Source organism: Nelumbo nucifera, chromosome 5 (assembly GCF_055504915.1).
Source record: "Nelumbo nucifera cultivar China Antique chromosome 5, China Antique-T2T, whole genome shotgun sequence".
In the NCBI taxonomy this organism is placed as follows: Eukaryota; Viridiplantae; Streptophyta; class Magnoliopsida; order Proteales; family Nelumbonaceae; genus Nelumbo; species Nelumbo nucifera.
Window position 1 is genome coordinate 44,308,821 of NC_142653.1, and position 63,549 is coordinate 44,372,369.

Consider the following 63,549-nt stretch of genomic DNA (forward strand, 5'->3'; position numbering starts at 1 on the left):
AATCTCAAGTTAAATGGTTTCCAAATTTGGTTTCCTTCTTGTTCTCCGTTCTCTGGTCAGTAAACTGATATGAAAAGGGTACAAGTCTTGGTTTATTCAACCGTCCAGTATCGGTTCAGGTTTTCAAAAGATGACATGTTTAGATCATAATCTAATTAATTTTCTTAAATGAGGACAGTTCAATTAACAAATTCAAGAAATTTATTACTTTTCAGTGAAGCCTTAGCTTTTTTTGGAAAACTTCTGTTTTGTCTCTTTTCTTGGTATTTCTTGTGCTGTAATTGGAGGTGATGCACAACTTTTGATTAATCTCTTGTTGGAGGGTACCCTTAAACATCCATGTAATATCTACACTCTTCTTATGGATTGCAAGAGATTCTTATCTCACCTTTAAGACTATTCAATTACTTTTGCTCCCCGGATTTGTAATCGGGTTGCCCATAGACTTGTTAAGCATGCTTTGTCTTGTAATTTAGCGCACTCTTGGTCTGTGGCACCTACTTTCTTGATTCCTTCTTTAGAATCTGATGTAACTGAGTAATTGTTGGATAGATCAGCCTTGGGCATTTTCATAAAAAAAAAAATCATCCTCAACCAAATTCACTCCAATCAAATAACTGCTCTCAGCAGTTATACGTCTGCTGTCTGCTGAGTGCTGAGAATTAAAGCAAACCATTAAAAGAATAATTAATAATGTGTACCCATGTTTCATTAAGAAAACAAAACTGTTATCAGAGGAATCAACAATTGTTCACTACATCAACACCATTCACCAACATTAAACTCTAAGATTTTATGGTACAACCAATTTGACAGAGTAGCCAAATTTGGCCATCTCTCCCTAGTTAACCACAAAGAACCAAGCAAACAACGTACTGTTCAAAATAAGAACATTGTGAATCAAATAATTACGTTTTACGATCCTAAGAGAATAGCTTCAGCCAAACAATAAGAATAACCATTAACCAAAGCGTCAAATTCTGGCCAACTAATAGCAAGGTGTCTGTTCTCTTTGATTAACGGTATAAACATGGAAAAGGTAAGAAGAACAAGAACGAACACATGAATGATCATTCCCATTTATTATGGTTGATGGATAAACTTTTAGGAAAAATTAAAATGAAAACTAAAAGAAAAGAATGCCCTGTTCAGAAGAAATAATTAAAACAAACAACCAGTCACTTGACCAAACTAATTGCAAATCTAGTAATATTGATGGTACATGCCTTGATTTTGCATAGAATCAACTATTAACTTTTCTGTAGAAACTTGTAACAGAAAGAAAAAGAAAGAGTTTATAGAGCTTCATCAGTCCTGTTAGATTGGTTTTCATTCTCTTCATTCTCCTTAGACATCTCCTCCAACGATTTCCCCTTGGGTAACCCGCATCAGTCTTCGACTTGTCTTGGCTCTGCACTGCATACAAGAATCCAAACGCCCCACAATTGCACCAGCCTTCCCACATGCTGCCGAGATACCATGGAACGTCGCCCGTAGCCTCGCTGGGAATATTTCCGCAGGCACAATGAAGGTGGTGCTGTTCGGCCCAAAATTTGTAAAGAAGGTCAGTCCATACATCACAACAAACCCAATATGGTTCTGGGTCAAGTGGTGGTATAAGGAATTGCAAGAGCAAACATGAATACTGTCATGAAGAAGAATCCTAGTATCCTGAATTGAAAACCTTCCAATGCATGAGTATCGGCTTGAAACAAATGACCACACCGCACTTAACAATTTTGATTAAATATCTAAGTACTACTATAGATTATACCACAAATTAAATATAAATACCATATCATCAATGAATAATATATATTCATGGTTTTGTTGTGAGGTTTTGAAATCCCACCATTTGAGATGCCAAATAAAAGAATTCCTTGATTTGAAAATCATCCCAAAATAAGCCTATTTCAAAACAAAAGTAGGGCTGTCAATGAGTTGGGTCTGACCCAAACCGATTGGGCCAGTTCTGGTTCTGGGAACCAGAACCAATGGGTCGGTTCCGGGTCCTAACTAGGTGGAACCGGTTCCACCTAGTCCCGAACTGATTTAGACTCAACCCGATATATTATATACTATATTATATATATATAATATATTATGTATAGTATATTAAATAAATAATATATATACTATACATATAATATATAATATATAGAATATTTAATATATATTAAATATAAATGTTTATTTTTTATTTCTTATAATTGGGTCTGTCGGGTCAGACTCGATTGTCCCAAGAACCAATCGGTTCAGTTCCGGGTTCAAAAATTACAGACTCTATCGGGTCCAGTTCCAGGTTTGAGTCCTCGACATTTTATATTGGGTCAATTCCGGTTCCAGCTGGTTCCAACTCAGACCCAACCCGTTGACAGCCCTAAAAAGAAGCATTCTCTTTGTAAGCCACCAAATTTTCTACCCACAAGATGACTCTTGCAATCATGCTAACGTAATGTGTGGGGCCCATGTGAGAAAACAAAAAATTCACAATAGCCAAGCATATCATGTTAACTTTCCTTAAAGAAAAAAAATTATATATAGCTTATCCAAGTAACTGCATTTACCCATGTCTTTTTCTTTTCAAGTAAGTTTTTTGTGTTATTATTTTTACCTTTATATTTTTCACATCCCCCCAAAAGGTGGAAAAGTTATATATCCACCTACAAGATAGGTATTACTTAGGGCGTGTTCATTTTTCGATAACTCATTTATCTGTATTCTTTTTATCATAAATTTTACATAGATAAGTTAAGCAATTGACCATTTTACCCATAAATTTAATTTTATCCAAAAAATTGACAATTTTCTCCCAAGTGGGAAAGTTGTTTATCCACTTGAGAAATAGTTATACTCATAAGAAAATCAAATATGCCCTTAAATTTTTTTACCATGGGATCCACCTTTACCAAAATACAACCCCCCCCCCCTCCCCCCGAAAAATGAATGTCCTTTAATGGAACCTAAATTCCTCAAAAAACATCATGAAGGGACACTAATTGGCGTAAGAACTAAGGACCCAAGATTTTTTGAAGTTCTAAAGGCAGATTATTTATCCAAGGACATGTACAAATAAAAAGAATGGTAGAACCTAATACAAGTTCTTGGATAGAACAAAAAGCACACTGGTGGAGAATAGAATACTATACTTTTTTCAAGTAACATACATGAGGAATGCCAATGGTACATAAACCCCCAACAAAATATTCATAAATCAGCACCGCTCCATAAGGATCAACGTTCAGTTTATTGACTTAAAACTAAAGTGAATAAATCAAAATTTTAAAAGCTGAACCAAAACCAAACTATAGGAAAACTGAAATAACTAAAACTGAGATTTTCAGTTCAGTTTTTCAATTAATATCCAATTTTATTAATATATATATATATAATATTTTATATATAAATATATTATATTATATATGTTATATGTTATATATTTTATATTATATATTATATAATGAGACTCAATTAATTTGTTTTTTTTTATTAATTGAATTTCTAATTCTGAAAACTAAAATTGAAATTGATTTTTTAAACCAAATTAACCAAAAATCAAAAAATCAAAATCAAAATTTTTAGTTCAATTTATTCAGTTTTAATGGAATAATGCTCATCCCTACCAATCCAACCATAAGCATGTAGAAACCCAAAGAATCACAAAAGAGTAGAACATCAACCAAACAAACTAATTGCACGACCTGAAGGAAATCACAAGCAACACCAACAAATAGAACACACCATTCACCCAAAATAGCACCAAATAGTGAAATATATTGGACAATGCAACTTCAAAATAACCACATGCATTTGACACCAAAAAGAAACAAATGGAAAATGGAAAAGAAAGATGGAAGAGGAGAAAAGTAAGAAGGAGAGATACAAATATGTTTTTGCACTGTACATATTTGTATTTATACTCGTTCCAAACTGAGCCTTAGGGATTCACGTAGTCCTTATATTTTTGTATTAATCGTGAATGAACTAGTAGGCATTTAAATGATGAGGTCTCTTAATGTATATCTATACACTATTCATGGATGATATAGTATTGATTAATAAGTTAATAATTAGACAAAAAAATGGGCTAAATATGAAGTTAGAATAATGTCAAAACACTTTGGAATAATATGTTAAGATAAACCAAACTGAGATTGCAATTTTAGTAAAAGTAGTACAAACAATCGAGGCGTAATTAAAATTGATAGTCTAAATCACAAAGTAGAAACTTACGACAATTGGGTACAATCCATAGAATTAGAGCAAGATGGCTGAACTAGAGTTCATTTGTTACATATATTATTCATATATCGTTGACATTAAGAGAAAAAAAAAAACTCTATAAAATAATTATAAGATGAACAATGTTTTATGGAATAGAATGCTAAGCAATTAAGGCTGTGTTTGGAAACAATGTAAATGGAGTGTAAATCTCGGTTCAGGATAAATTTACACCCCTGGTTTAGTTTTGCCTATGACAATAATGCATTTATGCATTGACAAATGACAGAAAATACATTTTTCAATTCATGTTTACATCAATAATGAGATATAAAAGTACATCAATAAAAAAGAAGTAAATTTGCATTCAAGTGGACTTTTAATAAATAAAAAAAAGACATATACTTTATTGGAATTCATGTTTGCATCTATTGCAGTCAAAAGTATGTTTAGTAGGAAGGTAAATTTGTCAATGCAAAACTAACCCAATTTTATATTTGCATGAACCATTTTACACTCTGCATATTTACATTCACACTCTATTTACATCATTTCCAAACACAACCAAACAATATATTTGGAATATATCCAAGATGAGAATGTTGATATAAATGAGTGGTGAGACTATAAAGCATGGAATTAAAAACAACTTCAATAGTAAGGACTGAATAGACCCAATTGATGACCATATAAACAAAAGTCAATTAATTTAGTCATGTGAAAAGACAACCAATGCTTGTGGTACAAAAAGATAGTAATTATTGCAAATTTAAGGCTTTTAAAAATAAGAAAAAAAAACAAGCAAAGGTATGAGTCTTGGATTAAGTTTCTATTGAATTGGTTATACCTTAAAACTAGTTTTGATCTGCTACACTATAGGTGTGCATCGGGAATATCTCTTGTACTTGCATTGTCATTCATGGGGATGTTCTTAAATGTGTAGTTGTAACACTACAGTTAGATTTCAGGAACATCTGTTATATATGTATGTTTTCATTCATGGAGATGTTCCCCATTTGCAGTTCTAGCATCTTGTGGGTAGTAGATGCGAACTCCACAAAAACTGTCCATGAAAATTGACCATGTTAAATAATGTGAAACCTAAGTTACATCATTTAACAACAAGTAAATATCCCACCTTATCAAGTATTATTAACAAAGTAACAAGCAAGGGGTGCTTGTGCTAAGCACGGACATGTAAACAAAAAAAAGTACTATAAAAAATTAGAAAAGAAAAAAAATCCATAAAATGTTCTAATAGATAAAATAGAAAACATGATTGTTGCATAATAATAATTAATAATTTTAGATTAACATTAATAAATTTGACTTAACTATAGAATCTCATAACTTATGAAAATTGGACACAAGTACATATATCCCACCAACCAACCCCCAAGACCTAGTTTTGCCCATCAAAACCAATAAACAGTGACAATAGCCCAAAAGCCCACTATAATCCCTTGCATGACCCGCTTGTTCAGATATGATCAAGAATAAAAACCAAAATAATTATTTTTATTTAATAATTAATTAAGAAAAATATTAAATATAGGTGGATCTCACTTGTTCACAGGTGGGTTCTACTTGTTAATGTCTTCTTCTCTCATTATCATCATCATCTTCTTCTTCCCTTACTCTTTCCTCTGCCTAACCTCCAACCGAATTAGCAAGTATTTTTAGAAGCCATTTGTTTTCTCTTGTTATCTGTGTTTTGTTTGAAAACCCTACCACAAAGGATCTCAAAAAAAAAAAAAAAAAACATTATGGGCTTTTGTAATCCATCTTCTCTGTTGTAATTGTTTTGTTACTCAGATCTACCAGCTTTCTTTCTCTTCCCGTTGTCTAGAATTCTCTGGTTATTCTTCGTGAATGGAAGGGATGAGTGAAAAAGAGTTTTTGAAGAACCAGGTATGCTATTTTCTTTTTCTTTTTTCTGCATGGCTTGCTCTATATTCAAGATCTTGGTGTTCTTTCTATTGCTTTATCTCTTTGCATAATCTTCTTCTATTTGCAAGTGAAAATTAAAACTGGTCCCTGATTACCAGCTTTATTTCCACTGATTTTCTTTCTGTTCACTGCATTCTTCTTTACTCTGTCACTTGTCCTTGCAGACTTGTGTTCTCAACGTAAACATTCACTGTGATGTATGTAAGCGGAAGGTGAAGAAACTAATGCAGAAATTTGATGGTATATTTTCCTTTCAAGAACTTCTCTTTAGCTAAAAATTTAACATGTAATGCTTATAGGTTGAAGTATACAAAGGAAAAAAAATGTTTTTGTTTACCCGATGATTTCTCAAGTGTTGTTTGGTATATTGAAAGTAATTTTTGTTGATCTTTTCTAATCGTCTTCCGTCTTCATCTTCAGGGATGTACCCACAACAGATGTAGAACAGGGGGAAGGTAACGGTCTCAGGAAATGTCGACCTAGCAACACTCATAAAAAAGCTTGCAAAATCAGGGAAACATGCAGAGTTCTAGGGTGCACCAAAGGCTTGAAATAATAACCAAAACCAGCTCAACAATCAGTTCAAGAACATACAATCAAAAGGATGGAAAGGACCAACAAAAGAGTGGTCAGCAATCGCAACAATAGCTTTTACAACAACTACAACAGATGAAAGGACTGAACGATATGAAGCTTCCCCAACACCAACAATTTAAAGACCTAAGGTAGTGTTTGGATGCAATGCAATTTGCATTGATGCAAAACTATGACAGTGCAAATGATTCGAGTGAAAATTATGACCTATTTTTGTTTCAAATTTTAGCTTATTTTGTTTGATTGCAGTTTTAACGAAGTAAATTAAGACATGAATCAGAATAAAATAAAATCCAAAACAAAATTAAATGAGAATTTGCATTTTTTTTCATTTGTACTATAGTGCAAATAAAATTGCACTGCAACCAAATACACCCTAAAGATTCCTTTCAAGGACCACAAATCTGTAAAGTTTGATCTATCCGATGATGATGATTTCAGTGACGAAGATGATTTTGATGATCCAAATATTCCTTTGACCAAGATGAAACCCATCTAATAGATGTTGCTAATTAGGTAGAGGAGAGAGTAAGGAAAGAAGAAGAAGAAGATGATGATGAAGTCCACATCAGCACCCTACAATACATCTCAACCATGTATTGGGAACATCTCCCGATGACAATTATAGGAGATGTTCTCAATGCACGCTGATATGTGCATGTGGGGTGCCTATGGGGTTCCCCGATGGGGTGTTGATGTGACCTCAATGATGATGATGAGGGAGAGAAATGAAGAAGTGGAACCCACCTATAATTAGTATTTTTGTTAATTAATTACTAAATAAAAATCCATTTTTATTTTTAGGGATAAGTGGATTGCAACCCACCTCAGAAATCTGAAATTGCAGCCCCCTCCTAGTCTACTAGTAGCCCCCCTATAAATTGCATCCTGTGATTTTGGCATCAATCCACGGGCATGATTCCGTCCACCCCTAGAAATCTTAGCTCCACCCTAGGGGTGGACTGAACTATAAAAACCCCTTATTTTTATTCTTGGTCACATATGAATGCACTAGAAATTCCAAATGGGACTATTTAATTATATTTTCTTTTCTACATTTATTAATTTATACATTAAATAGTTTTTATTTTATTCTTGGTAATGTGTGAGATTAAACATGTTAGAGTTTTTAGCCTGAGTTCTAAAATGGTCCTTTTAATTCTTTAGGGTCAAAAGTGGTTTTTTTGTAAAGTTCGAGGGTTGTTAGAGCCAAAAATCCTTTTCTTAAATGTCACAAGTTGATTTGTTTGGACTGTACAGTCAAGCCGCTAACCCAAAAACCAATGGCCTTACTTAAGCCAACTATGTAAATTAAGCAATTGAATAAGAAAATTAAATTAATTAAGGAAACAAAGTTAATTAAGTAAATTAGATAAACTAAGCTAATCAATCTCAATAAGTAAATTAAGCCAATTAAGCAAGGTTTTAAAAAACGATCAAAACATGGAACCAATTTGACCACAGATTTTTATGTTAGCAATTTGATTGTCCAGTCCAAATGGATCAACTCGTAACTTTTTGAAAATAAAAAAATATAAGGGTAAATTGTTGAAACCTCCCCCTAAGGTTCCTGGTTGTTGCTATAACCTCCCGGTCCTTCCCTAAAGTTTGGTAATTGAAATCACCTTGCCTGAACTTTCTAACATAGTTGCAAGTAGACCCCCTTTGTTAGAATCTTATAAAAAGAGGCATAAAATATCTAAAATATCCATGCATATACTTTTAACCAAAATGTTTATTTTCCAAATTTTCTCTTCATGTGAATCACTAGCCCAAGACTTTCAATCTCTTTTTTGAAATTGATTTATTTTCCAAATTTGCCCTTTATATCAATCGCTTAAAAGTAAAGCTGCAACTTCAAATTCTTTATTTTTTTTTTTGTTTTTTTAAGTAGTTTGTATTTTGTCTATAAAAACCAACCTCTATGGTAATTGCATGGGTATTTTGGACATTTTTTGTGTCTCTGGTTAGAAGGTTTTAATAAAGGGGGTCTACTTGCAACTGTTTCAAAAGTTTAAAGGAGTTACTTGCAATTATCAAACTTTAGGGGAGGTTTTAGCAATGATCAGAAATATTAGGGGGTGTATTAATAATTTACCCAAATATAAAAAATAATTAAAAAAACTTAAAAATCATTCATCAGGAGTTTTAGTGGTTCAACCATCCAAGTCAATAGTTTGCTAACCAAGTCATCGTTTTTTTTTTGGAAAATTCCAAGACAAGTTAAAATGGAATTAAACAATTGACTAGTTCATGTGGGTTGAATAGTTTGATTGCCCTGATCAATAATGATTTCAAAACCATGTAATTAAATGAATGAATTAATTAAGTAAATTAATGTAATTAATTGAGTTACTAAGTTAACTAAGTTAATTAAATAAATTAAGTGATTGTTAGTTTACTATTGGATTTTTGCTCTAACGATCCTTGGACTTTGAAAAAAAGGCCACTTTTGACCCTAAAGTTTTTAAAAGGTCATTTTTAAGGCAAAAACAAACGACATTAGAAACATCATTGACAATTCCATAAGACAAATAATAAAATAATAACGCCCGTTGCTATGACACTATTTAGGTCAAAAAACTATTTGAAAAATTACACATGGGTCCCACATAAAATTCTTGATGAGGGGTTATTTAGCCCGACCTAGTAAACAACGGACACATGGACACAACTTGGTGACCAGACACATGGTTTGGCATCCTTAGCCACCTCAGCATAACGGGCCACCTCGGGTATCTCGATCACCTCGGATAGCGCCAAAGCCCAGGTATTTCGGGATGACCCAGCCTGTCGAAGTGACATGAAGCAAATTCTAGAAGCTTGCCAACTGTCTCCGAGTCTTCCGAGATCACACCACACCGTTTGTAGGCCTTATCCTCATCCTACTGGAATCGGATGGACACGATAAGCCTTACCAGCAAACACATTATCCACCTTCCGGAGCGGAACAAACTCCAATGGTTCGGGTCGAAGATCTCAGAATGTTTCGTGAGACCCACGGTAGCCCATCTATATAAGGGCATCAGCCTCTGAGTCCCAAGTATGTGCGATAAAGTGCATTCTAGCTCTCAAGTTTACTGATTTCTAACTCGCAATTCACTACTAAGTATTGACTTAAGCATCGAAGCAACCTCGCCGAGTTAGCCACCCTAGGTTCTCTGATCTATCTCTCTTGTAGTTTAATCGATCCACTTGACAACCGATGTCCGAGCTGCCTTCTAGCTAGGAGCATTCAGATCACGCACCATCAATTGGCACCACTTGTGGGAAATGAAAGAAAAGCTAAGTTCCTACCTTACTTCCTTTTTCACTCAATGGCTTCCTCAAGCAACACCAGAAAGAACGTCGATATGACCGTCTTAGGGGGCAGACCTCGACCAACCAGGAGTTCCCCATGGTCTGTATCAGCCAGTTTACCATCCCTCTTACTGTCTCAGGGATTCCAACTGTACAGACTCAACAGTCACAATTCCACACCCAGCCGTTGAACGTTCCGCTCCCCCATGTGAGTACCACCTTTTCAATCCCTGAACCCTCTGTGGTTCCTCTAGGGGTTAGAACTCAACAGTTCAACGAGCTAGTGCAAAGCGTTAGGATGATGCAATTACAGATGTAGTAGATTCATCAATTCCAATAATACCAACAGTATTATTTCTACCAATAGTATCAACAATAGTTTCCGCCACTACGGCTGAGCCAGAACCAGAACTCTCAGCAAAACAGAACTCGGAATCAACCTCAGCAAAATGTGCACCGATCTCCACCCCGAGGTGCGAAGAACACCCAGATCCCAACTCCTCCCCGAGACCAAATGGACCGAACCCCACCTCGAGACAGAGTCGAAGGTCAGCGTACACCCCCACCTTCTCAAGGGGGGGGAACCAGAAAGATCGTTCTGAGAACAGTCACCGCAACAGGACCGACCAACAATAACACTCGCGACATGAGAACCACAACCCTTAGGTCAGTGATCGCCAGCTCGGGGGAAGAGGAGCGGGCACCCGACGAGACCCCTCTGTCCTTCACAGCAGTCAGCGTCAAGTTCACGACCATGAAGACGCCGGAGACAGGGACCCCCTCCCACCTTGTTACAGCATTCAGGAATGCGAATGAACTAGAATTGAAGTGCAGGACAGCACCAAGGTGAACAACACTAATGTAGAAGCAGCGAAGAAATGATGTCGTCACAAGACATGCCAGTCATCTGCCAGGAACAATCCACCGAAGAGCAACCAGCCACTAGTACCAAGTAGGGTGAGGGAGGAAGTGAGCTCGGTAGCTGCACAGCCAACTCCTATATTGTTGAATCGGCCCTCCCCCTGGCATCAGAGATTCTTATGTCCCCGAGGCCAAAAGATTTTAAGACACCCACACTGGAGACCTATGACGGAAAGTTTGATCCCAATGACCACATTGATGTTTTTCAGTCTCAAATGCTCCTTGTCGGAGCAGACGAGGCGAGTATGTGTGTGGCCTTTTCCATTACCTTCAGAGGGTTAGCCAGACAGTGGTATAGGAGTATAGAATCGGGCTCAACCAGGAGTTGGGCATAATTCGCCGACATGTTTACTACCCACTTCGTCACTAGTAAGAAGTGCCCAAAATCTGTAGTGGGTCTTCTTAACATGGTCTAGAGAGGAAACAAGAAAATTAGAAGCTACATCAAGTGCTTCAACTAGGAGTGTTTGCAGATACCCGGCCTCAATTCGGCTGTGCACCTCACCGCGGCACAGAAAGGATTCAAACACACTGAGTTCGCATAGAACCTTGGGGTGAATCCACCGAAGACAATCGACAAGTTCCTCAACGATGTCGAAAGATTCATGAGGATGGAAGAGGCTCTCGGGTCTAAAGCAAAAATCCAGCAAGGAGAGAAAAGGAAGAGAGAGGACAAAGGAGCCAGTAGCAGCAAGCATCGACGGAGGAAGAGCAAGTCACCCAGAAGAAGTAAGTCCCCGCACAAAAGAAGCAAATTACCACCTCAGGGTTCAAGCTCGGGTCGGCGATCTAGGACCCCTCCAATTGAAAGGACGACCTACACTCCCCTCAATGCAAAACAAGGCGAGATCTTGATGGCAATCAAAGATTCTTGTTACGTCAAGTGGCCGCCCAGGCTGCAAGGAGACCAAACAACCAGAAACCTAGATGTTTATTGCCACTTTCATTGTGCATTAGGCACAATATAGAGAACTGTCAGAACCTCCGCGATGAAATCGAAGAGTTGATTTGCCACGAGTATCTGAAGAAATTCATCCAACATGAGAGCAGGGAGATGGTGGACCGGTAGGCCGATCAGAGAAGGGAAGCTCCAGAGTCGAGCAGAAGGAGCGACCAGCCACCTCGGCAATAACCACCACCAGAAGACAGGCCGATCTGTGGGGTGATCAACATGATCACCGGTGGGTCCATCATTGCAGGGTGTACTACAACAGCAGGGAAGACCTTGGTTTAGGAGTTAAAACATGAAGCAGAGAACCTACTGAATCGACCTCGGATAGAAGAGCTCATTTACTTTACCAAGGACAATGCACATGGGATCTAGTATCCGCATAATGATGCTCTCATCGTCAAACTTGTGATCAACGACTTCGAGGTAAAGCGGGTACTGGTAGATTCTGGGAGTTCGGCAGACATCCTATTCTTAGAAGCATTCTCCCCTAGTGGGATTCAACGGCGAGGTGGTCAGGCCCCTCGACCAAGTTACAGTGTTAGTTGCAGCAAGAACATGGCCCAATTCAGCACGCTTTGAGCACATGTTCTTGGTGGTCATGACTTCGTCCCCTATAACGCAATTTTAGGTTGGTCCATCCTACATGCCTTACGTGCAGTAGTGTCCACCTACTATTTGTTGATGAAGTTTCCAATGAGCTACAAAGTAGGGGTAGTACGAGGCGATCAACTTGAATCATGTAAGTGCTACGTGGTCGTACTAAAGGGCAAGGCAAAGTTAGCGGAAGATGTCGAACTAGAGCCACCACCCGAGCACATAGAGGAGTGAGATGCCCCGATGGAGGAAATAATCTAGGTATCGGTCTCTGAAGTCAAGCTGATGAAGACCCTCCAGATCGGCGCTCTGCTAAGCGAACCTCTTTGGTCGCAACTGGTAAGTTTCCTACTTAATAATTTAGATGTTTTTGCTTGGTCTGCAGCAGAAATGCTCGACATTGACCCTAGTATAATTACTCACAAACTTAATGTGGACCCCTCAGTCAAACCAGTTAAACAAAGAAAATGAAACCTCGCCCCAAAGCAGTGGAGGGTAGTTAATGAGGAGGTTGGGAAGCTCCTTGCAGCATACTTCGTTAAGGAGGTCCAATACCTGAGTTGGATGGCCAACCCTGTGCTAGTGAAGAAGGCCAACAAAAAGTGGCGCATGTTCATCGACTACACTGACCTCAATAGAGCTTACCCGAAGGACTACTTCCCCCTTCCTACAATATACTGCCGGGTAGATGTGACCTCGGGGCACAAGTTGCTGAGCTTCATGGACGCCTACTCCGGCTACAACCAAATTAGGATGGACGTAGCCGACCAGGAAAAAACTTTTTTTGTAACTGAACTAGGGTCATATTGCTATAAAGTACTGCCCTTCGGACTATAAAATGCTGGAGCAACTTTCTAGCGACTTGTAAATAAGGTTTTTGAACCTTTGATTGGAAATAAAGTGTTATATTGATGACATGGTCGTGAACACCCAGCTTTCAAATTCTTTAATCGATTTTGAATTGTGTTTTTCAAATTTTAATAAAATTTAACATGAAGCTCAACCCATACAAATGTGTCTTCAATGTCACGTCAGGCAAATTCCTTGGCTATATAGTGAACCGATGTGGCATCGAAGCCAACTCGGATAAGATAAAGGTCATACTAGATATGAGAGTGCCCCAAAAGATAAATGAAGTTCAAAGGCTAACTGGCCAGGTAGCTACCCCAAACCGGTTTATGTCTATATCGGCGGGTCGGTGCCTAACCTTTTTCAAGGCGATTATAAAGAATGAAGACTTCAATTGAATTGAAGAGTGCTAGCTCGCGTTTGATGAGCTGGAAAATACCTAAGTACACCACCGGTTTTAACCCGACCTGAGGAAGGAGACAACCTGTCTACTATGTAAGCAAGGTTTTGTAGGCAGTAGAGACCAGATACCCCAACATCGGGAAGCTGGCCTATGTGCTAGTGATAGCAGCTCAAAAATTGTGCTCATATTTCCAAGCCCACATGATCATCATCCTCACCAACAAACCTTTGAGGCACGTCCTACTGAAGCTTGAGGTGTTGGGTCAACTAACGAAATGGGCCATTGAGTTGAGTGAGTACGACATTTGGTTCGAGCCACGCCCAACGATCAAAGTTCAGGTCTTGGTAGACTTCGTCGCTGAATGTACGTTCAGCACGCCGGTCCCTAAAGTGATTGAGCGAGTTAACATGTCGAAGGTATTAACCAATGCGGCACCGGTCCCGGTTAGAGAAGGCCCAAACTGGGACGAGGAGCCCTGGGTCCTCCTTGTAGATGGCTCATCTAATCAGCGAGGAAGTGGTGCTAGACTCATATTGTACGGGCCACGCGGGGTGAAGCTGGAGTATGCTCTCTGGTTCAGATTCGAGACATCGAACAACGAGGTAGAATATGAGGCACTGATAGCTGGGCTGAGCTTAGCAAAAGAGATTGGCGCGAAGCACATCATAATATGTAGTGACTCCCACTTGGTCGTGAACCAGGTGAATGGTGAGTGCGAGGATCAAGACCTCACCATGGTAGCCTACCTAGATAAAGTAAGGGAACTCCTGCCGATCTTCCTCTCCTGGTTTATCCAACAGATACTAAGGTTTGAGAACGATGAGGTCGATGCCTTATCACAGTTGGCGAGCATTAGTGACAACACTATGAGAACAGTGTACATAGAAGACCCGCCTCGACCCAGCATTCTCAGGGGGTAGAAGAGGTCGCTCCCGTGTTGCAACCAGAACCGAGCTGGATCAACCCGCTCGTCGATTATCTGCTTCACGGGACCGTACCAGCAGACTGTAGTGCAGCTCGAAGGGTAGAGCATCAGTCAGCTCGGTACGTTATTATCGACGGGCGACTGTACAGTAAATCCTTTACGCTTCCCTACCTACATTGCTTGCGACCCTCGGAAGTAGATCGGATACTTCACGACATCCATGAAGGCCTTTATGGAGGACACTTGGGGGGCAAGGTGCTCACCCAAAAGTCACTAAGGAAAGGATATTATTGGTCCACTATGAAAGAGGATGCACTCGAGCTCGTCAAAAAATGTGATAACTGCTAGAAGCACGCCAACATCCTCTATCAACCTACAATTGACCTGAAGTACCTACCTAGCCCGTGGCCTTTCACACAATGGGGATAGACATTTTCGGCCCATTCCTGCCGGCAATCGGACAGAGGAGACTCTTAGTCGTGGTAGTTGGATACTTCACGAAGTGAGTGGAGGCCGAGCCATTGGTAACAATCACAGCCTGGAATGTGCAGAACTTCTTCTAAAAGAACATAGTCTGTCGTTACGGACTACCTAAGGTACTAATATCGAATAACGGGAAGCAGTTTGAAGATATCAAGTTCCAGAACTGGTGTGCCGAGATGGGAATCCAGCAGAATTTCACTTCGGTGGCACACCCGCAGGTGAACGGACAAGCCGAAGTGACAAACAGGGCCATCCTCCACGAACTGAAAGCTCGCTTGGCGCGAGCTAAGGGATTGTGGGTGGAAGAGCTATTCAATGTCCTTTGGGCCTATAGAACGACTATCAAGACTGCAACAAGAGAAACACCTTGTAACCTAACGTATGGAGTAGAGGCCATAATCCCTGTCGAGATGGAAGTACCGACCCTGCGGCTCGATGCATACGACGAGGAAGCAAATGACGATGAACTCCAAACTAACCTGGACCTGATCGAAGAAGTACGCGACCTAGCCTACATCCGGACTACGGCCTACCAACAACAGGTAGCTCGGTACTACAATGTTTGGGTCAAGAGACACCAATTCCGAGTTGGCGACCTGGTACTCCGGAAAGTGATGGTACCAGAGCCTGGCGTAGGTAAGCTTGAACCGAATTGGGAGGGTCCATACAAGGTGAGACGAGTGTTCAGAGAAGGCACACATGAGCTTGAGACAATGGAAGGGAAGCAGGTACCCCGAGCCTGGAATGTTGACAACTTGAAGAGGTACTACTTATGAACTCGTGAGTTAGACATCCGCTAAAATTTATTAAGTCCAGAAGACCACCAAGCTGGTTAAGTCACGAATTGGAGAGTAAACTATGAGTCGTTCCCAGAGCCTAAGGGCTAAGGTGTCAAGCTGATAAAAGACCTCGACGCTACATAAGACCTAGTCGTTTCTTCATCATGGACAATATAAGACCTAGTCGCCTCTTCGGCATGGGCAACATAAGACCTAGTCGCCTCTTTGGCATAGGCAACACAAGACCCAGTCGCCTCTTCGGCATGGGCAAACTAAAAAGCTGCTCGTTTTCAGCCTCATCAGTGTGCAGCAGGTTTGGCACATACCCTATAGTGTCGGCACACCTCGGCTTACATTGACTTCGGGTTATTCCTATCTATGCCTAGCTCACCAGCTCGGCACCTCGGGAGTAATCTACACTTAGAAAAATTCCTGCACGATTGAACACAAGATGGAAAACAAAATATGTTTCATTACTTCATTACAAAAAGAAGGATTGGTACATTCAAAAAATAAAGAAGAGAAGAAAAGAGCTACTAACGAGCTCGGAGGCTTGGTATACACTATATTAATAGGGAGGTCCAAGAAAAGAGGCAAATGTCAATCTTGATGGGGCTCCTCGCCCCCTCCTTCGACATGCTCAGGATCTCTTGTTGGGTTCACTTCCATAAATGTGTTCATAGGAACAACCTCATCGATCTCCATGACCTCGTCGACTGCCACGTCAGAGTTCCCCAACTTCTCTCCAGCCTCCTCACCGACATTGTAGTCACCATCCTCCTCGGAGTCTGGGTCTTCCTCCTCTGCCTGGATCACCGTCTCTATAGAAACCCCGATGGTGGTGAGAGGTTTGAGGTCAAGCTGAGGGAATGCACGCCTAGCCAACCAACGACAAACTTTGAAGTCCTCGCTGATTGCCGAGGTAGCCCGAATAGCAAGAGCGTTGGCCTCCTTTATCTCTTGAGAAAAGATGGCCTCACAATCAACGAGGAGAGCCATGTGTTCTTCGACCTCCTTTACTAGCTCATGGATACGCTCATCTCTTCACTTCGCCTTGGCCTCCCACTTCCTCACCAAATCCACGACCTTCAGCATCTTGGCCTGGCATTCCGTCACCTTAGACTCGGTGGACTGCACTTTAGCCTCAACAATTAGTACCTTGGCTTCCAAACTCTTCGCCTTTGATTCAAAGACTTGCAACAACGCCATCTGATGATTAGACTGCTCCACCAGCAAATGAATCATTGAGTTTGTCTGCAAGAAAATCACATCGATTAGTAAGGTAGAAAACACAAAAGGCAGAGGAGTGAGTTCGGAAACATACCACCGCCAAATGACCCCAAGCTGTGGCAACGAGCTTACAGTGCGGCATCCTGGAATATTTGGAGAATTTGGCGGGGAAGACAGCCTCCTTGCTCTTGAGAGTGGCGACTCAAGCATCGAAGATGCTCTGGCCCTCCTCGAGGATTGCACCAGAAGCAGCAACCTCGGGTTGGACGGGTCGGGGCTCGGGCTCGCGAACTGGCGATTTGGTTCCTTTGTCATCTTTAACCATGTTGATCACTAGGGCATCTTTCCTCCTTCTCGGAGCAGCATGAACAGTGGAAGCGGCAACAAGTTCGACGACTGAGGGATCGACACAAGATACCTTCCTCTTCTTCATGTCGGAAAAAAGCTTGGAGATTGGGATATCCGCTATGACACCTGCAAAGAAGACAAATCCCAATTTAGCAGAAAATATGGAAGGAAAAAAGCTAATGCATGGAACCAAAGTGGAGACCTACTCGAACTCAGCCCCGCATTTACCAATTTCTCCTAGGCCAAGAAATGTTTCAGTTTCAACTTGAGGTTTGCCCAAGAACGGATTTCCCTCCTTGTATCCTTATCCTGCCTAACGTCGGGGTCACTGATGGTCGTTCTGCAATGCGTTGAGAACGGCCACCCCCCAACCACAGTAACAATGAAGTAACGTCTCTTCCAGGCCGGGACCTTGTTGGGATATTCATACAGGATCTTGTACCCAGGTCGAGGGGTAAGGTAGTAGCTATGTTTTTTAGACAAGGTGAGGCTAGCAGGTTTTTCTTAATAGAACCAATCGAGCTGAAGATGTCCAAGGTTAGAGGTTTGTCATAGTCGTGGAATAAGGAAATGACACCTACTATGATGTGAACTGAGTTCGGGTGGAGCTGGTCGATGGTGATGTTGAAAAAATTAAGAATTTCTATGATGAAAGGATGGAATGGAAAGCGCAGCCCGACAGATAACTGCTCTTTGAAAACCACAATCTCGTCGTGGTCGTGGTTCCAGGGGCACCCTTCCAGGGGAATACTCCAATCGTGATCCTCAGGGAACTTGGAGCCTCTCCATAGTCATGACAGAAGGACCGAAGCAATCTGGCCATGGCTTCCGAGACTAGCGAGAGGTCGAGGCCTCCTACCCAGAAGCCCAACGCTCCTATGTCGAAGTGTCCTCCTCGGATGGGTTAGACCCCGAACTATGTGCCGAGGTATCCACTTCGGCAAGACTGGACTCAACAACTTGAGCCGAGGAGCCCACCTTGGCCTCAGTTGACTCACTACTGGCATCTAACAAACTATCGATGCTGATACTAGACATCGCTACTGAACGAAAATAGACAAGGAACGAAGGAGGCGATCTTGAGGACAAGGACAGGTAACACCGACCTGGAAGTAGACACGCGAGGTCAAACCACGAATGTGCAATATACGGCAAGGAGAAAGGGACCCTAAGGCCCCTATTTATAGTGGCTGTAGCTGATCATGAACGGTTTAGATCAATGCAATCTAACGACTCTCGTGAAAACCGGTCGCATGCCTCCTGAGGCCAAAATCGGTTAACCGTGCATTTTGACATTCACGGAGTTAAATAACCTATGCGACACCCACACATCCCCGACACGCGATCTGGTCTACCGATCGAGCCAAGTGGGTTGCCATGGTCGAACTGCCAGTTCAGACAATCAACCCAGAGAAGGAACCAGGCCAAATCCACCTGAGCTCGTCTTGAACTCCCCGCACCAGATCGGGACCCCCGACACGAGGAGTGGGGGGGGAATTGATGAGGGGTGATTTGGCCCGACCTAGTAAATAGTGGACACGTGGACAAAGCCTGGTGACCAGACACGTGATTCGGCATCCTCAGCCACCTGAGCATAACGGGCCACGTCGAGTACCTCAGTCACTCAGATAGCGTTGAAGCCCGGGTATTTCGGGATGACCCAGCCTACCGAAGTGACACGTAGAAGATTCTAGAAGCTTGCTAGTTGTCTCTGAGCCTTCCGAGATCACACCATACCGTTTGTAGGCCTTATCCTCATCCCACCCGAATCGGATGGACACGATAAGCCTTACCAGCTAGCACGTTATCCACCTTCCGAAGTAGAACGGACTCCTACGGCTCGGGCCAAAGATCTTGGAATGTTTCGTGAGACCAACGACAGCCTAGCTATATAAGGGCATCAACCCCTGAGTCTCAGGTATGCGCGATTAAGTGCATTCTAGCTCTCAAGTTTACTAGTTTCCAGGTCGTAATTCACTACTAAGTACTGACTTAAGCATTGGAGCGACCTCGCCGAGTTAGCCACCCTAGGTTCTCTGATCCATCTCTCTTGCAGTTTGACTGATCCACTTGACAACCAACGTCTAAGCTGCCTTCCAGCTAGGAGCATTCAGATCACGCACCATCAATTCCCATCGTTTAAATGTGACCAAGAATAAAAATAATAATAAATTATTTTATTTAATAGTTAATTATTAATAAAGTAATTAAATATTAACAAAACAAATAATAATATATGGCTCTTTCAACTTAAGTCATTTCAAAGGGGAAAAAACAAGTGGGCACACTTAAAATTCCCACCTATTCATATATAACCTAGAATAAAAACAAATAATTATTTTTATTTAACTATTAAGTAGTAATAAATTATTTTTATTTAATAATAAATTATTAATAAAAGAAATAAGTATTAATAAAAACAATAATATAGCTCTAATTAAATGCCAAATATTTATTTTATTGCTAGAAACAAATCTTTATGGTTCTCACTCATCATATCGAATTTAAATTCCCAAAAATTTTAAAATTTATAAAAATAAAATTAAAAATATTTAAGGTAGGTTATTAATATAATATTATAAGTATAAAAATAATAAAATGTATAATAACTAGGTTATTAGTTATATTAAAATAACAAAAATAATAAAATAAATTATTGTTTATATAAATTATTGAATTAATTAATCTAATTACATTAATTGGATTAATGGGATGGCTTTTCAAACTATAGAATTCTAAGAAATATAAACTAATTAATTAATCTATTAAAAAATATAAATTACATAAGCAAGGTCGTTAGTATAATATTATAAGTAAATAAAATAATAATAATATAATAATTTAGTTATTAGAAATATTATAAGAAGAAAAAATTGGTTATTAGTAATACTATTTATAGAAATTATTGAATTAATTAAACAACTTGACCTAGCCTACAATTTTTTGGATTTGGGCCTCAACTATTTTTATCCAAGACTAACTTGGGCTCAGGTCTTCACTAGGCTTAAAAATTTCCAAACCAGGCCTGGGTCAATACTTATAGGCTCAACTCACAATTAAACAATTATATACATATTATATATAATATAATGTAAAAGAAAAAAAAAATTATGCTGTGAGAAAGACATGAAACTATAAGGGGTTTGACCAATCAACCCCCTCCCATGAAATTTTGATAAATATCACCTAATTGTTTACCACTTTCATGATACCGATTAAAAAATTGTCTCCTATCATGTCTTTCCGGTATCATAATCTAACTCTACTTATTTATAGTATGTCCTATTCTAGAGTCTAACATGGGTAGTGATGTTTGGCATTGATGCCATTTTCTGAGAAAATGACACCACGCAGGCACCACATCAAAGAAAGCGGTGCTTCAAACAATGCCCTCTTGTTTGGCACCGTTTTTCCAAAAAAAATGTTGCTCCAGACCACGCCTTGGAAATCAGGAAAGTATGGCTTGGAGCAATGCCAAATTTAATGTTTTTTGAAAAAATGGTGTGTTGCTGCTAGCGATGCAATGATGTGGCATCATCTTGGATGTTGGATAATATAAATCAATGTTGAAAATGTTGCTGTCAACATTGGTACCAAAAACAAAACCAGTGTTGTTTTCTCAAAAAATGCCTATGTGGCAGCACCAGTTCCAAAGAAAATGGTGCTTACAACTCCACATGCATAGCACCATTCTTAGGAGAAAATGTTGTGATGTTTCCAACACATATGCCAAAGACCTACTTAAAGAAGCCATTACCATTAGAACATCACCGTGCTTGATTTGTCTTCACCCTAAGTTGCTTGGGCATTGGAAGTAGCTGCTAATTAAGTTGAAGCAACTAAACCTCATATCATGATAGTTTATTGGCCAATGGCTCTAAACTCTACTACTTGCAAGTTTTCCCATATTCACTTCCACTCGAATGATGACAACACTGGTTCCGAATCTCTTCATCACTCTTGGTTCTTCTCCTTTGCACAATTATAACCACCATGAATTTCATGAAGAATCAAGCCATACCCTCTATTTCTTACAAGCAACAATGGATGAGCCCTATGACTATACATATGGACGAATTCTGTTTTTACTATCGTTATCCTTACCTTAACATTACTTATTCCCCCGCTATGGTGCTAGGACCAATAATTTCTTTGGTTACTCCTATTTTTTGCCATTATCCACTATGGCTTTGTCCTCCTCCTCTTCTTCCAAAGCCCCTCTTCCTCCTCCCTTGCCATTAATGAACTTGACCTGGAATTTCTTGACTCCATTCGAAACTTTTGATTATTACCATCCTTATACCCCTACCCGTGACTCTATAGAAGTGAAAGAGGAGGAAGGGATTCTTGATTTGAAAGATGAAGGGTATGAAATTGTAAAATAAGAGAATGGAGATAAAAAGTTTGTGGATGGTAGTGACTGCGAATTACTCGAAGAAAATCACTAATGATGATGATAATAAGGGTAAAGATTAAGAGGTGTCTCTCTCCCAAACTAGACCTAATGTGTTAGAGGAGAACAATGGGGTGGAATATGTGGTTCATATGGTGGACAAGAATGTCATTGCTAATGAGGAGCGTGTCAAAGATCGGATGAAGAATGTGAAAAATGTTAATCTTATTGATACCATAGATTGCCTTCTTGATTGGCATCTACCCCTCAAGTCACCAATGTTACTCCTTGTAACTGGAGTGGCATTGTTTGCGTTCCTCTTTCCTTCTTTGTTATCTCTGTCAACATCTTCGGACTCAACTATGATTATTTTCCCATTGATTTCTACCCTATTCCCACCCTTCAAAACCTCTTTGTCACTAATAACTCAAGGGTTCCCTTTCTTTTGCTCCCATCTCTTCTTGCTCTCACCTTCACCATTTGAATCTCTCCGTCAACATGTTCGTTGGTGACTTACCCCAACTTCACAATAGATTTTGTCAACTTTTGCTCTTTGGATCTCTCACTTAACAACTTCTTTGGCCACATCCCTTGAGCTTTTTATTTAAATGTTGTCACTTTGAAAATTTGAAGAAAAAAATGAAGGGTAAAATAGTATTTTTCATCCTTCCATTTATGGTTTTTAATGATTTTCAATTGTCAAAGAACTTTGGAGTACCTTAAATGATTTTTTAAATAGTAGGGTAAATTTTCGTCCATTTGCTAAAACATAGGAGTAGTTTAAGTATTTTACCCTTTATGAATATTTGTAGAATATTAAATCAAGATTTTAGCTAATCACATCAAAGACATCACATAATCTATTTACTTTTCATTGATTCACATTTCATAATGTGCACTTTTATGTTTTAGATGGTCTATTTATCATCAAGATTTCAACAATGTTGTTGTGATATGTCATTTTATCACTTGTTTATGTTTTCTTGCTTTAAATTGGACTTCATGCGGCATAGATTTTTCAGTTGCTTTATTATATTATAAAACTTAAAACCCAAACAAATTCTATTATAAAACTTTATATCTCTAAAAAGTTAGAAATAGGGCTGTCAATGGGTTGGATCTACCCGATAAAACTGAACCGACTGATTATAGCAGTTCTATTTCATCTATTGTCTCATTTGGTCGATTCAAGTTCTCAATTTTTTGTCTTGATTACAATTAGGCTGAGACCAATTTTAGTCCTGAATTGATTCAAACACGAACTTGTTATATATATAATTATGTAATATATATTATATATAATGTAATATATTAAGTTCTAAATATGTAATGATTATACATAACAATATATGTCTAAAATTGTAATTTCATTAATATAGCCTAGTCAAAAATTTTTGAATGAAAAGAAAAAACCCTATCCCATTCAGTCATATTCCCCCTTTGTGTAATAGTCTTTTGTCTGAAATTTCACTCTGCCCTAAATCCCTTTTCTTCTTCCCCAAATAGGCTTAGTTTGGAAGGAGTAATACAAATTTGTTGAGTGCAAAATCTTATATTTTGAATTATTTTTTTTGTATTTATACTGTATTTACACTATTTCCAATCTGAGCCTAAGTTTCGATTGTTATTACTTAGTCTATCTAAATCTCTTCACTCTCTAAAGCTCTTCATTTCAAATGACTACCTTGTTCTTTCCTCTTTTTACCATGTTTTCTTCATACCCAAGAATCCAACTGCCCAAGACTGTTTACACCTCATGGTAGAGGCAACAATAGAAGTAGTGGTAGTGACAACATTTGAGTTGAAATTTGAAAAGTCACTAGGGATGTCAATGGTCTAACCAACCAAGAAGACAAGAACCTAAGAACAATAGTGGCAAGTAAGCCTTGATAGTCAATTTTAGTGTTTTCTTCTTGAACCCTTGTTGTTTATTATGTGTGTTTTATTTGGCTAAATTTGCATGAACATTGGATTGTTATATCAAGTATCTCTTGAATTAAAAACTCTTGGATTGGGAAAACTTCAATTCTTCAAACTTCAAGTTTCTCTACTTGGTTCTACTCTTAAACACCCACCCCCAACCATAATCAAGTCTTCTTGGGACTATTCTAATTAACAATCAGTTTAGTTTTGGGGTCTGAATTTGGGACCGGGACAAGGGTTTTTCTTGTTGGTTCAGGGCGGTTCTACCCTGTCTTGAACCAGACCCAACTTGTTGACAATCCTAGTAAAAAATCCTAATCTGGTGACTACATTTTACGATGAGATCAGGTTGGATTTGGGCGGAAATCAGGCCTACATTAAACCCCATCCTAGGTGTTTAACATGGCCAGGCCAAGTCTGGATTTGGTCCTCATGAGACCGTCCTTACTTCGTCCTCAAAGACCCTTACGTCTATGCATTGGGAATATCTATGATGGTGTGAGGTCAATTCTATGAGTACCAAACCCAAATTCAACTAATCCATTATCAGAAAACAAAGTTAACGCTAGATTGAGAAAATAAGTTCAGATATGCTATCCACAATACACTAACCTAAACATTACAACCACACATTGAGAACATATATCGTACTTTATGTTGTTATTCACAACAAGTGTATTCAACATGCGACTATAGAGTTTACCTTAGCATCCTATAGTACCCCATAGTACATTTTAACCTTGTATTGGGTTGGGAACATCTCCCAATGACAAGAATGAGAGATGTTCCCAAAGCACACTAAGATGTGTATGTAGGGTTCTCGTGGGATGCACCCTATTGGACATTGATGTGATCTCGCGGTTGTAGTGTTTTTATTGATAGGATGTAGGTCATGAATAGGGCGGCAACCTACAAGAGATTTTGTTAGTCACATGTGTGATGTGTCAATCACCCGATTAGTATCCTATACTTTCGACCTAGTGTCACTTTGGTCCCCGAACTTTTAGATGGTGTTTAGCAGAATAGGCATTTTTTGGAATCATTTTAAAAAAAAATGTCCACGCCTACTACATCGTTTTTTGCCATTATACATGTTTGGTGGTATTTCTACCACATAAGCAATGAACATCATTTTTCACTCTTTTTTTTGTTTGGTAATGTGATTTTCATCATTGATTTTTGTGTAATTGTACCCACTACTGTGTATGATGGTGCATGCTAATTTATATGATAAGTAACTAATAATGCTCATCAAATGATCCGTATTATTTGGATGATTGATTTATATTTTTCGGCCTCAAAAGTTAAATTCAATAATTGAAATTGATATTGGGTTACATCCATGACCTCAACGTGATAATGGTGTCATATCCAATTGCTGATAGTGGTTTAGTTTTGTTGATCTTTGGTACTTCGCAACTAATCAAGAAAAAGTAAATGCAACTAATCAAACCATGTTTCTTTATAGTAAAGCCCTTTCAAATAATCACCTATTTGAAAGGTCATTTGATTTTTGTGTAATTGCACCCACTACTGTGTATGATGGTGCATGCTAATTTATATGATAAGTAACTAATAATGCTCATCAAATGATCCGTATTATTTGGATGATTGATCTATATTATTCGGTCTCAAAATTTAAATCCAATAGTTGAAATTGATATTAGGTTACATCCATGACCTTAGCGTGAATAATGGTGTCATATCCAATTGCCGAGAGTGTTTTAGCTTTGTTGATCTTTGGTACTTTGTAACTAATCAAGAAAAAATAAATGCAACTAATCAAACCATGTTTCTTCATAGTAAGGACCTTTCAAATAATCACCTATTGGGCCCAATTTCTAATTGGTGTTCATATCATACTTTTTTGTCTATGCCATACTTCTTTTCTAACACAATGTGAAATCTTGAACCATTTGACAATGTTCATACCTTCTAAATCCAATATGCAGATGCTAATAAGTCATGATTAATGTTTAACAATAAGGTTTCAAAATATGTACCACACACATAATGTTTATCAATGACACCATTTTTTCATTATTAGCCAAACCCAAATAAAAAGACAGATGATGTTACAACCACAACAAGCAATGAGTGCAAAATATTTATTGGTATGTTGTGGTTGTATGGTAGATGAACTATGTTAGATAACTTCTGCCCTAAGTGCTTTATGACGGATTCCACCATATTCATCTACCCATATGAATGAACCCCTGTGGTTACCCCTAGCTGGGCAATGTAAAAACCACCACCCGTAATTAGTTTCCATTCTTGCTATATGTAGTGTCATCTTCCCTTTACCATGAGTAATTTGGTAAAAACATCTCACCGATTATTTCTACATAGAGAACTTGCATAGTAAACATTAAATAATGAACAAGTGATCATAAAAACACATAGAAACTTAGAATAGTTAAAGTAGTAAATAAGTGCAATCCATAACAACCATAAACACCAACATAATTTGAATCCTAACATCATCATAGTCTGAATCCTAACATCATAATAGTTTGAATCCTAACATCATGTTCACATGCAAATCACCAAGTAAACCTTTAGTACATCTCCTATAGAGCAGATGGAATTTGGTCTCTAACCATGTCCATATCTCTACTTGAACCTAGTGTAGTAGTAACATGTTCATCATCATCATCAAAATCATTTTCATAACCATCTTCACACCCGTTTATGTATTTATCCTCACATGCCTCTCATTTTGTGAAATTGTAGGTTATAAAACATGCCATTACAAGAAGTCATTGGAAGTTCAATTGATAGCATGACATTTTTTTAAGATGGAGAATTTACCCTTCAATATTCTAAAGCAACGCTCGATTACACTACATAGTGAAGAACGAGTGTAGTTTAAAGAGGTCCTCCTTCGATCTAAATCTATCGGACTGTCTCTTGAACTCACTAAGATGGTACCGTTCACCATAGTATGGGGCAAGAAAACCGAGAGCATTAGCATATTAAAAATCAACAAGGTAGTATTTCCTTGCATTAAAATTCTAGATGTGAGGACACACAAATGATAAAGGTAAATGTTAAGACGGCATTTTCACGGAATATCTACTTCACTTAGAAGAGGTTTAGGAAACCCTATGTTGGGCCTAATAAGTGTTCTGCCATTATCCTTGAATCATTCGTCAATCCTTCCCATCCTATGTATACAAAGGTAAAGAATATATCAAACTCATAGACAACCAGAACATTTGTCATACAACAAACCTTCTTCCTTCCTCTATACAATATTTGTTCAATAATTGGGACACTAGTTGATAATGTGTACCATCTATAACCTCTACACAATCCTAACCACAATTACAAATATAATTAAAAGAATAAATATGAATAGGAGCCTATGCTAGTATGGATCAAGAAGTGCAGTTATCTTGAACATTGGGTAATATCTCTTAGATTTCCTAATAAATGGGTGGACTTTGATGAATTTAGGTGGCCTTATGAGCTCCTTCCCTATTTTGCAAATTGCACACACAACTTTCCATACATGTGTATTGATGGTCCATGAAGAATGTTGGAACTGCTCACTCATCAGGTAGTTCCTCTCATTGTAACCAATTGTGAGTATGAAAAATGCAAGTGATTCTTCAATGGTGGTATTCCAAGTGCTCTTCAACACTTTCCTCGCCGTAAGCAGCGTGGCAAAGTTTTTATAAAGGTCGATATCCAAATGGACGAAAGTCTGATTGGATTATGCATGAGTATCATCTTGAAACAAATGAAAACACGGTACACCTCAGACAAGTATATTTAGTGGTTTAATTCTCTATTTTGGTTTGATTCTTAGTCCATTTGATGATGAACATAAAATTCATACCTCATGAACACATCACGCTTTGCCATACAAATAACACTTCTCACAGTCATCAGGACAAACAAGGTAATGACAAACTTGAGCTTAGTTCACATACACAAAAAAATCTCAAAAAAAAAAAATCAATCATACACACAAAAAAAATGACAAGACTCTAAACATACATGAAACAACACCAACATTTTCATTTGTAAAGGTGAGACACTAACCTCTTTGGTTGAAGATGAAAAGCAAGGAAGCTAGTGTGGATGCTCTGTAAACTCATGCTAAATCCAATACTAGACAAGAAATGACAAGATTTAGAAGAATTTCATATGAAAACATTAAGGAAAACCACATAAATAAACGACATTAGAATACGCTGGCAAAGAACTTAAAGTTGGGTATTTTTTGGCGAACCAGTCCAACTCTAGAATGAGAGATCGATCGAACAAGTTCATGCAAACAAAACAGAGGATCAGAGTGAGAAACACTTTCATCAAAATCAGAATAAAGAAAAAAAAACAATGGGACTCTTACTGGCGGCGATAGTTGCATTGTAGCAGACGAGCGGTGAGGGGGGAAGAGGTTGGTGGTGAATAAGGAGAGAAGTGAAGGAGGTTGCACTCAAAACCCTACTTAGAAATGTGTTTTCATTTCGATGCACTTCCGAACACTATATCACTTTTCCTCTCTACATGTCATCTTACATGTAGGATTCACATCAACGCCACATCAGGTAGCCATTGGGGTTGGGAGCAACAACTCAACGATGCATGAATTGTGCATCAAGGAGATTTCGATTTATGAGGCATTGCTGATTTTTCCCATTTTTCTCAAAAATGCCTGAACCAAACAACTTTGTAGTGGGAACGTTGATATGGCATTGTTTTTCGAAAAAACGACACTGGTATCAAACATCCCCTTAAAATGTGCCAATTCAATACTTGCCATTAACTAACTGCTAAGTGACATGTGAAAAGACACAAATGCTTTTCGGGTATAATCCAATTTTCTTTATCAGCCATCCAAATGCCCTTCTTAAAACTAAAATACTACTCATCATCTTCTTCCTCCAAAAGATGAAACAAAAGCATACGTTTTAGGTACAATTTTGCAAAGGAATGATAATGATCCATTTCCCACAAAAAGCAAAGGACTCCCCTCAAATCCCAAGCTAACGAATGTAACAAGTGTTGAAACCTTAAGTTTGTGAAGTTGTTTACCATTGCTTTTGTTAAATATTAATTCTTAAGGAAGAACAATGTTTTAAAAGTTAATTTTGACATTTTCAAAAAATTTAAATTGCATATATTATCACGTGATATACATAACTAATGACTAGTTAACGACGGATACAAAATTAACACGTTTTCAGATAGTGAATTATCACATTTTAAAATTACGAGACCAAAGTGGCACTAACCCAAATTACAGGGTAGTAATCATAAATTTTTCCCATATTTTTATTCTAAATTCTAAAATAACAAAAGAAAAAAAAAATGAACGTATTTGTAAGGATGGGGTTGGTCCACTCGCCGTTCTCTATCAAATGAGCGAGAGGCTCTGCTACTCTCCCTCTTCCTCTCTCTCTCTCTCTCTCCAGGCTGGTCATTAGAGAGACGGTCCTCGTTCAGTCGCTCTGCACTCTCTCTTCAGTTTCAGAGAATTTCTCTCTCACTTGTTATCATGAAAGCTGAACAAGAAAAGGCCGCCTGAAAAGAAGCAAAAGATAGAAAAGATGTCTCACACCGTATTTCAAACCGCCCAGATTATGCTTCTGAACTCTCAGATTACCAACAAAACCCTCTCAAATTCGCCATCTCCTCATTCCCACCCTTCTCTCTTTGTTCCATGCCGAACCCCATCTCCCTCTGGCTCCTTTGGAAAACCACGGATGGCGGTTTTGGAGATTAAATCTTCTGCTTTGGTGGAGTCGGACCCCGGAGCTCACCTTGAGCGCTGCTTCAAAATCTCACCGGATTCCGATGTGGGCTCCTCTTCTTCCTCGACTTCAGCGTCTTCTTCTTCTATGGTTGCACCTGTTATGAAAGGTCAATATGGTGCTTTCGGAGCTGTGACTCTCGAGAAGTCGAAGCTGGATTTGTCCTCGAAGCAAACGAAATCTAGCCCTGAGGTCACTTTTTGAATTCGGTTTTCATTCTTTTTCTTCTTGCTGGTTATTTCTAATTTGCTCTAAACTAGAATCCTAATCTGACTTAACTTGTTTTCTAAACGTTTATGAACTGACCAATTTGCATTATTAACTCCTATATCTATTTCCTCCATATTGTAGGGCTAGCAAAATATTTTCTTGCTTAATTTATGGCATACTAACAAAACTAATTGATTTTTTTTTCTGGAAAAAATATTATTCATTTCAATAGAAACTTGGGTTCCTAATTTCCACTATTAAAGATGGAAATGGAAGAAGCGTCATGGCCCAGGCATATCAGGCGAGCCTCGAGGGATTAGGTTTGCAGTTGATATGTGCATCACAATTGAGCCTCCAAAACATCAAAACTGCACCATGAGGCATTTTTATTTGGATTACCTCAAGGTTTTCCATCCCCATGTCTCGATGACTTTAGCGAGAGAAAAGGTGATTGCTAGAGATCACCATCAGACTGACTCCAACAAGATTTCATTAACTAATTGAACGTGTCAATACAACCGATAAACATCAGATAAATACAGAACTTCAAACACAACGCTCAACTAATGACTGACCAACTAGGAAACCGACTCTTGACTGACTTTCAGGTCTCAGCCCAATTGACACCTAACGAGCCCACTACCCCAATTCGACTCAACATGAAACACATCCATGTGTCTGACCATAATCCTAGGACTCTTATTAACTCATCTCTATATCCCATTTCTTAGTGAGACCCCACGTATTCATGGGCTTTTATCCCATTGACTGCAACTACCACTTCCTACCTAGTATGGACTCATGCACATGTAACATATTCTGCAAGGTTTAAGCCTCATGAATTTTTAAAACTACTAATTAAGTATCTTTCAGAAAATTAAGCATCTAGTAAACCTCCTTTGAAGAACCAGTTTGTCCTCTGGGTAACATGTAACATATTCTGCAAGGTTTAAGCCTCATGAATTTTTAAAACTACTAATTAAGTATCTTTCAGAAAATTAAGCATCTAGTAAACCTCCTTTGAAGAACCAGTTTGTCCTCTGGGTAACATGTAACATATTCTGCAAGGTTTAAGCCTCATGAATTTTTAAAACTACTAATTAAGTATCTTTCAGAAAATTAAGCATCTAGTAAACCTCCTTTGAAGAACCAGTTTGTCCTCTGGGTAATTGGGGGGTGGAGGTGGGAGCTGTAGGCTATAATGTTATCTTTAAAGATATTGTTGTGTGATATTTAGGAAGTATTAGCCCTTCGAAAGCTAACATGGTTCTGTTTTTATCATGATTCAAGGGAGGAAATTAATGTACCAAGAAGTGGTATTTCTATTACCAAAAAAAAAAAAGCAAACAAAAAAAGGACTTCTCCATGGCTGAAACTTTACATTGCTTACTGATAAAAGATCGCACGGTGGTTTGAAGTAATTGTATGAGTCTCTAGATGTGTATTTGAAGAGCTCATCTGCCCAGATAGGAAGTTTAGTATGAAAATACATGAGATCATCATTTCTGTGGTAGTTGTCATTAGTTGGATTACTGCAAGACTTCTCTAAAACCAAGGGTTTTCTTTTCACTGTTAACTTGGATTTGTGTAAGACTTCTCTGTTAACTTTTAGAGTAGTGAATTTCATTAGTTTTATTTTCTTGATTATTTAGAAGTCCACTTTTTAGTCCTAGTTGTAAACGTGAGATATTTAGCCACCATTTTCTAGCGTAGAGAGCAAAACTGTTTGAAGCATCATTTCTTTTGTGGTATTTTGGGACATTTAGAAAGAAAGGAATGGTTGCATTTGTTAATGCAATCAGCAATTCAATAGAAGAATTGGTGTTATGGGAGATTTTGAAAGAAAGGAACGGTTACATTTTTTAAGTCAAGCAGCAATTCAATAGAAGAATTGTGGCTGAAATATTCTCAATGTTTTCGGAGTGGTTAATAGAGTTTGAGGATATTCATTGAGAAGCATTGAGCATTGATTTGTGGTCTATTTGGGATTTTGGATATTATTACAGAGGATGTGTGTTATGTAATCAATGGGCTTGGTTTTTATTTTTTGTTTTTGTTTGTTTTTTGTTTTTTCTTGTATTCTTTTTGTTGTTTCTCTGTTTCCTTTTGTAAAGGAGAAGCCTCTTCATTTTATTCTTGTAATTCTTTTTCTGTAAATGGAATTTATCTTTATAATAGAAAAAAACCTTCTTCTGACCTTAAAATGAACATCTTTGTTCAGAACAGAACCCTTAAATTAAACCTATAAATCCACCAAAACTCATCCATTTTTATGAACATGCAGTTATCTAACTTGTAGAGAAGTAAAAATGGAGAAAGTAATCTCCGTGGCCATGCTTCAATTGTTGCTCCATTGGAATCATGAGAAGATTTGAAATAGGTGGTGCAATCCAAAATCAAAATGGAAATATTTTACAAGTCTATTCAGGTTGATTAGGTACGGATGCCTTGAGAGCTTAGTATACTATCATTCCTTCAAGGACTAAAGGTTTTATATCTCATACTATATCTTTTCTGGAGGCTAAGGGAGATTTTCAAGTGATGATGAGTTGGATGTCAAATGAAGATAATGGACCCTGTGACCCTGGGTCCTATGACATACAATTGGGGAAGCAAGATCTCCATCTACAAGTACAAATGCCTTGCTAAAATGGGTTAAAAGATTAAAAATCTCTTGGTGACTTGTTTGCAAAAGGGGGAGTTCATAGGTGGATTTGTATTTTTGATACTTGGCTACCTATACATGCCTACTTTACCAGTGTGGGACATGATATGCACCTGCTATGACACTAGATATTGCATGAACACTGGTATACTCCATAACATTAACACTACTAAAATATGTAAATTTTTATGTTTAAACAAATCATACTATAACCAATAAAAACATCAGTACTATAAAAAATCTGTATATGTTGGAAATTTAAATAAAAGTTAGCAAGACATAAGCCTTTAGAGGTGACACTTGATTTCAAAAACCAGATATAGAACCATGATATAATCATATCGTTGGAATACTTGTACCTTTATCAGTTTCCAGAGTTTGACACAGAAAGCCATATCTCTGTTTCCTGTATCCATGTTTGTAGCAATATCTATATGTAGGTATCATAACTTGTATTTTGGTCTACCCTACTGTATAAATTGTTGGGCTTTGTTTGTAGTTTGGCTGGGTAAGCCACAAATGGGTCCTATTACTGCTTGATTTTTTTTTCTGATTTATTAAGGATAAAAAAGTGTTGTCTATGGCCACACATGAACCTGTTGATTTTCTTTTCCTAAAGAACATAACCATTAACCAATTACTATTATTTCAATATTAATATTAATGAAGATCATCATCATCATTGTCCAAGCCTTACCCCAACTGTATGAAGTTGGCTACATGAATCCTGTTTTGCCAATCCGTTCTATTTAAAGCCATATCCACTGTTAAAATTAATATTAATGAAGATGCTGTTGCATAATAGCCACTTCATAAACTATGATGTGGAGATAAAATGCTTAATTTACAAGTACCAAATTGGAGCCATCTGGTTCCAGTATAACATCATCACTCTAATTGCATCCTTGAATTTATCATCTTTAGATTTTTCACGCAGCATTTTTTTTAAGGCTTTGAAACCATTGTTTTCGGAGCATGTTGTCTTTCATGTGTATAGGATTGCATGGTACCTAAAGGCTACATTCTGCATGTATGTTCTAAATGTAACAAAATTGTACTTATCTTCTGTAGAATTCCTGCAATAATTAAAACTTCAATTCTTTCCTTGGAAGATTTTTAAATTGATTTTGGATTAATACAAGATATCTGTTAATACCTGAAAGTGACTTAGTGACTTTGAGGTAGCTACACATTCATATGAGTTGTTTTGAATACATGGAAGCTGACTCTAGTTCTTGGAATACTGTAGACTGCAATTGGAGGAGGGGGTGGAGACATTGGCAAGAAAATTAATAATGGTGGCGGTGATGGTGGTGATGATGGTGGTGATGATGATGATTACATTGGTGACTTTGATGATGGAGATGAAGGAGATGAGGGTGGATTGTTTAGGATGCGGCTTGTCTTTGAAGAGGTTACGAATACCTATTCTGCTCTTTCTTTTATTCATGAAAAGCTAGGTGCTTTCTTCTAGCTAAGTATATGTACTTAGAAAGTTGATTGCTTTAATGATTTGTCTCTCTTGTTGCAGCTTTTTGATCGAAAATTTGTAGATGCAGTTTTGCATGAGTGGCATAAAACGATGATGGATTTGCCTGCTGGACTCCGTCAAGCATATGAAATGGTAAATGTGGTTTCTGTGATTTAATTTGAAGGAAGCAAAAAAGACTAAATGAGAAACTGATTGTAATTTTCACTTCAGGGTTTGGTGAGTTCCGCTCAAATGGTGAGGTTCCTCACAATCAATGCAAGGCCAACTACTGCTAGATTTATTTCTCGAGCTCTTCCAGGAGGAGTTTCTAGGGAATTCATTGGGAGGTAAATTGATATTGAGTTTTTATAATCATGTGAATGTGTAGATATGTTGAATGTCCGCCCCATAATCCATAAAGGTATATAAATGAATATGCATCTACCTGAATTTAATTACAACGTTGTCTCATTATCTGTGTAAGTGTGTATTAGTTACGTAACCATTCTATGCTGAATAGGAAAGCACAAAAGGCCAGTTAAAAATTACTGACAACTTTCTTTGCATGGTCTTGAATTGAAAAGGAAATTAAGAAAGTATAGTTCTTCCACAAAGAAGTTTAATAAATGAATTGCCAAGTCTGATGATAATGTGCTGCATAGTTTTCAAGGCGCCAAGGCGAGGCTAGGCGATTGGGGGGCACCTTGTTGCCTAGTTGCCTAGGCGTCCGCCTAGGCGATGGATTTTTTATGTTAAAAATATAGATCCTAGGGTAGTTCCCTAGGTACCATAACCATACTTCTTTAATAATTATTCATGATTTTCATAAGAAAAGTATAAATTTCATATTAAAGTATAGAAAATCAACATATTCATGAGAAGAAAAGGAAGAAGGAAAATAAAATTCAAAAAATATCGGGGCTGAACCCTTATTTTTGTTATAAGAAAAGAAGAAAATAAAAAGTATCAGCAGTAGTAGTAATAGTAGAAGAAGAAGAAGAAGAAGTAGAAGAAGAAGAATATATGGAAGAGGAAAATGTGCTGATTAGATAAAATTTTAAGTTCTTCCTTACTTATTGGTTCAGGTTTTTAAGTCCTTGAAGGTTCAATACAGCATTTAGCAATGTTTGTGTTGATTAAACCCTAATAAATAAGAAAATAATAAAAAGAAATTAGTATATAAACACACAAAATGATTATTTTAGTTTAATAATGTCTATTTTATAATTATAATCTCAAAAAAAATGAATAAAATAGTGTTTTATAGTAGGAAGTATAAAACTGCTAGGCGATTAGGCGAGGCGAGCCTCAAAGGGTGCCTTGTCGCCTAGGCGCTCGCCTTGACAACTATGATGTGCTGATTAGTATTTTGGGCAAATACTGTAGGCTAATAGATCGCAGGGTTTGTTTCTTTGAATTTATCATGGAAATGGATAAAGCTGTTAGACTATTGGTCTCTAGTAGATACCATCTCTCTGAGTTAATAAGACTTCTACCTGGTAAATTGTTATTCTCTAGTATATATTACATAGAGGTATGTTTGATTAGGGCTCAGTGCTCAAAAAAAAAAGATGATCAGAGACTATGTTGTTTCTTTTAATTGAGCTTATAAAATGCTTTCGCTAATTTTCTAACCACAAAAATTTTTGTAGATCACTGTTTTTGTGATTCCCCTGAATCAATGCAATCTTGCTCTGTGTTAATTGTGACAAAGAAGATAGAAGAAAGGAAAAGGAATATAAAGCAACCAATGAAGTTTCTAATAATTGTTTTTATGTTAGATACATTTGGCTATTTATGTAGCCTTTTGTATGTTTATATGGTGCATGCTGCTTCAATTCCAAATTGGAGATTCACCTGTAGGAACTCATATTGTAAAGTTAGTTTGATGTGGTACATTGGCTATATAGGATTCTTAGTGCAATATCATGTGAAGGAAAGAACCAATGTGAGCATTCACCCGTGCGAAAATTTTGTACATTATGATTCTCATGACACATTAACAGAATTGAGCACAAAATAACATGTTCTCTAAGTTCATTTAATTCTTCAAGACTTCATCACATTTATATTGTCTTTAGTTTGTTACCGTTTTTGAGTTGTCTACATCTTATTCAATATTTTAACTATTCCCTTGGTAATTGATTCATAATTTATCAAGCAGGATGATTGCAGATCCAGCCTTCTTGTATAAGCTTCTTTTAGAGCAAGCTACTACAATTGGTTGTTCTGTTTGGTGGGAGCTGAAGAATCGAAAAGAAAGGTAAATTTTCACCTTCCTAGAAATGTATATTGCATCTTATCTGGTAATCATTCAGTGTATGTCTTTGTGCATTGTTTCAATTATAGGATAAAGCAGGAATGGGATCTGGCACTTCTTAATGTGCTAACAGTATCAGCATGCAATGCTATTGTTGTTTGGTCTCTTGCTCCTTGCCGTTCGTATGGGAATACTTTTCGGTTTGACTTGCAAAATACACTGCAGAAGCTTCCAAACAACATTTTTGAGAAAAGCTATCCCCTCCGAGAATTTGACTTGCAAAAGAGAATTCATTCTTTCTTCTACAAGGCTGCAGAGTTATGTATGCTTGGTTTAACTGCTGGAGCAGCCCAGGGTGCTTTGTCAAAACTTTTTGCTAGTAAGAAGGAAGGAAGGTAAACCATTTAGTTGGCAATGGTTCCCTTAATATTATTTAATTTTGGTTAATTCCATTTGTTGAATCGAGCCACTCTTCTAGAACTATTTGTCTTAGTTATGATTGCTTTATCTGGCAGGTTATCTGTGACAATTCCAACTGTGAGTACCAATGCTCTTGGTTATGGGGCTTTCTTGGGACTTTATGCAAACTTACGGTACCAGCTATTATGTGGAATTGACAGAGCAACAATAAACTATTTTGATGTTATTGGAGTAGCACTGTTCTTTAGCACAACATTGAGGTGTGGTTCTGCTGAAGCTATCATCTTTATAAATCTTATCTTGGTAGTTGTTCAGGTGGTTTTCATATGATTGTTCTTTTATGTTCACTTGTCTTGCCTTCCCAAGCATGAATGTTACATTTAGAGATGATCCAAGTATTAGCATAAAATATAAGGGTTCATTTGGTTTGTGGACAGGATTGGAGTCGGAATTCCCAGGAATCGGAATCACCTATTCCTGATGCCTGTTTGGTTCAGTTGGGAATCAGAATCGGATTCCAATTGTTGCTGTTTGGTTCAACTAGAATCCGGAATCAGAATCAGCCAAAATTTCCAATTTGCCCCTATTAAAGAAAAGCACATAAGGATAAAGGGGGCAGATTCCAACTTTGTTGGACTGGGCTTTGGTTTGGAAGAAGAGGGGGAGAGAGGAGAGGGGAGGAGGAAGATGGAGAAAAAGAAGAGGGGATGGAAGAAGAGAGAAGAAGGGAGAAAGAAGAGGAAGGGCAATAGAGATACAGGGGAAAGACAACCGGCTGGCGACTGGTCTTACCTCGTGGGAGGAATGCCTGTGAAACGGTGAGGACTTTGGTTGATTAGGGGTTTGGATCAAATGGTTTTCTTTTGTCAAAAAAATAGGGAGAAGAGGGAGGAGATGGAATGTGAATCACATTCCTTGGGGGGGGGGTGCGGGAAGCTGGGAATGGCCATAATCCCATTCTGCCTAGAATGGGAATGGGAATCCCATTCTGATCAACCAAATGATTGGAATCAGATTGGGCCATTCCATTTCTGATTCTAGGCGCCTATTCCTAAGAACCAAATGTACCCTAATTTTTCTCTGTGAGTTTATATTATGTATTTATGGCAATGTTTTACCTTTTCTTTTACTATTTTGTGGTGCTTATAGAAAGTTACAAATCTAGATAGTAATGTTTTACCTTTTCTCTGGAGTGACTTATCTTAGTGAGAATATTGAGCAATTATTATTGTTCTAAGTTTTCTTTCCACTTATGGCTTTACCATTTCTTTTTTATGGATTTGCTTTTCTAATATCGATTCTGATTTTCCTATTGGTAACTCCCTCTTCTATTACTAAGACTGCAGTACAAATGTCTCCTTATGATGAGCAAATAAAAAATAAAATGAGAAAACTCCAGTTGCACTCTTGCTGATGTTTTGGCAGCCACATTGGCTGAGCTAGGGATGTGGCTTAATGAATAAAACTACCCAGCCTGTTGTTAGGATTTTCTATTAAGTGACAACTTAGTGCCTGTAAATATCTTTTATGAGACCTAAGCAGGGACCAAAATAATCTGCACCAGGTTATCTTGTATGATAACCGGTGTTACCTAGACACCTTTCAGATTGTAATATTTTTCTTTTCATTAATAATATTTTCTTTTTACTATCCAAAAAACAACTAATGTGCACAACTCTCCACAACAGTGAACCAAGGGACCAATGTCTGTTGATTAAGTTATAGAATTACACTGATTGTAAGCTCTAGGACTACTCTCCATGACGGATAGACTGATATTTGTTTGCTTCAGTTCATCAGTATCTTTGAAACATGTATGAATGTCCAATCAATGCACTGTTCCAGTACTCAAAGCAGTCTCCTTACATAAGACACCCTAAATTAGTATCAATGTTCTTTTATTCATCAACTACGTATCACTGATAAAAAAACAACTATATATAAAGAATGAGAGAGATCAAGCATAAGATGTAAAATTTGTAGATCTATGCTGTCATAAGAAAACATTCTTCAATTAGTCTTGATTTCTGGGAACGCACTACCCCCCATCTTGTGTGGAACCTTGTCCATTTTATCAAAAAATAAAGAAAATATTCTTCAATATAATATTGTTATGTATCGAATGCAGGATTCTGAATGTTCAAATTGGAGAGACATCAAAGTTGGCTTGGCTTGGAGTAGAGGCAGATCCACTGGTTCAGTCAGACAACCTGTTGAAGGCATACAACAGACCATCTGAGGCTGTTGCAAATCCTTCTTCAAAGTGGTTCATTTCAAAGAATGCTGTTATTTCTGGGCTAGGACTCCTAGGCATAAAGCAGGGGAAGGGTGATTTTGTTGCTGAAGGGGACGCTTCTCCACCACCCAAGAGAAAGAGAATTGTCAGGAAGAAAGTCAATGCAAGTTCAGCTTAGTAAACTCTCTTCATGACATCAAAGACCAATTTTGTACCCCGAGGAACATCCAATGAACAGGAAGTACTGCAGTTGATGGAAGTAAAAGCAACACACCAGTTGTGTGGATGGTGATTTTTTTGCTGCCAAAGCAGAAGATGCTTGAATTGCGTGCTTTTGACAATTGTAAGGAGAGGCATATAGAGAGGTATCAAATCGTAGCATTTTTTTCCAGCTTAGTCATTAGTTTGATGCCATAGATTTCCAAGTTTTAAATTTCTATTTAGAAATAGGGGATGAGAATTTTGCCCACCAATGAGGGGGTTTAATTTCTGTTGCCTATTGTTTGCGTAAATTGTGGCACGGGTTTCATTTCGGAATCCAAACCCTTTTGAGGCAAATATTGAATAAATGTAGTCTCCTGTTTTTGGCCTTCGCCCTCAAATATGTTTTCGTTTTTTTTTATTGTGGATTTTCTTTTTCAGGGTTCTGCTTAGTGCAGTGTGACAGTTTGCCAGGAGTAAATTACTTTTCCCTCTTTGCCTTAATATTTGCAGAATTATTGGCTCCTATGTGCTTATTGGACAAGATATCTAGCTGCTGTAAGACTTCCAACAGAAAAAAATAAAATAAAATAGAAATCTTATCCAATGGGCATCTTTTGTTTGTTTTTTTGGGTAGTGATTTTCTTGCTATGGACTTGTTCTTTTTCCAGCAGTTTCTTATCTGATTTTGGTTGAGAGGTGTACTATGTGTCTGTTTAATCTGTCATGTACTCGTGTGGTTCCATTCACCGCTAAGTAGTTATTATTTAGTAAACTTGACAATGATGTTGTGGCTGAACCTTTGGGACAGAAACAACCCTCAAATAATAGTTGTACGTCAATCAGCAACTTTTATTATCAAATGGCCCCATAGACTATAATGATGAAGAAAGAAACTAGAAAACACAGCCAAAGAAGAGAAGGTAGTTTTTGGTATCTTTGCCCTCTCTGCCCCAAAGATATTGTCTTGATCAATGCTAATTGGCATACAACTATTATTTGAGGCTGTTTATAGCTAAAAATGATTCATATTTCATCAGTTTGCATGGATAAAACTGTTTCAAGTAGAAACAGGAATGGTACCAATATGCAATCCTTGTTCAGTTTCTTGAAATTTTCTATATTCCCTTTCAAATTCGAAGATTAAAGTGAGCATATCTAGTTTAACTAATCGACATGCTCGTACAAAAGGTTGTGGCCAGCCTTGTACTAGCTCAGCTGTCACATATTTGCCTTAAACTTTAGGGATAATAGCAGAAAAGGGCAACTTTTTGTCCTTAATATCTATAAAAAAATACTATTTTTATATAATAACTAAAATGGGGTAATTTTTTGGGAAAATATCAAATAAAGGCAGTATCACTGTTGATCGTTTTCCTCTGCCTCCCTATTCACCTGCTTAGACGGCGCAGGAGGGGGCAGAGGAGGCGTTCCCATGGATTGCCCAGGCGGGAAAGAAGGCAGAGGAGGAAGAGGACCAACAGTGTCGGCTGCCCTTCCAAACAAGGGCAGTGTCATTGTTGATCATCTTCCTCTGCCTCTGTGTAAGTCGTCCGGCGATCGTAAATTTCAGGACTTGATATCAAGACATTCAATAAATGTAGGGGATTAAACGTAGCAACTGAGAAACAGAGCTTGGGAAACAAATTCGAGCTAAGAAAACAAGAAAATCAATCATTTCAATCGGATCCCAGCTATCTGCACATCTCAACTTCCATTAATGTTGAAATGGAAATACCCATCCATGGAGGTTATACTATACTACACACACCCCTCTCTCTTGTGCATCTGAAGAAGAAACCCAGAATACATATTGATGTGAACCCAGCAGCAGTACCGACGCCGGAGGAAGTACTGGCGTACCACGATTATTTGCATCTGAAGCACAGATCTGCAAACTGTAAGCCATCGCCATGAGGAGGTCCGTGAACCTGAAGACGATCAACAGTGACACTGCCTTTGTTTGAATGGGCAGTCGATACTGTTGGTCGTCTTCCTCCTCTGCCTTCTTTCCCGCCTGGGCAGCCCATGGGAACACCTCCTCTGCCCCCTCCTGCACCGTCGAAGCGGGTGAATAGAGAGGAAGAGGAAGAAGACGGGTGACTGCCCTTTTTTGATATTTTTCCAATAAAAGTTACCCTATTTTGATTATTATGTAAAAATATTACTTTTTATTGACATTATTATGTAAAAAGTTGCCCTTATCTGCTAGAATCCCTAAACTAATTTTATCCATAGAAGATGGTTTGTTAAAAAATAAATGCCTTCAACCTATTAATGACGACCAGGCTCCTTATGGAACGTGCATACAATCCTTTGGTTCCAATGCAATTGAACATAGATAAATAAAATAGATTCACCTGGTCATCTTTTACTCTCAGGAAGCCTCAGATTCTCTTTTCATTCTTTCAACTGCACCGTTCAGCGTGTCCTCATCTTTGCAGAATGTGAACCTTGAAGATAGAATATGCTATGCTGGTTGGTATTGCCGTATTGCTACTACACCCACCTTCTGGATCAGAAACTCACAAAAAGCAGTATCATTTTCCAATTCAAAAGAAGTATGATCTATCACTCAAAGTAGGCACCACTTGATGGGAATGCCTAGAAACTAACATCAGCCTTGAGTCTTTCCACCAAAATTGCCTTCTTTGCCATATGATTCTCTCGCAGTATGAACCAGAGGCACAAAGAGCTGCAGCAGCTGCATTCTGCATCGGAGTTGAGGTGGTAAAGGTGAGTTATGTCAGATAATGTGGTGGAGCCGTGGAGCTATTTCCCGTTCAATCTTCCACCCTGTTAGGAGAGTTTTTCTCAGAGTTCATAGTGACAGTCCTCTTATACATGCCAGGAAGTGAAGCCATAGAAATATGATCATCTTCAAATGTCAAATTTGTCATAAACTTCAACTGTAAAGACCAAACACATCATTCTCCATACAAAGCAATGCTATTACATTGAGTATTTATCAGTATTACACGAGGATCCTTTGAGATAGAAGGCTTCATCTCATTAATTGGAACCGAATTCTTGAGGTCAAAGGGTGATTTCTTTTATTTTAGCTCCAGCCTTTGAGAGGGTGGCTTCATAAGAATCATAAAAATGGAGCAAAGAGGAAATAACCTCATAACCAGGATTTATGAAACCTAATATGGTTGCAGCAACTGCTTCAGTGCACCCAAAGGTAGCAGTAAGGCCCCATTTGGTGTGTCTTTCCGCATGGTCTGTCGGCTATTTAGAAGTCCAGCAGATTGTATTGTGGTCTTTTTCGTTTGGTTTGGAGGAGATTTAGCCACCAAAGGGCATTGTGCCAAAGAGATGCACGAAGCCCATTTTGGACTATTTTTTGGAAGCTCCAAATAGAGCTTTTCAGTTTTTTTTTTTTTCAACTCATTTTCATGTAGAAAGATACACCTTAACTAAACGGCCTTCAATCTATCAAGATATTGATACAAAAGCTCACTACATCTTTTAACTGTCAAAGCCTTAAGAAGATCTTTCAAAAATGATTTACCAAACGACTCTCTTTTTGGATCTATTACTAGCAGTGTCATTCTGGAACCTGGCTGTAACAACAGAGTTGAGGTAAGGAACACCATATCCCTGGTCATATTGATTTTTTTCCTCTCTAATAGCTTAAATGGCTGCCTCTCACAAATTTGGGGCCATCAAAATTGGGGAAGCCTTGGCCAAGATTTATAGCTCAATGCTCCATGTTTGATGGCAACATTCTCATTTGTGTGAAGATTGTGGTCTTGAATTTCCCCAGGCATTATGCAACCTGAGAAAGAAAGCTAGATGAATGAAAAAATATTCCCCTTTTTAAACCATGAAAAGAGGACCACAGAAATTGATGCATTGTTTAAAATTGGTTTAACTATATATCCTGCAGTATGAAATATCAAAAATGATTAAATGGCATCACATTTGAATATAAGAAAGAAATTGAACTACTATTAGTATGTTATTTGTTAATAACTTGGAAATAAAAGCTTCGAGTAAAGGAAATCAACTGTTAATACTGGTTCAGCATGTAGACTTGAAATGCCTAAATGTTTCAAGCTTTTTACTGATTCAATCATACTTCCCATATATGCCTCAATGTTTCAAGGTGATAAGGTGCCCAGGGATGGTCGCTTCAATTAATTGCCTACCCATTTTGCACATGCCACTCTTGAACACTTCTATATTCTTTGTTTTTTTTGATATTATAATAATTAAATAGATATTATTAAACCAAAATATTCAATTTGTAGGTTTTATATACTAATTTCTAATTTATTATTTTCTTATTTTAAGGGTTCAATAAAAAAACATATTGGTGTCTGCTATCTTGAACCCTGTCGAGACAAGGCTTGGATAATGATGATGAATATAATATTGTTAGGATTGCAAGTTGGGTACCCAATTTGAAGAATTAACACTGCATTGAGCAGTCTTCCAAGCCGGGTCGATTTAAATTTTAACAAAATCCCTACCCAAGCCTGCCTAAGTTGCACCCCTAAATATTATAATGTATTGCGTGTAGGCTTCTGAATGTTCAAATTGGAGAGACATTGGTTTGGAGTAGAGGCACATCCACTGATTCAGTCAGATTTGAGACAACCTGTTGAAGGCATACAACAGGCCATCTGAGGCTGTTGCAAAGCCTTCTTCAAACTTCATAGTGATTCATCTCAAAGAATGCTGTTATTTCCGGCTAGGACTCCTTGGCACTAGACAGAGTTAAGGGTGATTCTACTGCTGAAGGGGAGGCTTCTCTACCACCCAAAACATGGAGAAAGAGAATTGTCCGGAAGAAAGTTACTGTAAATTTAGTGTAGCAAACCATCTAAATTTTAACTATCGAAGAGGACTGGCTGGCCTTCACTCTGCAAACTTGGGAGTGTTGGACAAAGAGAACCGGGTTCAAGGGAGCAGGTGGTTTCATTGAAATCTAACATGTTACATGTTACAGATGATATCTCGATGGAAAATGAGATTACAATTTTAATCCCCTTGATTTAAGGCCCAAATTATTGCTAGAAGACTAGACCCAAATGCTGTTCCAATTCGGGTTTCTTTTTTATTCTTTGCTTTCCAAACTCACATTTAAATATTGAACCCTACCGAGAGTACACTAACCTGAGCCTACCCCGACTTGTCCCACAGATAATATGTCTATACTCAAGCAAGGTTTGAAATTTTGATATGTAACATCAGTGTACCGGCCGATACGTATTATATCGGGAGCCTCCTGACATTCCCCTAAAGGGTTTAACCTGATTCAGGGGGTAGAAGGGCCATAGACCAACCCCTCTGAACCATACTCAAGTACTCAACCAATGCTATATTTATGAATGTTTCAATGCAGCTATGTCAACAGGAGCCCCAACCAGAAAGCTTGTTAAGGTTGACCAAGTTCTATAATGCTGGGTTTACTTCTTAACCCCAACCCACTGACGCCCCTACCTACTGTCTTATATGACTAGCCCCTTTAAACTCCCCTTCTAAGCACCCATTCAACCATCCTCAATCTCTTGTTTTTGAACACCCTTTTATGGGTGTTTCCTTTGAAAGTAGGGACCATTAATTGCATTACAGGAATTGACCTAAGTCTCATTTATATTATATGTTGAGATAAGGCAGGGATTAATTGATTGAACTTGCATGTTTTCCCTCTTATCTCTAACTTTGATCTTGAGAACATTATTTACATCGAGTTGTAAGTTGTAACTTGTTTCTTATATTCTTCCTTCACCCTCTGCGTTTCTCATTTGCTTTTGTATACCTCACTGACCCTTTTTTGGTGGTGAACTCCGGTTGCATTATCATTTATTTTTCAAAATTTGTTTACATGTAATTCTGGACGTCAGAAAACCTCAAAAGACAGCCATTCTCATGAATTGTCTGAAACCCTTTGAAGATATGGCATCTGCAAACTAAAACGCAAACTCAATTAAGCTCAGCATTAATCCCAGCCATTTGAGGTTGGTGCATGAATCTTATCCCACTATTGTGCTCTATCAAGAATCATGTTCTCTGTAAACTGTAATACAATAAATTTATAAAAAAGTTCAGTCCAGGCAGTGGTGTACGGACAATATCAATTTTTCCACCACAAATCTACATGGAGAATGAAAAAATGAACAGCAGATGACTCAGGTAAAGTGTGATAAAATTATTGGCCGATATAATGGGAAGCAATGAGGAAAGTCTTACTTTCATGCCCCCTTACCCTCCAAAAAAGTACAAGAGTGGGCTCATCTAGGGGTAATCATTCTTGGCCCAGCTTGGAAACCCAGCCAGGTCCAACCTGCAATATAATATAATACATATTATTAAATACATACATAACACTTTTATACTATATTATATTATATTATGTATTACTTTCAATAAATTACATACACTAAATGTTTTGTATATTAAATCTATATTATATATTTTATTTCATATTAAATGTTTATTATTTTACATAAAATATAAAACTTTTAACATGTAAATAAATAATATTCATGAGTTGAACACATGAGTCAACTCAAGGATGAGAGTTATCCTCCTAGGCAAGGGCCTTCATTTTCATTCCTAATCAATGTGGGACTTGAGATAACACTCAATCTTAACACTCACTATCGAGTGTTTCTCTAGTTCACATTACTCAAGAATGGGAATGAAGGCCTTACCTTCATCTATAAAATTATAGGTAAGCCAAGCCAAACCAAGCTAATCTAGGAATTAAATGAGGCCCATGCTTTCTGTGCCATAGGCCCAAAGCCTAGCCAAGCCCAGCCTAGATTGATCTGGTACAATATTTTTTTTAATGCATTATCTGTTATTTAGTTTATAAATTTATAAATAGCTAAATTATTATCATAACTCATAAGGTGCCATGGGCTCAAAGTCATTAGGACCAGAAAGTCCATAAGCTCAATCCAGGCCCATGTAGGGCTGGCCAGGGCTTGTAATCTAGACCTGCGCCCAGCCGGGCCCATGATCACCCCTAGGCTCATCAAGAATCACTTTTTTTATCAATACACTTTTAGTCTTTACTCTTTACATTATTATTTGTTTGGAATAATCATCATTATTGGTATAAATGCTTATCAATCTTTAAAAATGGACCAGACAGCAAACTGAAATGTGGATGGTTCAATTCAATCTACTTGATTGGTCTGGGCCCATGGCAAGCCAACATTGTGGTCTAAAGAGTAGCTAGAAATATTAAAGAAAGAGCTATGTTAGAAGGAACTGTCACTAAATCAATATTGCTTCTAACCATGCAATAGCAAGACTAGAATTACTAACAGCTCTAGAGTTAGATGCTGACAGAACAAAGGATTCAACTTCAGTGGGCATTTAATAGAAAGAACCCCCCCCAAAGGGGTCTGAAATATCCTCTAGGATGATCAACACAGCAGCAAATGGTGCAAGTGATGCTGGAGAATCCCGCAAAAGGAACAACTGAGCAGAGGATGTGGATAGAACCATCAGAAAATAAAATAAAATCTGCAGAACAACATAAAAACAATTCACAGATTTTATGGCATATCAATCTAAGCATAGTCACTATTAAACTTAGCATATAATGAATGAACAAACAATTACTAAGTAAGACGCCAGAACAAATGTTGGTAGAAATTGAGACCACATAACAAGGAAAAAAATAATGTATTGTTTGAGAAGAACATATTTATTTTAAGCAACCAGGTCCAGAGCTGGAATATTTATTTTGCAATGAAATCTCTTCAATGGACTCAACTGAACTACAGGGCATCAAAATTTTCACTTCTTGCTTCTTTTGGTGATTAAGATGTTCAATTAGTTTAATATGTTAGAAAATGTAGTGTTAGGCAATATATTGCAGGTGATACTATTATCTTTCTTGAAGGAGAGGAAAAAAAATCTCATAAATTTGGTGAAAACCTTGAAATATTTTGAAGCTATTAAGGGTCTGAAAACTAATCTAACTAAAAGCAGTATTATGAGTATTCACATTCCTCAGAGGAGATGTGCAGGACCTTGAGGGGGTAATATGGAAAAGTGGCCTGTTAAGCATCTTGATCTACCTTTGAATGGAAATCCCAAAGACTGTTAGTTTCCTGGATCTTGCACTGTACAGGTGTGAGAGGAGATTGTATCCGTGGAAGATGAATTATTTCTCAAAAGGTGGAAGACACCCTCGTAAAGGCAAACCCTTTCCAACCTGCTGACTTACTTTCTCTATTTAAAGCTGCAGCCACGGTGAGGAATCATATAAGGAAGCTGCAAACGTGATTATCTTTTGGTGGGAGGTAGTTATAGAAGGGATCATTTAGTTAGGTGGAAAGTGCTCTGCATGTTGATGGAAGGAAGGCGGCCTGTGATTAGGTCATCGGCTTGAAAGGAATATTTCCCTACTGGGTAAATGGCTTTGGTGCTTCCCAATAGAACATGATAGACTTGGGTCTCTATCATTCGAAGCAAATATGATAAGAACAGCAATGGATGGGACAACAGCTTATCCCTGAGCATATTCTCTTTGGCCAATCCTTGGAAAGACATCAGCGAGATAGCCTGGATTGTGGTGCACCACACTGTCCCCCTACCAAGTGACACATTTGAGGTCAAACTTCTAAGGAATGAGCTTCTCATCCCTTATGCAATCCACCCAATACAATATGGAATCCAACATCTCATAAGTCATCGTGAAACCAAGCCGATCAACCTTGTCTCGAGCTGCCAGTAGCTTTGTTGGGAACCGGAACAGGACATCTAAGAATGTCCAATTAGCCAGGTCTCCTATCTTGGTTGGTCGTAAGCCCTCCTTCACCACAATGTCTTCCCACACACTTTCCTTGTCTGCCATGGAAGTTGAAAATAGAAAATCTTGCGAGAACATGTCTTCTGCTGCCTGCAATCCAAACTTAACAGCAAGGGCAGGCCAGATCTGTTTCCATGTGAAGCTTGGACCATTTACTGCGTTGAAGGCTTGGCCATCTGTTGAAGATACATTATCATTCGTTGATACCCATATATGTTGCTCAGCAACAAGCCTGGCATCTGAACCATCTATGTAGACCTCCTCCCAACACTCTCTTGCACCTCCAAATACGAAGGGGAGGTGGAGATGTTTGCATATCGTCCCATAGATGCAGAGGCTACCGATGAAGTTAAAAGCAGTCCTGTGAGAACTTCCCAATATTAACCCTGGGCGGTGCACTGACCATGACACTTTACCCCTTAGTTTCTCAATGAGCAAGTCCTCTAGCATGTAATAGAAATTATGGCCTTCATTGACTCTGGGACTCTCCTCGTCGTAGCGTCGCACTGTGTTGTCAAAAGGTCCGCTAAGAGATACATAATGCTTGGTCCCAGTCTGAAGAGAGACATGCTTCAGTGCCTTAGCTTTGGGGAGAATAGCATCCAAGGCATTAGACATCATGGCCTTGTTCTGATCGCAACACTCCGACGAGTCCAGAGGGAACTGGCTGGCCCAAGTGACCCAAAAGATGTGGGTCGCCCCATTCAGGGAAGAGAGCTTCTGCACAGTTTGTACAGGGTCTAGGAGGTCACACGAAATGAACCTGTAGTTACGATGTTGAATGGGGGTGAAGAAATCAGGCTTGCGAGCAATGCCATATACCTTCCACCCAGATTTGGCTAATAAGTTGTTGGCAATCTCCTTGCCAACGAGCCCGGTAACCCCGAAGATGAGCGCAACACTTTCAGCAACGTCTTTTTTGGTACTGATTGTAGTTGTTCCTTTGCCTGCCATCGGCATAGGAAAGGTCATACAATTTGAATCTTGTGAGGCTTAGACTAGTAATGACAGTGACCCATGCATCTTTTGTTGCTGGGATCTGATCTGTCCACTGTGCAATGGACGGAGATGTGGGAGAAGGTTAAGGTCATGCGAGTGGATTTGATTGGGGACACAGCTCCGTCCACAGCACAATAGACACAGCAGATCCCACCAAGTGATTTCCCCGTCACCTCATCCCTGATATTTAGTCGAACAAAACCACCCCGAAATTGTAATTTGTACACATCGCACTTCTGTGAAACACAGTCCAGAATGACAGATATGATAAAATTTTCCGAAATAAGCATTCAGTCAAGAATTATAGTTCAAATCAAGATTGAAAATTCGTTTTTTCCTCAGAAATGCAAAGCAGAGAATGGACATCCCTATGTAGACAAAACGTGTAATGAATGCAGAGAAGGAAAGGGGAACCACTGGATTAGAACGGAACCTGGAAGGGTCCCCATTAGCAGCCAACGAAGGTCCCACAATTGACGCTCCAAATGTATCAGGATACGCTGTTGAGCATCGGATCTCCTGAGTCCTGATATCAGCACCAGCTTCGCGTGTGTTCCCAGGAGGCTAACCACACTAAATCAGATTCGCCTGCTACCCCAACCAGTTCAAGAATTTGAGCCCTTCTTCAAATGCAGCCGGGTACCGATTCTCTGGCGCAACCCTACAGCTGACGGCGATAACAATGACATTGTTATCTAGAAGCGGATTTGAAAGTAGATCTAGACGACGATGTTCTCCATCGCAGCTTTCTGGTCGAAGTGTTTCTGGTCAACGACAACAATAGGGTTGAAAGCGGTTTTGAAAGTATATATATATATATATATAAGCACTCAGCTTTCTGGTCGAAGTGTTTCTGGTCAACGACAACAATAGGGTTGAAAGCGGTTTTGAAATTATATATATATATATATATATATATAAGCACTTAGGGGGAAAGTAGCTTAACATCCCCACCCCAATAAGTACTTAAAAACATAATAAGTTATTTGAAACAAGTACTTCTTGTAACAAGTACTTAATCATCAAATAGGGCCTAAACCTTCTTAAGAAGTATTTCTTTTAAGACATGGGACCACACATTAAGTGGTTTTTAAGTACTTATGGGTGTTTGTATGTATGTATGAGTGAAGTGAGGGCTAAAATTGTCATCTGTCAATATTAGCACTTATGGGGAAAGTAGCTTAACATCCCCACCCCAATAAGTACTTAAAAACATAATAAGTTATTTGAAACAAGTACTTCTTGTAACAAGTACTTAATCATCAAATAGGGCCTAAACCTTCTTAAGAAGTACTTCTTTTAAGACATGGGACCACACATTAAGTGGTTTTTAAGTACTTATGGGTGTTTGGTAAAAAAGTGGTGAAAAATACTTTTTTTAAAGAAGTACTTTGAAAAAGTGACTTCAAGTTGGCTTTTTTTAAGTACTCCAAAATATTAGGACGAACCAATCCCTGACAAATTTGTATAATGACTAAAATAGCCCCACGAGGTTATACCTCCCCCTTCTCCACTCATCAAATCCTCAAACCCTAGTAGCAACGGCACACCAGTTACAGGTCCACCGGCGATGATCGACGGTGAGGAACCGTGGCCGGTGGACCTATCATTTGGCCTCTTTCCTCTATGCTTTGAAGTTAGATCTCTAAAACATAGCTCGTAGCTCGATCTCAGATCTCTAAAACAGAGCTCGTAGCTCAATCTCAAATCTTTGAAACAGAGATCGATCTAGAAATCGCCGCCATTCCAATGTCGAAGAATCGAAAGAGAGACGTTCAGCTACTGCTGGTTCTCTTTTGGAGAGGAAGATGAACAGTGTCTTGTTCATGGTTTAGTGGTTATAGAAGAACAAAAACAAAGGAGAAGAAGAAGAAGAAAAGGAGAGAGAGAGAGAGAAAGAGAGAGAGGGAGAGGGAGAGAAAGACTAAGGAGAGGTTGTCGACGCTCTCTATTGCTCGAAGGGAGAATAAGGGAGTTGTAGTGGCAACAACCTTCCTCCTCTTCATCGTCTTATTATTATTATTATTACTGCTACTACTATTAATTTTAGTTATTATTATCATTTATAATTATTATGATTATTATTATTATTATGGTTAATATTAGTTATTATTATTATTTATAATTATTATCTATATTATTATTATGATTAATTGTTATTATTATTATTATTGAAAAGTATTGTATATATGTATGAGAGAAGTGAGGGCTAAAATTGTCATTTGAATAAATATAAGCACTTATGAGGAAAGTAGCTTACCAAACATTCCCACCCCAATAAGTACTTAAAAACATAATAAGTGATTTGAAAAAGTGGGTTACCAAATAGCGTAAAGGGTTGTTAAAACAAGTACTTCTAAGAAGTATTTATGAAACAGGGCCTTAATCATCAAACAGAGCCTTAATCAATTAGCTAAACCATAAGGGTAGCTTAAGAAATTTACCCTTTTTTTTAAATAGATTCAATTAAAATAAAGAAAAAAATTTAAAATATAAATAATATTTTAAATAGAATGATGTTTTATGAGGGCAGGTTATCATTACTGGTGACTAAGTGAAGGATTTTAATTACATCTCTTTAGTTATCGTTCTTACCAATTTTCAAGGCAAACCTTTGGTAAGAGGATTAGTCAAGCTTTTAGTTGACCTTACATAAGTTATAGTCAAGGATTAAAATTTTGTCACATATCGGCTAATATGTATTGTATTGGAGCCTTCTCGATAAGCCCCTATAGAGGGTGTTTTGGGTTGGCAAGTGGTTCAAAGGGTATATTGTCCTTAAATTGGCCCCTCTCAACCAGTTTCAAAAAAAAATAAAATAAAAACATAAAAATAGTACCGATACAGGCCGATATGCCAGTATCGATATTTTGAACATTGACTATAGTGATGATTCCATCTTAAATTAGTTGACTAACAAATTCATGCCTCAGACTTATATGCTTGGACTTACCATTGTAGGTACCACCATAGGCTCTCGAAAAAATTGCTTCACTATCACACTAAATGGAAATTTGAGGCATAGGATTTGGCCAACATCTTTTCTAGTAGTCGCCACAAGGCTATGAATTTGGGTTCTATGGTCGAGTTAGATATGCAAGTTTGTCTTTTGAATGCCTAAGAGATCGCACCTCCATCAAGGACAAAAGTCTAGTTAGAGGTAGACTTGTTATTTTCATTACTAGTAATCCAATTAGCATCAATGTACCCTTTTAATGCAACTAGATCACATTGCCTTCCAATGCTCTACATTGGGATTACTTGTAAACTAACTAAGTTTATTTACTACAAATGCAATATCAGGTCTAGTACAAAGTATAGCATACATCAGACTTCTTATTGCATTAGCATACTCAAGTTGTGCAATTACTCTACCAAAATTTTTTGCTACCAATTTTATTTGCCCCCACTCAGATTTGATGAATTTGCTGGTGGGTTACAGGCAAATTCATTCTCATAATATAACAGTCTTGGACGAGAGTCTGCTACCACCAAAGTTGAAAATTCTCCAAAGAAACCTTCTATGAGACAATAACAGATCGAATAAAGAGAGACGAGTGATTTTCGAAAAGCTTGTGTGCAAATTTGCTTGATTCACACTCCTTAAATAATTTCTAAAGAGTCATGAAATAGAGGAAAGTGTTGGTTCAGAAAAAACTTTTTGAACAGTCACAATTTCAAACATTGTGACCATTAAAAAGATAGTTAACAATTAATGACTGTTAAGTTTGAATAATGCCTCGTAATCACACCCAAGCTCAAACCTAATTCACCCATTCCCTTTTTAGAATCACCCCCCACCCCAAAAAACTCTATAAATACCCAAGCACACACATTTTAACCTAGAGAGAGAACTCTACACTTTCTATTTAAGTGTTACTCCCATTCACGTCCCAAGCATTCTCCATCTTATGCCCTTTCACATCCATATCCAGAAATCCATCCCCCACGTCTACGGAGTGAAGATCGAAGCCTACAACTCCTCCCTATGTCACTCGTAATCGATCATACTTCACAGCAGTGCTGTCACCATTTGCAGACTTTTACTCACCCTATTCACATTCCAAGCAGGGGAGACCTCTCACAACCTTATAACCCTTTCATGTCACTCTAAATCCAGATACTACCAGGTCGGGCATGGTGGAATGAGAGACGATGCTGAATTCAACTTGAGTTTGAAAAAGTGTTGCAAGAAGACTACAACCATTGAGCAGACTTTTCTTTGCATTTTGGGCTGCATAAACTATTTTTGGGTTTCAGAACGATCAAGAATCCTCACCAAGTATGGGAGAGGGCTCCAACGTTTCATGAACATCCGAGGAATGCATCAACTGAGGATAGAGGAATCAGTAAGAAAGCTGCTGAACGTAACACAAGGATAGTAGTCTTTGCACAGAGTTTGTAGAAAAGATTTATTTACTTTTTTTTCTGTTTTTAAGGAAGATGTTTTTCTAAATTGTTTTAGATGGAAATAATTTGTTATCTTCTTAATAGTCTTGTAGGATTAATTGGCCTTCCAGCCATCCGATCGAAGACGAATGTTATGTTGCTCATATCTCTTCATTGTTTAAAATTTATTATTATATGCCTTTCCCAACCATCAGTTTATTTAATTGGCCATTTCTAGAGTAGTTTTTATGCATTTAGATCATCACATTTCATTGCTTTCGGATCTCATGTCCCCTTTAAACTCCACCGCTTTTTTGTTTTTATTAATGACCCGTTTTATTTTTTGACATTCCTTAATGTTCTTTAGAAAACACATTTTGTTTCTCTCTCTCAATTAGGTCTTTACTGGCGCTAATTAGTAGCAGAAAGTCCTCCTCATTCCTCATATTAGCATCAGCTTAAGTTAGAAATTCCGTGCTCATTCACAGTATCATATTGATCTTTTTACTTTAACATTTTTAAGCCACCATTTATGGCATTGCATCTTAGGTCACATGCACGTATTTGTCATTTGGAGCTCCTATCATTTCTGTTAGCTAGTTTTTAGCCTATTTCTTCAATCTTCCACTCACCAGTTTTGATTGTCATAGTTTATATATTTTAGTTAATTGTTCAATGGTTATCCCTTTGTTTAGTGTTTTATTCTTTATTTTATTAATTGTTAGATTACAACTAGTTTCTTTTTTAATTTAATAGTGTGGTTTATTACTTGTCAAAGCCCAAAATTATTAAATATTCCTTAAAATATTAGTCAAGTAGAGGCCGGTTTAATCGGGTGCGTTTGGGTTGCCTAACATCTTCCCAGCCCACATTGTACCTTGGTCCCCATTCCCTAAGAAAACATTCATTTTTCTTGAAAAATTTTGGATTTTCCAAAATTCTCATTTTCCAAAAATTTAGGTGGTGACTACATCATCCCCCTCTAGTTTGGGTAGCCACACTATGCACCACTACATTCAAAAGAGAGAGAGTAGCTTGCATCTATAAAAGAGAAAACTTCATATGAGCTTCTAGTGAGCAAGAGAAACGAAACAAAGTGGTAAGAAGTGGGCTTTAATTCAATTCCTAGATCTATCATCCAACAAGCACACTAGAATTCTTTCACCCAGCCTATGCTTTAGAAATAAGCTACAAAAGCTACTTGCTTTTGAAAACTTTATTTTCCAACCACTTTGTTGTTGACAACCTTTCTTCTATAGAGTTTATTTTCTAAAAAAAAAATCTCTTTGGTCCATTTCGTTTGTAGGAATAGGGGTCTGGAATTTGAATGGACCATTTTGATTCTGGGGGTGTTCTGTAGTGTATTCCAGAAATTAGCTCAACCACACCACAGGTGTGGTGTGGTCTCAACCACACTACGCCATACTGTGGTTAAAGTTTGGTATCCTGAACCACCACACCTATATAGGCATTCTGCAAGGTGTTGTGTGGTTTAGGCCACACCTTGTATTTTGATTCCATGTATCTCATATACACAATGTGAGGTGATTTACGCCATTGATCAAGAGTAATAACTTTTTTTGGGTGTTTTTAAGCAAAATGCAAGTCAATAGTATGAATTAATTTAACATGTGATAAAAAATTAAAAAAAAAATTAATAATGTTTTAAAAACCAACCCAGAGGCCGAACCATTTTTGCCTCTAGGTCGTAGGTCACCAATTCGATCGCCCGGGTCGAATGGGTAAGACCATGCCATGTCAACAATACATTAATTCATACATGCATACATACATACATACATACATATATACATGTATATATGTGCATAGGTATGTATAAACATGTATTTTATCAATAAATAATGCATATATGTTTTATTGTAACATATGTATTATTTTGTATTTTATACTTTTAAATTTTGTTTTACATTTTTTATTTGTAAAAAATATTAAAAATTTCAATTTGAGGTCAAAAAAGGGTTTTTTATGGAAAAACTAGAGGGCTAAGGTGCCTATGACCCCTTAGGATGCATAGCTCTCAAAAAGCTACCAAAAAAAAATCACCTCAATTGGACATTGGAGTGCTAAGTTAGGGTCTCTCAAAGTTTGCATACACAGTTAGTGTGCAACTCGTGACTCAGTCACCGGGTCAAATAGGTCAACATTCCAATTGACTAACTCAACAGTTTTTAGTCGTCCATTGGGTTTTACTAAAATCTGACCCAAAATTGTAATCAAGTGATGGTTCAAGCGGTTCAATCTGTCAGGTCAACGGTAGGTTAAAAACACTAAAAATGAATATTGATTAAAAATTTAAAAATATTAATAATAATAACAATAATAATAACAATAACAATAATAATAATAATAATAATAATAATAATGATGATGATGATGATGATGATGATGATACTAACGATAAATTTAAAAAATGTAATATTGATAAAAATTAAAAGTAATATAAAAATACATAAGAGAACTAATAAAATAATAAGCAATTAATAATAAAATAAAATTGATTAACTATATTAAAAATGAGTACAAAGCATCGTAACCAATGTTGGGACTGTAGTACCTTGTGGCATGGTTGAGGCCACGAGGACCAATATTTTGGGTGTGGTGAAAACCACACCATGATATGGTGGGTGTGCAAACCACACCACACCACAACCGAACAGGGGGACTGAGGTGTGGCATAGTTTGAAACCCAATATATCATGGTTTCAACACACCTCTCCAATTGTTTGGTTAGGCAAAATCAGAATCTGATTCTCATTCTTGGAGGAATAGTGTTCCCTCATTTGTTATTCTCTCCTCCATCTTAAGGATTGAAAATCCATTCTCGTTAATTCTGATTCTGATTTTGATCATTCCCGTTTCAATCAAATAGGAGGGAGAATATACCATTCCAATTCCAATTGTTAACCAAACGGCCAAGACCCTTAGCCTTTTCTTTTACTTTTAGGGCTAATTTTGTCCAAATAATTTATTGATCACTAATTTGAACATTATTTTGATAACTTAAATCATTTTTATTAATTAGATGAAGTTCATTATTATTATTATTATTATTATTATTATTATTATTATTATTATTATTATTATTATAATTATTATTATTATTATTATTATTATTATTATGATGATGATTAATTACTTATTGATACCATCAACTTTTAAAAACAACTTATATGTACCTTGATGACCTTTCGAAGGACAAATAAAATGTAAACATAAAAACAACACCAACTATTTATTATATTTTGAAAATATGCCATGTCTTTATTTATTTTTTCTTCTCTTTTCTCTTTTCTCTTTCCTCCTCTTCCTTCTTCTTCTTTTGCTTAAAAAAAGTCCAAAAATCAAATAATAACAATCACTCTTACCAACCAACCACTTGTTTGCAATTGAGGTGACCTGTAACCTGCATTTAATAGCAATGTGATTTCTTTTAATAAAACCAGAGAACACCAACAAACGGGGGGTAGTGTGCCCCCAGAAGTCAGCAAAACAAATAGAAAGAAGAAAAGGGGAAAGGGAAGAAAAGTTAAAAGATAAAAACTCCGAAGTAGCAATATGAGCTTCACGAGCTATCCAATCTGTGGCTTGGTTCACTTCTCTGTATACATGGTGAAAAATACGTCTTCTAGTAAAGGTGTTCTTCATCCTAATGCAACTCTTGATAGTGTTCCTCATCTTCCAAAGGGGCTTCGTCTTTTGGTTGAGGCACGAAATCACCAACTTTGAATCACCTTCGATAAAGATCGAGAATTAATGGAATTTCAGGACCATTTTAATGACTTCCCAGACAACCCACATTTAGGATTGATTAGTTTTACAGAATCCAATCTTAACAGTTTTGGCATCTAAGACATGACCAAGATGGTTACTGGCAATACAAGAAGCAGTACAATGATCATCTAAGATACGAGAAATTTTTATGCTTTCTTGAGATGGAGCAGACCATACAATGGGCTTCCAAGTCTTGTGAAAAGATTCTATGGCTGCACCTTTTTCAATTTTCAAGATTTCCATGAAAGAACGAAGAGCTCGACCAAGAATTGTTTGAGGGGGGTTTGCAATGTTATTAAAAATTTTCTAATTTCTGTTTTCCCAAATAGCCCACAAAATGAAAGCAATTTTTTTTTAATTAGGAGCTTTTTGTTTTTCTTGATTTTTGGCAATCTGATCCACCAGTCAAGAAGGGTTTGGTCACTCTCCAATAGACCCTCTAATTGGTCACTAAGGATAGACCAAATTTGACACGAGAAAGGAAAATACTTGAAAATATGATCTAAACCTTCCTCCTCACCACAGAAGCGACAAGATCCATCACTATCAAAACCTCTTTTCCCCGTATTCATTTTCGAAGGGAGCTTATTTTGGAAGAGAAGGAAAAGAAAAATTCTGATCTTTGGAGGGCTCTTAATGTTCCAAATGATGTCAAGCCAACTTGTAGAGTTATTTGCCCCTAAAGGGGGTCCAAAACCTCCTTTATCGTTAACTTTTCATCACATTCAAGTTGGGTGCAGAATTTCTAGAGGGGGTCCAAACAGTACCTCTACTGTTTCTGACAAGGTTGTGACAATGATTTGGAAAAGATAAGATATCTGAAAAACAACTGCTCAATAAAGTGGAATCATAAACATGGTAGCAAATAAGATGTTATTTATCTGTGTACATTTTTCTAATTAAAAATGACATGATGTGACTACATATTTCTTACAAATTTACTTTGATCAATTCAAAATACAACAAGAACACAATGTCATTGTACCAATCACCCCTAAATATGGGGCCCAATTTGCCATCCATCCAATTTATTTATGTACTGCACAATAAGAAGAGAAGTTAGATGCTTCAAAAACATACACCCATCTAACCTCCTCATGGCATTCTCTCAAGCAAAATCATAGCATACAGACCAAACTCTGACCAAATTCAAAATCTTCCAAGCAGGTTGACATTTAACCTTTATTGGTAGTAGACAAAAAAATGTTGTTTATTTGTAGTTGTGTTTTCCAGAGGACAATAAATGCATGATTCCTTGTGAGCTTAAGCTTAAATGGTTACTATTGCAAATGAAATTAAGCATTAATCAATCACATTGATCAATGTTTGGCATTGGAAGCTAGGAACACAAATCATCATGGATATATTATCTCCATCCAGCTTGTATTACACCAGAACTCCATGTTTTCACATGTGAAAGCTGAGAATCAACATAATTACTACGTAGTAGATATTTCCTAATAAATCTTCCCATGAATCTTTGACCTCCCTTTGCAATATTGCTAGCTAATTATTACCTGTCCTTAGGGCAGGGCAATTGTGCTTGTGCCAGGTCTTAGAAGCCTCCTGGACGGAGGAGGGAAGGCTTTTTTATTTGATTTTCGAAACTAGATTAAGCTCTCTTTTTTCATTAAACATGTTCCAAATAGGGAATCAGGTCATTGTATATGTATTTGACATGAACCTAATATCCATGTGGCAAGTTTTAAAAGCTGTTGGGTGATTTTTATTTGATCTAGAAAACTAAATTTGATTTGATTTGTGATTAGAGGATGTGAGCTACCTATTTAATTTGAACAAGGTAACACATTTTTGGGTCTACAGTGGAAACTAAATCACACTATATATTACTAGAAATTCTCTTGCTGGTAAAATTATTCTCATAAAGGTAGAGGTGTAAATTGAGCTGGGCCGCGGGTCCAGCATGGTATGGCATGACAACCCACAAGTCGTGCCAGGCCCGACAAGATGGTCCATGTTGTGTTAGGCCTAGGGTTTGAAGTCCACGGGTTGGCATGGCACGGCATGACCAAGTAGATCATGCTGCACCCGGCCCACGTGCTGGCACGGCCCAGCCTGTGGCCCAGCATAGCCCATATATACTATTTATATATATAGGTACACATATATTTATATATTTTAAATATTTATATATAATATATAATATATTGTATAAATTATAATTATATAATAATATATAGTATATAATATATTAATAAAATAAACAATTATTTTCAATTTTATTATACTAATTTATTTAATTATTGTATATATAAGAAATTGTATACATCAAAATTTATATAAAATTAAAATTTTAAGTATTTTTCAATTTATTTAAATAAATAGGCAAAAATAGCTTTGGCACGGTCCATGGCCCGACTTGGGCGAAGGCTTGGCCCACGGGCTAGCTCGGTCCACGGCACGGCATGGCACGGGCCCACATGGGCCTGGGTTGTGGGCCGGGCTGGGCCGACCCCTAAAATTTTCACCGGGTAGGGTGGCACGGCCAGTGACGACCTACGGGCCAGCACAGCACGGCTTGCCCACTTTACACCTCTACATAAAGGCTTCTAGTAAAATGATTCCTTAATATATTATGAGATCATTTAAAGTCTCGAAAGATATTATTCAAGATCTTGATAAAAAAGCAAAGGGATTTCTTATGGACTAACAGTAAAGAAAGGAAACCTCTCCACCTCATCAATTGGAACCGGGTCTACAATTCCAAGCTTTGGGATGGACTGGGCCTGAAGAATTTAGGCTGGATGAATTAAGCCTGCCTTGCAAAATTAGGATGGAAAGTGCTAAATGAAAAAGATAACTTGTGGGTTTAAATTGTAAATAACAAATATCTACGGAGAGAAAACTTTTGGGAGATTAAGCCAAAAAAGAATCATTCATGAGCTTGGAAAGGCATCATTGATTCCCGTGATTTGATTAAGAGAGGTATAGGAATGATTATCGGCAAAGGTAATAACACAAAATTTTGGTTTGATAAGTGGTCAGATGAGGTTCCCCTTATCAATTTGGTTAATAAAGCAGAAATTAATAACTTAGACCTCCGTGCTAGTGATGTCATCAATCACGAGACTAAAACTTAGAAGGAGGACTTGATTAAGAACTTAGCACCTTTAAGTGTGGGAAAAATTAAAACTATTTCATTCCATCTGGTGATCATGAGGATAGTCTTGTATGGAGGCCTAACCCAAAATGAAATCCTTCTCGATCAAATCGGCCTATAATGAGGCATGTTGGATGCATGGTAACCTTATTAGGGTGAAAAAGGAAATCAATAAGGTATGGAGTCTAAAAATTGCTCCCAAGATTAAAATCTTTTTATATCTCTTGCTCAACAACAAACTTCCTTCCAAGATAGCCCTTAAGAAAGGAGGTTTTGATATTGACAGTTGCTACAGCTTTTTTGGTGATAAGGAAGATTCTGTTCATATTTTTTGAAGTGTCATTTTACTAGATAAATATGGCTCATCACGAGAGATACAACTCTGGCTCCTCCAGAGAATAGCAATTCGGTGCTTGAGTGGTGGACTTCTTTGGATGGTAATACTTATTATCCTAAGGTTCCATTTGTGAAAGAAAAAAGTGCTATTTTATTGTGGCATATTTGGAAGAATCAAAATAACAAAACTTTCAATAACAAGGCAATGCCTCCTCCCATAATCATTGATAGAGCTAAAAACTCATTTATGGAATCTACTTCAAGTTATGACAAAGATTCAATGATTGAACATAGTAAACAGTTCATCCTGTCAAGTGGACAAATTCAAAAGTGGATGAAATCAAAATAAACTTTGATGCTTCTTGCATTAATCGATGCATCATTGCTTGTGTGGCCAGAAACCACCTTAGCTAGATTTTGAACTTCAAAGCCTTTAGAATAGGAATTACGACTATTAATCTTGCTGAAGCGTGGGCTGCTTAGGAAACTCACAATCTCGCTCTCAATTTCAATGGAAAATGCATCATCATTGAGGGTGATTCAAAGTTAGTTATCGACAGTTTGAAGAACCAAGTGAACCCCCATGGAGGCTGAGAAGGATCATTGAAGGCTGTAGGTCTTTGGTCGAAAGGATGAATGGCAGTGTTGAGTAAAGTCACACCTATCACAAAGGAAATCAAGCTGCTATTTGACTTGCTAATTGTGCTCATTCCAACCTTATTTCTTTTACTTTGTTGCCTTTCTCCTTAAAAGTGCATTTCTTGTTTGGCCAATCCATCAAAAAAAACAAAAGAAAGAAAGAGAAGCCCTCTGTTTTTTTTTTTATCAATAACACAAACTTCATTAAATTAAAAGAAAAGAGGGAATATGGATACAAAAGGGGAGATAAAATATCTTAGCTCCCCAAAAACATAAAACAAAGGGAATGCAAAGAGAAAAGATTAAAAACTAGCCCAAAAAACAGACTCCCCATTCACTCCTTGCTTGGCCAATCCATCCGCAAATGAGTTGGCACTCCTCTTCACCCAGTTGTACTGAATCTCAATGTCCCTACCCAACCATAAGAACTGTTTTTTTTCATTGTTAAAGTTCCACAAACCACTATCCTCTGTCTTCAACCAACTAACCACCACCTTCGGATCACCTTCCAGGATCAAACGATTGATATTTAATTCTTTTGCTCTTCGAATTCCTTCAAGCGCTAGAAGGATCTCAGCCCTAAGAGAGCCACCTTCTCCAATAGGGCTAGAGAATAAAGCAATAACAATCCATTCCTCATTCCTGAAGACTCCTCCAATCCCAGAGGGCCTTGGATTCCTTACACTGCTGCTATCAAAATTCAATTTTATAAAACCCGAGGGGGGAGGGGACCAAAACGGACAAAGAGTCATCTTGCATCTAGCAATGGAAGCAATCTCTTTCCAATTTTTTAGCAAGTCATCCATAGGAAAATCTGAAAACAACTCCAAAGATTTTAGCCAGTGGACAACCCTTAAAAGGATTTGATCTAACAATTCTTCCAATGTTCTTTCCTTATCGGAAAAAATGCGTGAGTTTCTTTTTTCCACAATGACCAGCATACTGCTGCCCTAATACACCTCCACATAGTCTTCCCTCGCTTCCTAGGCCAACTGAAAAAAAGAGAAAACAAACCTTGGACAATCTCCGAAGGATACCAAGAACACCCAAAACGGGAGAAAACCCACTCCCAAATAGTTTTAGCAGCCTTACAAGAGACCATGAGGTGGTAGCCAAATTCCCCATCAGCTTTACAAAGAGCACATCTATTAAGAAGTAGACAATAGTTGGGTCTCTTTCTCTGAACTAAGTCTAAAGTGTTGATTCTTTCCAAGAAAATTTCCCAACAAAAAAAACCAACCCGAGGAGGAATAGGCCTGCTCCAAATTTCCTTAACTGGAAAGAACAACCCAAAGGGGATAAGAGGCTGAGTTAAGGTTTCAAAGAATGAATCACAAGAAAATGTACCAGATCTAGAAGGGGTCCAAAATCTGGTGTCTTTCTTAGCAGGGTTTAGGAAGACAATCTCAAGGGAAGTTAGCAAAGTTACCAAGCTATCCATGTCTGTATCCCTAATTGCCCTACGCAGGCCAAAGTTCCATCCAAAGCCAGAAGTGGAGGCTGAAGGGACCAAGAAAGAAGATATGGGTTCATTTTTCAAGTCTGATAGAGCATGCAAGGAAGGAAACTGGTCTTTTAGAGGAGAATCCTCGACCCAAAGTTGTTTCCAGAATTTTATTCGACTACCAGAGTTTAGACCATACTTGATCCAATGGGAGAAAACTGGAAGTAGATTGTGAATGGATTTCCAAGGAGAAACAGCTGAAGCCCTTGCCAAGATTCCAGGATCCCAGCCATTGTCTTCCAGCCCATGAATGCTAGCCACAATCTTAGTCCACAATTATCCATTTCCAATAAAAACCTCCACAACCACTTCCCTAATAGAGCCATATTCCTTTTCTTGAAATTACCAATCCCAAAACCTCCTAGTTTTTTACACCTAATGACTACCTCCCAATTCACCCTATGATCTCTCTTCTCTCTAGGCTCCGATAAAAAATTCCTTATTAATTTTTTCAAAAGATTAGAAACCTTTGAAGAGATCTTAAACACTAATAGATAGTAGACAGGTAGGTTAGCTAAGGTAGACCTAATGAGAGTGACTCTCCCACCTAAAAAAAGATAATTTCTCTTGTAGGCCACCAGCCTCTTCTCAAACCTCTCCACTACCTGAGTCCAAAAGCTAACACTCTTAGAATTATGTCAGGGGTCAATCCGAAATAAAGAGAAACCCTCTATTGAGAACTCAAAATGAGTCTCCAAGTTAAAATCCTCATCATTTAATGGAAAAAATAGCACACAACACTTTAACACCTTTGCAAAATATTCCTATATTTATAGGGCAAGTTTTATACGAAAAGAAATTAAAAGTTTGAATGAAAGTCCAAACCATAAGAATAGATGATTCAAATGGCAGATACTGAATATGGGGACCATACATTAAGAGAAAAACAATTCA

General features: G+C 37.7%; 2 protein-coding genes across 5 annotated transcripts; one reads left to right on the plus strand and one right to left on the minus strand.

The window, feature by feature from the left end:
• Positions 1 to 29,308: 29,308 nt before the first annotated feature.
• Positions 29,309 to 39,706, plus strand: LOC104608494 (protein RETICULATA-RELATED 6, chloroplastic-like). Of its 2 annotated transcripts, XR_737101.3 has the most exons (9): positions 29,309 to 29,822; positions 33,755 to 33,919; positions 34,037 to 34,129; positions 34,208 to 34,323; positions 36,141 to 36,239; positions 36,326 to 36,631; positions 36,752 to 36,916; positions 38,785 to 39,257; positions 39,535 to 39,706. XR_737101.3 is itself a non-coding variant. In XM_010274507.3 (8 exons), the coding sequence occupies exons 1-8, from the start codon at positions 29,427 to 29,429 to the stop codon at positions 39,068 to 39,070; spliced, it is 1,626 nt and encodes a 541-aa protein (XP_010272809.1). In that variant the 5' UTR covers positions 29,309 to 29,426; the 3' UTR covers positions 39,071 to 39,494. The 2 variants fall into 2 exon arrangements, 1 of the variants encoding a protein (XP_010272809.1); XM_010274507.3 differs by lacking the exon at positions 39,535 to 39,706 and having other exon boundaries at positions 38,785 to 39,494.
• A 6,607-nt stretch (positions 39,707 to 46,313) lies between these two features.
• Positions 46,314 to 49,724, minus strand: LOC104608495 (NAD(P)-binding Rossmann-fold superfamily protein). Of its 3 annotated transcripts, none has more exons than XR_002023275.2 (2): positions 49,308 to 49,724; positions 46,314 to 46,581 (listed from the first exon to the last, which is right to left on the minus strand). XR_002023275.2 is itself a non-coding variant. In XM_010274508.3 (2 exons), exon 2 carries the CDS (start codon positions 48,845 to 48,847, stop codon positions 47,687 to 47,689), a length of 1,161 nt encoding a protein of 386 aa, XP_010272810.1. In that variant the 5' UTR covers positions 48,848 to 49,110; positions 49,308 to 49,679; the 3' UTR covers positions 47,211 to 47,686. The 3 variants fall into 3 exon arrangements, 2 of the variants coding, with proteins under 2 accessions (XP_010272810.1, XP_010272811.1); XM_010274508.3 differs by lacking the exon at positions 46,314 to 46,581 and adding an exon at positions 47,211 to 49,110 and having other exon boundaries at positions 49,308 to 49,679; XM_010274509.3 differs by lacking the exon at positions 46,314 to 46,581 and adding an exon at positions 47,211 to 48,822 and having other exon boundaries at positions 49,308 to 49,676.
• Positions 49,725 to 63,549: the final 13,825 nt, after the last annotated feature.

Coding starts and splice junctions, on each gene's coding strand:
- LOC104608494 (XM_010274507.3), top strand. CDS start 29,427: ATGTCTCACACCGTATTTCAAACCGCCCAGATTATGCTTCTGAACTCT. Junction 29,823..33,754: donor AAACGAAATCTAGCCCTGAG/GTCACTTTTTGA, acceptor GGAATACTGTAG/ACTGCAATTGGAGGAGGGGG. Junction 33,920..34,036: donor TGCGGCTTGTCTTTGAAGAG/GTTACGAATACC, acceptor CTCTTGTTGCAG/CTTTTTGATCGAAAATTTGT.
- LOC104608495 (XM_010274508.3), bottom strand. CDS start 48,847: ATGACCTTTCCTATGCCGATGGCAGGCAAAGGAACAACTACAATCAGT.